Below are 72,089 nucleotides of genomic sequence, written 5' to 3'. Positions count from 1 at the left end.
GAGAGAACTTGAAGAAAACCAAGAAGCCTAAAATGCTATCTAATCAAAAGGAAAATTAATAGAAATAACAGTGAAACAATCAACACAGCTCTCTCTACATGATTTTTGTATGGCTTTGCTAGTTTGTATCTTACCCATGCTGACTGCAAGTGACAATCATTTCTGAATTGTTTCTCCCTTTGACAAATCTTAGCAGGATTCATCCTAGTACACATGGATAACCTAGCATGTGGTTATACACTGATACAGCATTGTCCAAGTCTCCTGTAATTGTTTAAATTTTAGCTAGCTTAAAATTTCCTAACTAGATTAGCATGCTTACTTTCCCACTTCTGTAACTACCCCTCTGCCTCCAAGAGGCAAAGAAGGGGCAAGCTGCTTCTGCCACTACAACCACCTGCAGTACTTTCTGCCATAGGACACTCACTGCTTAGGTATTATCAACCAGCAATGGAACTACTAGTTCTCCCTTTTAGTGAAATAGGCTGTGCATGCTGTGCTGCAGTACATACCACACAGGAGGATTAAAGAGGAGAAGTACAAAAGCCTTCTAATGAAGTCAAGGAGACAGATTCCCTGTCTCTGCAGTAGTAGATGTAGCTATGAGTACAAAAAAAAAAAAAAAAAAAAAAAAAAAAAAAAAAAAGGAAATTAGAAGTCTGTCTTACAAGATATTAAGCATTTTCAGAATTCTGAATATGTAAACACAGCAACTGAGGTCTTTGCAAAAAGAATTGTGGAGAGATGAGGCAAGGAGAACCAGCAGCAAGAACTGGTATCTGGGATGAAGTCCAGGTCCCTGCTTTTAAAACAGGCAGAGCTGAGACTTCAGGTCTGTTACACACTGGGTAAATGTCTTCTCACCTTGCCAGAAGGATTCGAGATTTAAGACCATGAAGAGTTAATAATTCAACTAGTGTCTAGCATTTTCATTGTTACAGGCAGTAAAGAATCATGCAAGAAACTACTGGTTACTATTTCCAAGGAGCGTAAATAGAAGAGCAATAATCCAGAAGGCTGGACAACAGAAACTGTATGTACTGCACATAAAGTTAGTCACATAAAACTTAACAATTAAAAAATAGCACATTACGCATCTGGAAAGGTCAAAAAGTCATTTTTAAGTATACAACATTTCACATTAAAAATATATATATATATGTTTTACCTTACAGAAGGCTGACTATGCACAAGAAATCACATCAGTATTTTTCTGGTGAACTACATCTCCACAGCCAGTCAAACTAAGGACGTTGAAACACTGAACTGATAAAGGACTACATAAGAGAAGTCATTAGCAGTCTATTTATTAGGACAGTTGAGAAGCTCTACAAAACCCAAAATCCATTAAACAAATGTGAATGCCAGCTAACACAATATAAATTCTAACAGAAAAAAAAATGCTGTCATATCAAAACAGCTACGCTTGCCAAAAGGCCTGCATTTGAGGACAAATACTTTAATTATTTGCAGTGAAGTGGAGGAAGCAAACAGTCTTTCTGGAAGCAACTCTTTACAAGCCAGCATGGAGGTGCGTGTCTATTACATGGAAAAGATAAAGAGGCAGATCAGCAAGGAGTTCACTATGGGTCAGTTCAGCCAAGTGGCTATTCAGAAGAACATCTCAGTCTTTTTCTGTTCTCTCCTCATAGATAAACAACACTCGTTTATGCTTCTGCCTTACCTGAAAGCCTGCGTCCATCTCTAAACCAATTTCCCATGGAACCTTATGAAACTGCTGATGAAGACAGTAAGCAAAAGCTTCTAAAAGTGATTGAGAAGATGCAGCTGTGAACAACCTTGAAGATCAAGGAATGAAAGGAATGGGAAGCAAAATGTGCAGAAAGACTAACAACAGATACTTTCAGTTAGAAGCAGTAGCAGCCCATTCTTTCACCAGGACTGGGGTCCCAGGTGGGCTTCTTGTTCCATATCAGAGCCCCAGGCAGTTAATTACATGCAATGCCTGTGTCTTTTTACAAAAACAGATATTAAGTACCTGTTCTAAACTCTCCCACCTGGGTTTCTAAGGCAATCTGTCATAACATAGAAGCCATCCAATGCTTTCATTGGTGGGAAGAAGAACTAACAGATAGATGTCCTGAAAGAGATTTCATGCTTTAAATATTATAATCAAGATGCAAGTCATCATCCTCACTTGGGTTTTAACAGGTCTTGGAGCAAAACATTCAAATGCAAAAACATTCATGGGTGGAAACACCACCTCAGGAGTTAGAAAGGGTATTACTTTAAGTATACTGTGACACTGTATTGACACTGGCTTTCCACTTTGCATGGCTATTCTAGGTGTTGTTTTTGTTTGTTTGTTTGTTTTGTGTTTGTTTTTTTCTGCTCTCCCCGCCACAGGTGGCTGAAAGAGATGGCCTTTTCCGGCAAGCTATCTTACCATGGCATTGCATATTCAGCTTCATATCCAGTTTACTCTAAGAGATGTAAGACATAAAAAGGTTAATTACTAAATCTGGATGCCAAGTACCTGTGAAGCTACCATGAGTGAAGGGAGCATCTGTTTCAGATTCCCCATTCAACTTAATTGCCAGCTAAAGTGATCACTGCTGACACACAGGGTAATAACTTCTGACGTTTCCACAAAAGACAAACAAGAAGCACAAAATCCGAGTCTATAACAGAATGATTAAAATGACAAGATTACACTTAATTCTAGAAGAACAAAAAATGTCAAGGACTGATTTCCACACCACCCCCCAATACTTACTTTCTGGTGTTGGGTTTGAAAGGAAAAAAACTAACAAAGTAACAGTAAAGTTCTAGTTGAAAATAAAGTTATTTGATAGGTAGTGGCACCATGTTTAAAGAGAAAAGCACCAACTGCTTCCATGTTTTGCAGCTCTGAATTCTTCCAGTATTTCTCTTCTATGAAGTTGGTTTAATGATCTAAAAACAGTTCAATTTAGACATAGCTAGTTAGTATTTCCTACTAGTGGTTTAACTCTCTCTCCATTCTAATAGTGGAGACTGATCCAAAAGTGTTATCACTTAGCATTTGTAAAAGACAAGTGTTCTTTGCCTCTCTCTAACCAAAGATTTTTATAAAGAAAGCCTTTGCGGAATACTGTTGGAAAGAATATAAAATATTTTCAGCAGCCTACTATTCTAATTTCAAGTAATTTCATACTCTTTGAATATGTATATATAGATGCTAAGCACCTATTGGTTCTGAAATGCAGAAACTACATGGCACATGAAACAGCAATAAAGTAACTAATTCATCCAGAAACTGACTTACTAGCTTAAGAGCAACACATTCCTGTTAAAAATGAATAGGCTTGGTTTTAAATTGAAGTCAACGAGTGGAAGTTACATTGCATGTTTTTCTTTCAAAATAAAATATTTAACAGGAAAAACACAGGTGTGACTGATAAAGAAAGATTAATTGTAGCTTAAAACCACACACATGGATTGAAAAGTAGAGGGATCTGCTCTGCTAAGTGGCCATGCAAGTGTATAATTTAGACTGATATTTGTTATCACAGAGGAACTAGAAGTCTTTCATTTGTTTCCAGAAGTCAGAATTTAATATTCTTTCCTAAAGTAACAAACTGGCCAATTTCCCAATGTGTTCAGTGCCTGGAATTAATGAAGTGTTTACTATCAAAAGCATACAATTTTTTAATCTCAATAAGCCTAGCACTATGGCTAGGGTCAGTCAACTGAGTGGGTGGCAAGAGCATAGGTAGAACTTGAGTGGAGGAAGAAACCCGAGAAGCCGAAAAAAGCACCCCCTCAGAAATGGGAGAATAAAAATCCAAACACAGAAGCAACCTACAGGATTGTCATTTGTACAGTATGATATAGAGATGAGTGATGATTGTGAGTCCTAAGCTATCTGTTGTTAAATAACAGATACAGAATTACAGACAAGTGCTCTGACAACAAACAAACAATGTAGTGAGAAATTATTTTATGAGTCCTCCAACACAGCATTAGAAGAGAGGTCTTTCACTTGCAGTTTTGGAAAACATCACATTAACAGTCAGAATAGCATATGTTGTTGATTCACAGTTTACTCTGTGAAGGCTCATCAGATTCAGGAGGATTGTGCTGTTCTGGCCTATATTAGACTTGAATCCTTTTCCTAGTTACTATGCACAAAACTCTGAAAGTATGTGCTGTGTGATTTATGCAACAAAAAGCATCTTGCTGATGAAAATTGGGAGGGCCTGTGTGAAATTGAAAAGGTAAGATGGATTTGACAGATACAGGCAAAGAAAAAGCTAGACTAACAGCTGAATAATTATACTTACTTATTAATTTACAATTTAAAAACTGTGTTGAACAAGATGTCCTTGAGGGAACATGAAGCAAGGAAGTGTACAGTACAGCAAATGGATCTGGAAGCGTCCATTCTTCCTGCTAAGGACTTGCAATAGATAACAAGATGTCTTGTTCTAGCCTACGCAATTTGTTCAAGATCTGTTAGCTCCTTGAAGTATATGATATATTTTTAAGCCCATTTGAAAAGATATTGCATAGGAGTGGTTAATGTGTGTTTGAGGAACACACTGCTGCCTTTTATGTCATGTAAATAAACTTGCAAAAAAGTTTCTATACCATAAATTGCAAAAAAGATCTCAGCTTCCACAGACTCCGCAGGTTTCCATGCACTGTAAGCAATATTGTAAACTGGCATCTCCTTAGCTGCTGTCCCTTAACTTGGAATGACTACTGTCCTATGAGAGTATATTAAGTGAGAACCTACCTAATGACAGACTTACTCAGACTAAGAGTTAACTTCTGCTCCCTGATTTATCTTCTTGGACAAGAAGCTTTATATACAATGCAAATTACAATCCACATAACAACAGTGTCGATACAGCCACGCCACATACCTATTAAAATGAGAACAAATACTGACAGTTGAATGATGGGAACAGTCTTGATACTATTTCCTTCCACTTCCAAAGGATATATTTCTCTCCACCCTGCAATATGACTGCTTTTGAGAAGACCCTGATTATTTTAAGCATTTGCCTTATGATTCTGAATCTTACTAAGAAAATAGCTATAATAGAGGAAATCATGCCTCCTAACTTCGGATTCTTGAATTCCACCTTAGTTATGTGTCTAAAACAGTAACTATTTGTGTCTCTAGACATCCAGTTCTGAGATAATTTCATCAGAAATGAAGGAACAGATGAAATATGGAACTTCATAAGTATAAAAATTTTCAGGTACATGACACTGTCTTGAATCTGGATTAAGGCTAACATGCTACTTAAAGTTAATAGTGGCTAAGCATTAAATAATTTGCACTGAAGTGCAATTAGTAAATCAGACTTCTGTCAACAAAAAACAGGAGTACAACTACTTTCTGACCCTTCTGGTAAGAGGCCAAACTGCTGTTTCTACAGTACAGATAGAACTGTCCCATATGTCCTTTGTATGCCATACTTTATGAGCCAAGAGCAGTTGAATATTTAATCCTTTTCCTACATCCATAAAAGGTTAATCAAGCAGTGGTTTTTAACTTTTCACTTCCTCAAAGAACCTTATGGAAATTTGATAATGACTTAGGATAAAAGTTCATGCTTTAATTTTCCTTGTGTCCATAGAAAAAACGATCAATAGGTCTTGCTTCTACACCAGGATGTTATCTTTTTGTTTGTTTGTTTGTTTGTAACTACAGAATTACCATCCTGAAAAAAATAAAAATCAATTAGAATGAAATTAAAAGCTTCTGGTAATAATTGCTACACCTGCAATTAATGAATATAGCTGAATTAAGAGCACACACGTACAGAATAAAAGCCATTCAAAGCTGTCACTGTTCAATATTCCAGACAAACCTATTGTATAATCACTATCACCAATTGTATAACTAGTATTAGTAAGTCATAGTGGTTGCAAAGCAAAGAAAGCCAAAGTATGTATCAACTATGCACTGAAGCTCCAGTATAGCATTAGAGAAGACAACAAATATCTAAAAAGCAGCACAGGGTTACATGTAGTTCAGGATGACAGAAGTAGCTCAGTTTGGTTAAGTTAGTTTGGTTAAATAGCCTTTAACTTGCAGTCATCTCCAGACAGAAAGGAAGACAAAGGTGTCTGAAGAAGCTCTGAAGAATGCTCTAGAAAAAGAAAGCAAGAAAACCTAGAGTTTAAAGTACCTGCCAACTTTTGTGTTTAAGTTTACAGTTATAGTATATATTAAAAATTGGGGTAGACAATACATATTAGCTCCTTTGAAGCTGTTTTAAAATTTCTATGGATTTATTCAAATACACAATGAATGACCCCAAACAAATCTCACATATGTCAGCACAGAGATGGAAAAACAGCAAAACACATTTTAATGCAACCCACATTTTTCCTGAGTAGCCCTCCTCTGGTTACTGTTTCACTTCTCTTTTAGTCTACTCAGCAGATTGTGAAATATGTAAAAAAAGGTATTATGAAGAGTTATGCTTCCCAACACTGTACAGAATACTTTCCAGATTCAAGTTACCACTATCAGCCTGTACATAATTTTTGAAAATACATTATGTAATACACAGAAAGGGCAAAATGTTTAACAGCACAAAACATGAGGGATAGCACCTTAAGGTTGTTATTCATTAAGTTTGAGGATTCTGAGCAATTAACATTTTAAACAGAAGCCAAACAGACTAAGCCACCGCATTTAGGTAATACACTAACAATGGTACTTTCCTCTACCTCACCAAAAAATGTAGATGCTACAACAGCTGTGGTTGCTTGCAGTTGTTGAAATGGTAATCCACAAGCTACTGCTAAACTGCAGAGCTCCTTTAACTTATGTGAAAAAGCACCTACCTATTTAAGCAAAACTGAAATTGATATTACAAGTGAGATGACAGTAACAGTAAAGAGAAAACTACCTGAAGTTCAAAAAGTTTCCATGACCCTGCACCACGTGTTTCGTTATTACCTCATGAAGATTTAATTTTTTACCTTTTGATTATTTTTGGGTTGATTTGGGAGGATGCTGGGAGAGAAAGGAGGTGTTGTTGGATTGCTTTTTTGATTTTTAAGTGCAATTTTCGCCATTAACTTGATTTTCCAAGTCTCTTGTAAGGGAAAGAACATGTTCATATATATGTATAGTAGGACAGAATTTATACATTTTAGTTATTTTCTACAAATTACACTAAAACCATGCAAAAATGCAATAAACACTAACATTTTAAAGGGATTTGTTTATTTTTGGTTTACAAACAAAGGCACACAATATTTCTGTTTATCTTATAAAAGCTCACAGATTTAGCATTTGTTTCCAAACGTGTGTTCCTATCGCAGAAAAACATTACAGGAAAAAGCAGATTTTTCCTGGTCCCAAATTTAAATACCAGTAACTGTTAAATGACCAAGTTGTTTCTTGTTTCAACTTCTTCTCTTATCTAACCAATTAGAATACCTTCTGTAACCTCCTAGTCAGTACAGTGAATCAAACTTTCTCTATCAAAATAAAGTTCAAGTCTGTTTCTGACCAACATCCATTACCAACATCCACTTGGTAAAGACACCAATAGTCAACAGATAACCACAACCTCCAAAGAGAAAGAATCATAGAATCATAGAATCATAGAATATCCTGAGTTGGAAGGGACCCTTAAGGATCATCAAGTCCAACTCTTGACACCGCACAGGTCTAACCAAAAGTTCAGACCATGTGCCTAAGTGCACAGTCCAATCTCTTCTTAAATTCAGACAGGCTCGGTGCAGTGACCACTTCCCTGAGGAGCCTGTTCCAGTGTGCAACCACCCTCTCTGTGAAGAACCCCCTCCTGACGTCCAGCCTAAATTTCCCCTGCCTCAGCTTAACCCCGTTCCCGCGGGTCCTGTCACTAGTGCTAATGGAGAAAAGGTCTCCTGCCTCTCGACACCCCCTTACGAGGAAGTTGTAGACTGTGATGAGGTCTCCCCTCAGCCTCCTCTTCTCCAGGCTGAACAGGCCCAGTGACCTCAGCCGTTCTTCGTACGTCTTCCCCTCCAGGCCTTTCACCATCTTCGTAGCCCTCCTCTGGACACTTTCCAACAGTTTCATGTCCTTTTTATACTGTGGTGCCCAGAACTGCACACAGTACTCAAGGTGAGGCCGCACCAGCGCAGAGTAGAGCGGGACAATCACCTCCCTTGACCTACTAGCGATGCTGTGCTTGATGCACCCCAGGACACGATTGGCCCTCCTGGCTGCCAGGGCACACTGCTGGCTCATATTCAACTTGCTGTCTACCACGACCCCCAGATCCCTCTCTTCTAGGCTGCTCTCCAGCGTCTCATCGCCCAGTCTGTACATGCAGCCAGGGTTTCCCCATCCCAGGTGCAGGACCCGGCACTTGCTCTTATTGAACTTCATGCGGTTGGTGATCGCCCAGCTCTCCAACCTGTCCAGATCCCTCTATAAGGCCTTTACGCCCTCATTTGAGTCCACAATTCCTCCAAGTTTGGTGTCATCAGCAAACTTGCTCAAAATACCCTCTATTCCTACATCCAGATCATTTATAAAAATATTGAAAAGTACCAGCCCTAAAATGGAGCCTTGAGGGACCCCACTGGTGACCGCCCGCCAGCCTGACACAGCCCCATTTACCATAACCCTTTGGGCCCTGCCCGTTAGCCAATTACTCACCCATCGTATGATGTTTTTATTTAGCTGTATGGTGGACATTTTGTCCAGTAGGATCCTATGGGAAACCGTGTCAAAAGCCTTGCTGAAGTCCAAAAAAATCACATCAGCTGGTTTCCCTTGGTCCACCATACGGGTGATCTTATCATAAAAGGAAATCAGATTAGTTAGGCAGGACCTACCCTTCACAAACCCATGCTGGCTGGGACCAATGACTGCTTTGTCCCCCAGGTGCGCCTCAATAAGTTCAAGAACCAACTTCTCCATGATTTTACCAGGCACTGACGTGAGACTGACAGGCCTGTAATTGCTAGGGTCTTCTTTCTGACCCTTCTTGAAAATCGGCACAACATTTGCCAGCTTCCAGTCTACCGGGACCTCTCCAAATTCCCAGGATCGTTGAAAAATAATTGAAAGAGGTTCCGCGATGACGTCCGCCAGCTCTTTCAGCACCCGGGGATGAATCCCATCCGGACCCATGGACTTGTAGGGATCCAGGTGGAGTAGCAAATCCCGCACACGTTCAGGGTCAGTTGGGAGTTTGTCATCCCCACCGTCCCGGTTCTCCAGCTCAGGGCACCCTGGGTCCCGAAGCCCATCATCGGCATTGAAGACAGAGGCAAAGAAGGCGTTAAGCGTCTCTGCTTTGCCTATGTCATCATCTGTGAGGAGACCTTCCCTATCAAGGAGCGGCCCTATGTATTCTTTAGTTCTCCTTTTTCTATTTACATATCTAAAAAACCCCTTTTTATTTTCTCTCACAGACACAGCCAGCTTCAACTCTAGCTGTGCTTTGGCCACACGAACTTTCTCCCTACAAACACGAACAGCATCCCTGTATTCTTTCCATGACACCTGGCCCTCCTTCCAGTAGCGAAACACTCTCTGTTTCCGCCTAATCTCCATTAGAACGTTCCTGGTCAGCCACACCAGCCTCCTGCCCCGCCTGCCTGACTTGCGATATTTAGGAATTGCCTGATCTTGTGCTTCTAGGAGGCATCGCTTAAAGAGTGACCAGCACTGGTGGACATCGAGGCCTTCAAGAGCAGTTTCCCAGGGGACCTTGCTGACTAGTTCCCTGAGCAGCCTGAAGTCCACTTTCCCCATATCTAGGGATGAGGTTTTGGTGGCACTTTTCCTTCTGTCACCATAAATTTTGAACTCAACCACTTCATGGTCGCTATGACCGAGGCGGCCACTAATCACCACATCTCCCACCAGACCCTCCCTGTTTTCTAGCAAAAGGTCTAGGAGGGCACCTTTCCTAGTTGGCTCCGTTAGCACCTGCACCAAGAAGTTATCATCTAGGTGCTTCATGAACCTCCTGGACTTGCTCGTGTCAGCCGTGTGGCACTCCCAGTTAACGTCCGGCAAGTTGAAGTCCCCCATAAGGACAAGGGGAGTTAATCTCGAGGCCTCTCTTAGTTCTGTAAAGAATAATTTATCGGCGCTATCGTCCTGGCCAGGCGGTCTGTAATAGACTCCCACAACGACATCCCCTTTATTCGTTCGTCCCTTGATCCTTACCCAGAGGCTCTCAACTTTGCCATCGCCGACCTGAAGTTCCACACAGTCCAGCCCCTGCTTCACATACATCGCCACCCCACCACCTCGCCTACCCTGTCTGTCCCTCCTGAAGAGCCTGTAACCATCTATCGCAACACCCCAGTCACAGGACTCATCCCACCAGGTTTCGCTTATGCCGATGATGTTGTAGTTGCGGGACTGGGCCAGGACTTCTAGCTCAAGGTGGATTTCTAAACTGCCAAGTGTTTAAGAAGTAGAGGTTAAGTGTCCTTACATTTGAAGCAATTCTTTTCTTCAGTTTCATAGTCAACAGAATAGATTCCTAAGCAGTATGGATCAGAAATAATCAATTAATTGGCTTCATTAGTTCCCAGTATTAACAAATCAACATTAAAAGTATCACGTGTAATGGTGATAAAGAACAAAAATTCTAAGTCAACTGCTTCACAGACATAATTTTCAGAATATGATGCATGCATTTTTGCAAACTTCAGTCACATGCCAACACAGGTAGAGGGACATCATTGGATTGTAGTCACCTCTGAAAAAACATCTGCAGTGCAGGAATGCTTAAGCATACTTTCAGATCTAGTAAGATGTTTGGGGAGGTAAGTTAAAATGTAACATACCTATTGTACTTGTTAAAGGATAACATCTTCAGTCACAGAAGCCATAATTTATTTTCAGCCACAGTCAGGTCACTCACACAAGGTGTGGTCCTAGAACATTTAGGCTTTCCATTGCTAGCCTTACATATATATACACACACATGTCAATTTAAAAAGGAATTACAGCTGAACTACTAACTACATAATACTTAGCTTCAACAAGGAAGCCATTATCTTTTCAAAATGATATATACCTGCATGAAAGGTGTTCTCTTTAAAGTAAGTTTCCACAAGAATAGCAAAATAAGTTCTTTACATACTTAATTCAAATAGGACAAAAAACTACCAAGGGCTAGTAAAATGTAGCTCTTGTGAAATTAAGTTATTATTTGCCTTTCCAAGCAGATTCAAGAACATTCACACACAGTATAAATTGATTTTAATGAAAAAGCACTGGGCAAGGGTGCATCAGTAAGAGGAACAGTGCTCTCAAATAGAATTCTGTGCAACCAGAGTTTCAAGGAATCTTTATGTATTGCCTTAAACAGGGACTCAGGCTTTTCTTACAACTTGTTATTTGTCTGAGTTTTACCTACCAAAACAAATTACACAGAAAGAGTTTAAATTATTAGGTTTAAATCTGAAGAAATCTAAGTAATAGATGAAAAACTGTTAACATATTTCAAACTTTGAAGCAAGATGCCTCTTGCTCTGCTTGCCCAGTGAAACAAAAGGGTTTTATTGGGGCAGGGATGAGAGTGTGCTTATGCATTGGTCTATCCATGCATCAAATTTCATAGCTCAGAGTTTTTAAAAAGCTATTAATTCATGAAGTATTTGCCAGCATTACTTAGAATTTAAGAACGGCTATCTATCAATAAAGGCCTACAGTTTGTCCAACTACAGTTACCAGTAATATAAGTAGCAACTAGGCATAATAAATTCTTTTTAAATACATTTACCTTTTGAAGTCGGAAATGTAACAATCAAGTGCTGGCTCTGTATTCCCAACAAAAATCACTAAAAAAAAGAGGATGGTTGATCAATGAATATTTTTCCCCCTCATGGTAATGTTCCCTTGCATCTTTTCAATGATAGGATCAGTTCTGCTTTTGGAAAAGCAAATTGCTCATGCTGCCAAACACAGATTTTAAGCGAAATTTTGGGCTAATTTTGATCACAGAACTGAATCACTGAGTGCATTCTGAAAAATAGATAGGACAAAAGGCTTTTCCATAATGAAGGGAGGGTTTTTTTTCCTTTTAAAATCAAAGTAGTCACCTTTATGATCCTACTTTGAGAAGGGAAGAAGTGGCAAAAGTAAAGAAATTATAGAAGTCTTCCACTAGTTTTTTCCAGGATATCCACCAGCTTTTATACACTTCTGAAACTCAAAATCCTTTGTAGTTTTAGGATTTCAAATAAATAGGTCAATAAACTAGCAATTATGTTGACAATATTTACCTTCCTCTATGTGGTGTAAAAATTAAAAGAAAAAAATAAGTACGTTAAGCAGACTTCAATCAAAACGTTCCAAATTGCACAGTTATGTTGGTCAGTGGTCTAAAACATTCTCTCCCCAGGCCAATGAATTAAAGTTATTTAAATACTCGTCTAATGCCAATTCAGACCGGCACTCAACCATTTTATTTTCTATGTCTTCTGGAAGATATACAACTAACGGTACATATACCATACCACATATTTTGCACTCCAATTTAAGATGAAATTATGCTTTTACAAAATGTGAGATGATTACAGGCTTTGTGTAGTTAGACCACCATATGCATACATGCCCTAATGTTCAGGTCTCTTCTTCAGTATCTCATAGTACTGGAGGCTCTGAAGTACGAGAGGAGCTTGTAACACAGACTAATCACAAAGTACCAGATATTTCTCGCCTTTTGTGATCTTGCAATAAAGATACGCCAGATCAGGATCACAAGAATTGTATTGAATCCATAGCATATATTCCTTAACCTAAGTGGGGAAAAAGAAAACAAAAGAAAACAAAAGAAAACAAAAGAAAACAAAACATAAAAGCCAAGGTACCAAGAACTACAGGGAAAAGAACATTAAAATAACTTCTAATGTAGAATTTAATTTGTTCATCTATTCATCTCAAGATACTTTATTAAATTTGTATTAAGTTAGTGCATTAAGTAAGCTAGTAAATTGAAGAACAAGCAGAGAAGGCCTTTTCAGTTGTTCGCTGCTCAAAGAGAAGCATGAAAATTCAGGAATAGAACCAGCCTTGTAGCTAACTACTTATATTACTGCTTCAGAATTTGCTTGGTAAAACCTTTGAATGCCACATTGACTCACCTTAAGACAGACATTCACCCAAAACCAGGCTAATTTCACCCTAGCTCCCTTCCAAGCATTTATAGGTATGTATTTAAAACGATGTATTTGTAGAAGCATCTATTACTGCTGACAAAAAAGTTTAAGATTTTTCCAGCTGCAAAGTTCATAGTCTCCATGGCAATTTTAAACTCGTTCTTTCTCAGAGAACTTCCTTCTTAATCCTTTAAGGATTAGGAAAAAGGAAGTGCTGTTTTAGGGTATCTGTGATTTTTAGCAACTTTCTCATGTAAAAATAGAAGCTCCAAGATGACTTGAAACCAGAATTTGCTCAGATTTCTTAAAAAGAACATGACATCTTTGGTTCAGTAGACCATAACAATTTGTATTTGAAAGGCAGATCTTCTTAAGAAAATACTCACTGGCCTTATGTCACTGTACAGGCATACTGGGTGTTATTTTGGCAGAATCCTTTGTACAAAGAATGTCAATTGTATTCAGTGCATTTCCGAACTGCATCTAAGTCCAAAACTAGAAGGGGACACCTCTTCAGCTATGCCCACCATTATCAAAGATCACCATCTTTAAAGAGTATATTTGAGATTTTAAATTTATTCGTATTTTTTCTTTTTTTTTTGAAAAGAGACACATCATAAGAGAATTCAGGAAAAATGTAGTCAAAGTAAACATACAAGCATATTCACTTAGTCCTTTAGATCCCTCACTTTTTTTCAATCTTTTTTTCTATCAGTGTTAATTCTGTCAGTCAAGTCCTAGCTGAGATTCAGAATTAATCTCTGGAAATCCGGGAAACCTTCATTCCCATTAAAAATTGCCTGTAAATGTGTAATTCAGGCCTACAACACATCTAGCTGAAGCCCATAATTTCTCACATAAATTCAGATTACTTTGTTGCTATACCATGTGTATATTACAAGCATGTATTACAGCTGTGTCTCTGAATATGCTGTTGTAAGGTTAACACTGGCAAGTTTGGTCAGAATTCTCACTGAGATTGTGCCATGCCAATCTCTTTTGAAGATGACCTAGTCCACTTTCCTTCAGGTTGTCAGCATAACAGATAAGCAATATTGCAGAACAAGATAAATTGTTCTTTTTTCATTCTTTAAAGAGAAAAATCAAAAAGATTATCAACTGTCTCTATGAATCGCCCAAGAATAAAACAAATGGAACTATGCCATCAAAGTTCTGAATAATTACAATACATTCAAATTGGAGAAATTAAGCCACAGAGAAGAGGCTAAAAGACTTCATCTTACAGCACCAACATCAAAGTTTCCTGTGCTGAGGTGGAAAGTCCATGCCTGTTTACTTGCCTGCTTCCAGCAGTCATGTTCCCAAAAGAAACAATTATTGTTGTATTAAACCACCGTAGTTGAACAAACCATTATTACCCTATATTACTGTGTACCTTTTTGATGTTCCAGAAAGTATACACATCAGAAACCTGGATTCCAGTATACACTAGTGATCAGAGCTATACGCATAAACCCAGACATACTAGGATTACTAATACAGAGAACAAAGCAAGATCTACAAATGAAAGAAGAAAGATGGCACCTGACAAAAGCATTAGGAAATGCTTTAGACAACATGCCTGGAATAGAAGAACTCTGGTGGAACTAAACAAGTGCTATAAAGAACAGTAAATTATAAAATGGAAAAGCAAAACTTGACAAAGACAGAGAAACAAAAATAAGATGCACACTTACTTATTCAAGTGTTTCCAAGCTGCAGGGAGGCCAGACATTTCTCCCTTCAATGCATATTTCTTTATTCCCATGCAATAGTGTTCCATGTATTCTGCCCAATGTAGTTGTCGAAAATCAAAATTAAAAGTCTGCATAAAATAAAAGCTTTCACTATTAATTGCCAAGGAAGTCAATCACTTCTGATAGATGTAAAAAACTAACTACCCTTCTAAGAAAATAACTACCCTTCTATCAGATTAATTTCATTGCAATGACAAATATTTTTGTCCTTAATCATAAGAATGATTCACATTTAGATCCATCTATGACCCAACCACCAGCTTCTCATACAATCAATCTCCTGCAAATTTCAACCATTCCATGCCTTATTTTTCCTCTTCAGTAATATTCTTCCCTCAGCTTCCAAGTGCACTAGTTTCACATTTCATCTCTCCGTAAAGAACTCCACTCTAGAAGTAATGATTTTCTATTGTTTTCATCCAGCCAGGAAATAATTCTCACATGCTATAGAATAAGCACACTGCTCTGTACCATGTTCACTGATAGAGATGCAGTTCTTTTAACTGTGCTTATAGTTGTACCACTATGTTTTAAAAAGAGTCATAAGAATATCTACTGCGGAAGTTACTATGGTAACTTCACAACTTCAGTTTCTCACTGATGCCCATTACCTCCATCTCAAATGATACTATAGTATTGCAGCCAGTTAAGTCCCAGTAGAGACAATAAAACCTCTAGCTCACAGTTTCTGAACAAAGTACTTAAACATTGCTCTGTTAGAACCTGTCTAATTGGACTGTTCTATGAAATTGCAAGCTAATACAACAGTTTGTTTACTGTTTCTGCAAGTTTCACTCCTCTGTTGTTCCCAATCCCTCCTGGGTTACATGTTCCCACTAAATTTCTAGCAGTGCTCAGAGTGATCAGCTTTGACATGTTAAAAGAGCAGTAAAAAATAATTCACTGAGCAGAGATGGGAAATCTGATGCTTAACTACTAAAAATACTGTATTTAATGACAAGCTGATAGTGAAATGTCACCGAACAGGGCAAGTCAGAAATTGACTACAGCTTATGCTATAAAATGTAGTTAGCAACAATAAATACACAGTTCTACTGTGTTTCAGAAAATAACATACCTAATTCTGGAAAAACTATCAAAATCTGGGAGGGGAGTGGATGGAACAATGGGAAGAATAAGATATTTCTTCAGAGAAGTTTCATTCACTCTTACTCAGGTCCTCTGTTCAACAATAGTTTTTTATACTTTTCAGTGAAAGTATACTGTTTACTTATTTTTGGTTTGTGAGACAGAGACTATGTCAAGGGTGCTTCATGTTAAGTTTTAAGAAGCTTTAACTGAAGTGATCTCTTTATACCTCCCTGCCCTCATCAGCTCTACCTCCTCTGTAGCTTTCTAAGAAGCAGTAGCAGAAAATGAATTGCTGGAGAAACACGCGAGTTACAGCTTCAATGTTTCATGCTACTTTCTGTTACAGAATCACAGAATGGTTGAGGTTGGAAGGGACTTCTGAAGATCAGCTAGTCCAACCCCCCTGCCAAGCAGGATCACCTAAAGCACATTGTGCAGGATGGCATCCAAGTGGGTTTTGAGTATCTCCAGAGAAGGAGACTCTACAACCTCTCTGGGCAACCTGTTCCACTGCTCTGTCACCCTCACAATAAAGAAGTGCCCTGTCATATTCAGGTGGTACTCCCTGTGCTTGTTCTTCCAGAGTAATTGGAAAGACCTGCTGGGTGTATATTTTCAATGGCTTTAAGATTTTAAATGTACTGATCTGCTTTTGAGAAGAGATGGTTCTGCTGTGATAAGTCCTGTGCAAAGTTACAGGCAAGAACTATGCCTTATATTAGACAATTAATAAGCTTTGCTATGCAACTAAGTACATATAGCAAGCTACTGACAACACTGCCAAACTTATACAGGGAGAATTATCACCACTATTTATATAGAGGCACTATACTACAAAAGTCTACTTAAGTAGTTAAAAATATTAAATCCTCATTATGTCATTCGATTCTTATTGTACTTATTCCATCTACAAAGTCCGGAAGAATTACATGCATTACTTCTTCCTTCATTTTCCTGAACTCTTACGCAGAGAATTGTTAATTTCAACAATGTTTCACTAGATGCAAAAGCAATGAAAACTCCATCTCACTAAAAGCTTTATCTGCTTCCACGAGTACAGTGTACCAGAACAATTTCATATTGCATAAAGATTTCAATAGGTTACGTTTCCAAAAAAGTCCAAACCCTTCAACAGAAGGGACCTTAGTGTTTTTTTTGTTGTTGTTTGTTTTTGTTTTGTTTTGCTTTGCTTTTGTTTTTGTTTGTTTGTTTTTGTTTTTTAATAATAATGAGCATAATCCTCTAGTTCTAAAGGGTTATAAAACCAGATTCCAGACCTCAGTTACTACCCATAGATGGAATCCATTGCTGTAAGCTATTTACAGCTGATGTGCACATATGCAAATTTCAGATCCAGTTATATAATATATTTTAAAAAATGGAAAACCTTACCTTAGGATTAAATTTGATCATGGCTTGGGGCAGAAAGGAGATTTTGAGTATTTTATTTCATTACTGTGTCCTTGATGTATATGAAATGTAGGTGTTAACAAATATAAGTGTAGTATTTGAATGTAGCCTGAACTGTTTTTGCTTTTTGTCAATGTTTAGTTTCATTTTTGACTTGGAAGAAACTCTTTTTGTATATATGGCCCATGTAACCTTAGTCTTGTCTGAGATGCAAAGAAATTGCTACTTTCTTTGCATCATGTGGCTTCTTTGATTGCACTGGAATTGCACCAGAGATTGTCTAAAATTTAGGGAGTGTTTTGTTTTCTTACAGTGGGCCGCTGAACTTATGGAAAATTTAAACTACTTCCAGTCTGGAAGCCAGCAAAATTATTAACCCATATGGTAACATTCAGATTGAGATCACCGACATGATCTCATCCTGCATGTAACTTTTGATGTTTGCATGTTAGCAAGAAAGCTGGGGAGTGGAAGAATAGGTTTCTTAGGTTCCTCATCAGAAAAAGTTGTGTTTTTTGTTTGTTTGTTTTTGTTTTGTTTTGTTTTGTTGTTTTGTATTGTTTTGTTTTGTTTTTGTTTTTCTCTTGCTGAGGATTTCTCAGGGGAGAACCGTTCACCTTTTCTGGTAAAGGACATGAGCCACAAAAGCCTAATGTGAATAAAGAAAAGCCTGTTCAGAATCCATCAGCTCATCATTATATCCCTTGGCACAACTTGTCCCTGATAATCAACCTAACATTCATCAGCCATGACACCTAGTTCCAAGAGTGTTTATTGTGTCTGATTAGTCAGAAGAAAGGGAATTTGTGAGTACAGGACAAAGACTAAATTCAAGTGCCTTGTTTTTCTATTCACATTCAACTGCTGTGCTGGCCAGGACTCTTGCTTCGCATGTCAGTCACAACTTGGGTTCTCTTGTTGATGGCAAGATGAATGTGTCGGTGTGCCCTGGCCAAAAGGGCCAGCTGTCTCCTCAGGTGCATCAGGCATGGTGTAGCTAGCTGGTTGAGGGAAGGGATTTTCCCCATCTGCTGTGGTGCAGTCTCATCTCAAGCACTGTGTGTGGCTCTGTGTGCTACAATACAAGGGCATAAAACTATTAGTGTCCAAAGGAGGGCTATGAAAATGGTGAAGGGTTTGGAGGGCGAGATGTATGAGGAGTGGGTGAGGTCTGGGTTCGTTCAGCCCAGAGCAGAGCAGGCTGAGGGGAGACCTGATGGTGGCCTGCAGCTCCCTCGTGAGGAGAGCGGAGGAGGAGGCACTGAGCTCCGCTCTCTGGGGACACCGACAGGACCCGAGGGAATGGCATGGAGCTGGGACGGGGGGGTGTCAGGCTGGGTTTTAGGGAAAGGTTCTTCACAAGGGGGGTCAGTCACTGGAACAGGTTCCCCTGGGGCAGTTGGCATGGCACCGAGCCTGCCAGAGGTCAAGAAGCATTTGGACGATTTTGTCAGACATAGGGTTTGGTTTTGGGTTGGTTCTGTGTAGAGCCAGGGGTTGGACTTGGAGGTTCTTTTGGGCTCCTTCTAACTCAGGATATTCTATGATTCTAAGAGACAAGGGTAGGTTTATAGATCATGGCTACTTTTAAAAGACCTATTTGAACCCCTCAGCTTGGTAGCATGCTCCATGTTTAGAGCCTTATTTCTTGGAAGTCATAAATTAACCAGGATCAGTTGACAAGCAGGATAATAGTCGGTTGCTAACTGAAACAGCATCTTCCTTCCTGCTATATCATCTTCCCCTGATTTGAGACCACTTTGCTGATGGTTTAACCTCTTCTCTCATTCTTCAGCCACTTTTCCTAGCTATCATTGGGGTCATGTTAGTTCCAAGGGTTTTCCCTGTTAGTTGTCCCGAGATTTTAAGTCACAATTCCTCCATTCACAAAGCACAGTATCTGGTTCCTGTATTAGCTATTCATTGCTGCATTTGCAGTCTGAGCCATCATCTTGGTTCCTTGCCTCTCTTTAATACTATTTCTAGCATTAGAAACTTTGGAAATGTAAGGATTAGGTGGTATTTGTATCTGACTGTCCAGGCTCCCTTGACAGGGAGACATTGGATGTTTCTTGTGGGTTGTTCTTGTCAGTCATGAAAATCATAATTGAGGCCAATTAAGTATTGCATAACTGTATGCTATCCAGGTATTAAGGGCCTATCTAATATACCTAATATATTTAAACTGCTCTACTGTCGTCTTATCCCGTCTGTATTGGTGGTGCCCATCACCTGTGAAAGTGAAGTGCCCCAACCTGTCAGAGCTGTACTGGTTTTCAACTGAGTGGTGTCTGTTGTGGAGAAGAATCTGGTGCTTGAAGGAGAACTTCCTTCAGCTGGCACTTAGTACAGCTCCACTGTCCTCAGGCTGACATGCTAATCCTTGGTTTTAATGTCTGAAAAACTGCTAGAGCATAGCTGGTAGCTATTACAGATTAATCCTTTTCTCATCTGTTTTTTTTCTTCAGTTAAATTTTACTTACATTATCTTTACTGGAACAGTGGTGAAACTGAGGCCATAGCATACCAATATCTGCTACCTCTGTTTCCTGTCCAGTGTGGATCAGACTAATTTGGTGTGTCCTCTGTGCTCCCTTTCCCACCCCTTAGCCTCCCCCCAAAAAAGTAAAGGTAGTTTAAAACCTGTTGGTGCTGTCTGCAAGTAATTAATGGTATCTCACTGAGATGAGCAGCAATGCATTTGTTAAGTGGCAACTCAAGCCATGTACCACTGTCGCTGAAATATTGGGAGACTTTGCAGAAAACTTTACAAAATGGTTCTCCAGCCATTTGGTAAAGAAATTGATAGCATTAGGACTGCCAGGAGGAGGTCCCATTGCAATACATTTAAACTTCAGCGGGTAACAAAAATAAATAATTTGAGTCCTTATTAACTTATTGCTATGGCTATAGGGTGGATGAAGTTCCAGGGTGTTATATCCAAATTAGTCCATCTGCTTCTAGAAAAGTCAGAGGGTGGATCACTACTGGTTAGTGGGCAACTTCTGAAGTTCTGTCCCTTTACTCCAAGCTCCTGAAGTCAGCACAAAGTGGGTCTGAATCCTATGCTCACCCTGGCACACTTGGATAAACCAAAGGCCTGAAACTTAGTTGCTGGACCATACCCTTGCTGCTCTTTAAGAGGCACAGTCTTCAGTATCATTAAGCACACCCCTCCTGCTGTTGTGGCTACATCATTTGTGCATGTTCCTGAACTAGTTCCAAAACCAGCTCAGAGCAGCGTGATGCTAATTGCTTAGAGGAGGCTACAATGCAGGCTTTTATCAGTCTCTTGGGTGGGCTGCAGGATTTGGGCCAGGAACTTCTCTTGTACTTCCAGTGACAGCCTCATACAGTTTGTCAAATTGCAGGAAGCTCAATTTACCTTTGTAGTTTTGTGTTTTCTTGTGCAGCAGTAGGAACAAGAGACTTAGATGCTAAATTCCAGAGGCATCCTGTTTCCCCATGTCTAGTGATGTGCTATAACCAAGTGAGCTCTTAGACATGCATCAGGCATAGTAACATTCAGAGGCTGGCAGAATGAGTGCAGGAAGGTATCACAGTCTGAAATGGTATTTCAGATTCTGCATGCATCTGTAGGTAATACAGAGGTGCTATAATCATTTGCTGCCTTTATCCTTTTTATGTCATAATAAGGAAAAGCCATGTGAAGGAACCACTAAAATGAAATTCCAGTGATGCTAAGTGCTGAGTCATCAGAGCCACAGCTTACAGCACAACTTCTCAATGTCATGTGACATTTCTCCAAAATGCCTCTTTGTTGAGGAGTAATTACTGCTAGTCCAGAAAGGGCTATCAATCCTTCTCTCCAACATTAATAGGATACAAGGGTGACAAGCTCCCTGTAGTCTTTCTTGCTCTGTTTGTGTCTTGTCCCAGGCAAAAACACCAGTGCTGGTGCTCTGGGCATTATAACAGCTTGTTTGGAAACATCTGCAAGTGGAATTAGGACCTGCAGAAAGATCACTCTCTTGCTCAAGTGGACAAGAAATACAAGTATTATAGAGACCAAGTGGAGAAAATTCATGTTTGCCCCTGTTTTTGGACAACCTCATAGAAATCCAATGCCTCCTTTCTTTATGAAGGAATTCTCGCTCTCCTTTTCGTCTGTTTTACTGTAGCCTAATACAAGGCATTAATTTGAAAAGAAATAGCTTGGAATGTTTTGGAAAACTGTTAAGACAACCTTTGAAAGGGATTTCACCCTTATGTGACTTCACTCTTATTTTCAGTGACTTCACTCTTATTTTCACTTGCACTTTTTCATTCCTATACTATAAATGACCATGGATACCTAGAAAGATCTTTGGGTCAGGCTGATGTTCTGTAGCAGTATTCAAAAGCAGAATTAATTTCCTCTTGTCTTTATTTCTCAAAGATTTACGTGCTTTACACTCGATGTTAGATACGCATAGATATGTGTAGATCTGAGTGGCTGTTCTTACAGATCCCGTTACTGTGGAATGTGCAGGGGCTCTGCCTAGTGCTTTTCTCCACATACAGGTCAAGGCTGACAAAGTGGGAGCAGTTCAGTCAGAAGAAAGTTCCCAGGCTGCCAACACAATGTTTTGTTCCTTACAACAGGAAAGCAGGACACAGTTCCCTAGGGTGCAGTGTCCAATATGCTTCATTATGGGAAACAGTTATCCATAATAAAACAGTATTTTGTTTAAATGAATCATTAGGACAAATAGTCTCATTTAAGTGACTAAACACCTCTTTTCATTTTGTTTATGGGGAGAGAGGTTTGGGCATGGTCTTTGTAGCTGTACAGGGAAAGACTCTTTAAAGGCTGCCTGTGTGGGATGCTACTGCTACATGGCTTGAGAGTATTGATGCTCTCAGATGAGTTCAGAGTCCCCATTGTGTTAGGCATTGTTTTAGTAGGGCTAGGAATTGAGATCTTGCTGCAGAGCAGATAGCAGTGTTGTGAGAACTGTTATGTCAGTCCCACTGCACAGACAGCAGTCCCAGAAGACTGAAGTTATTGAAGACTTATGATGACATAGGTAGAAAGAACTTGGGTTTTCTATAACTAAAATTCCCATTGAGATCTATGTAGATTCTGCTTGAAAGCTTTAATGCTTTAATTTGTTATCATAGCCCAAGGGTCTTTTGCCCATCCTCCCATCTGTTCCTTCATTACCCCTATCAGTAAGCCCACAAGTCTGTTGCTGAGCTAGAAACTGAATGCAGACCTGATGTAATTCCAGGATTAGGCATTAGTTTTGAAAAGTTAGTATCTGAGCACATGGTACTGTAATATTCATTCTTCAGTTGAAGCAATCATCAGTGACTGCTAATGATGATATAACATCTGTAGATGAATTGGGGAATTTTCTACCAAATGAAAAAAAAGTTGTTTGTTTTTTTTTCCTCTTTTTGTTTGTTTGTTTGTTTTTGTTTTGTCTTGTTTCATTTTGTTTTTGTTTGTTTGTTTGTTTTGTTTGGCTGTTTTTTTGTTTGTTTGTTTTTCTTTTTCCAGATTATTATAAGGGTGATTTTTAGGCCAAATTGAAAAAGTCATGTCATGATCATTTATAGACTTCCTAGGATCAATTTCTGGATTTTATTTCTTCAGAATCACATTTGGGTTATTCTGATGGTGCCCGCCCAGATACTCCTCGCTTAGACAAATGTGTTTATTTTGGTCTTAGGCTACTGATTCTTTGCTGCTGAAATTAATTGCAGCTGATCTGCCTTCTCTCTGAAACCATTTGCCTGCCTTTGCTGCATCACTCTAGTGGAGGAAATATGTAAACTTATGAGACTTGATTGTTTTATTATGCATCTGCAACATTTTTGTACTTACTGTTTATTTTTCTTTGCCCAACATGAGGAAAGAGCATGGAGTCCTTAATTCTTGCTTGATGGGAAAAGCTGCATTCCTTTCTTTTGGCTTCATGTACCTATTCTGCTTTGCATTTTTTTTGAGTACATCAACTAAGCAATCATTTTAAGATCCTTCCAGTTACCATAAAATTAAGCTATGTCTCTTTCCTAGCCCTCTTCTTTTGACTAGTGGTCCTGTAGCTTGTCATATGTTCATTCTAATCAGTTGAGAAATGGGTGGAGTAGAAGGCAGCAAGTGTGCTGAGTTTATGCCTCTCCTTTTGACAACTCCTTTGCTCTGCCTTCTGTGTCCTTTGACAAAACTAATGCTTAAAATACCACCTTCCAACCAACCAACAGTAAATAAAGACCAAAAGATATTGTTATTCTTCGCTACCTGAGTGTTTCAAGGAGGGGAGATTTCACAAAGTATTTCTACTTTGCTTCCCATGTGATTTTTTTTTCCCATGGTGAGTCTTAGATCAGCTGATACTGGGTAACTTTGAGCCCATAAAATACAGTCTGGTGAGCACAATGTACACTGTTCGACTTTCAGCTCATATTTTTGCCCTCCCCGCTGTAACACACACATCTTATTCTTTGCCAAGCAACGAACAGTTTGCACTTAAGATAAAAATAAGTGAAATTGCAATGGCAGAATGCCAAAACTTGCTGTTTCTGCTTTATTGTGTAATAACACAGTGCACAGTCATGTTCTGAAGTCTGATGGGAACAATGGTATAGCTCTGTGCAGGAGAAATTCATGTTGTTAAGTGATAAAGAAGAGAAAGAAATTGCTTATATAAACCCAGAACAAAATTAAAGGGGATGCAGATGCTTTTTTATCATAAGATCAAAGCATTTAAATGCTCAGTTAGAATAGCCTTTGTCATTCACTTAATACACTTACTCTCAGATTCATCCTCAATGTCACCTCTGCCTGCTGCTTTAAAGTGACTTATGAACTACAAGGTACCTTTTATTTAAAATGTTTCTGGAAAAATGACTGTCACTGAGCCTTTCAAAACCTACAGTTACTTCTAGCTGCACCTGGATTACCTTGGTAGCATCATTGCTGAAATGTAGAAAGCTGTGTGGTCAGAAGCTCCCCAAGGGTCCACATTTTTGATTGGAGACATTCAGGAGTCCTCTTAGCAGTGTTTCATGCATCCTGGGAATCTTAACTTGCAAAAATGGGAAACAATCTGCATGACAAAGCTGTTGCTCCATTCAGAGTGCTGGGCAGAGCTGTTACATGGTCGCAGTGGAGGTGCACCTTGTGCAGTAGTGTTGCTGCTAGTGCTCCCCTAGAAAATTGTCTCCTTCCATGTGGTAAGTGGACTTTGCTTTTCAATTGAGGCCTAAATTTAGTAAGTGAAGATGTGCAAAGGCCAGTCCCGAGGAAGCAACTGAATTTGGTGGAAGGAAGATTTCTATAAATGAGTGTTGCAACTGCATTTTAATCCCATTTTAAGTACGTGTGGATAGATACGCAGAAGGTCTGCATCCACCATGGAGTTTTGTGGAACCGCAAAAAAATAAAAATAAAATTGTAAAATCATCCACCTTCTGTCCAAAAGTGTCTAAGTGTCTTCAATTATTACTTCTGTATTTTATGGGAAAGAACAAATTACTTATTTCTCCCTGGAGAACTGGCACAAGCCTGCTGAGAAGTGATATTGAGTTTGTCAGGGTCTGGCCTCTGTCATAGAGCTGAAGGCTGTACTATACAGAGATGGGAAACTATCTTCAGACCTCTCCAAATAGCTGAGCTGGGTTCACAGAATAAGTTAGACTTAAAGGGATCTGGGGAGGTCTACAGAGCCTTCCTAACATGCTAGTTCAGGTTATTCAGGGGCATCAGTTTCACAGTCTTTCTGGGCTGTGGGATGATCACATCTTTGTTTTGGGTTATTTCTACCAGCCTTTAGTTTTTGGATCAAGTCACATATAAATTTCAAGGTTCAAACGTTTTTTGAAAAAAACTTGAGAGGATTGTCTGATAAGTTTTCAGCTGAAAATTAAAGTGTTTAAGAAATAATAGTGAAAAACAGCATATCTGTATGGGTGACCCATTCGGTGATAAACTGGAGCTGTTGATACAGCGGTGCACTAAGGGTTAAGAAGAAGGTTACTCAAGGGCATAGAGTAGTAACCTAAGGCAGAATAAGAGGGAGTGGGAACCAATAAGAAGAAGATGCTAGGCTCAAACGGGCCTATAGAGGGCTACATGTGATCAAAAGGAACGCACCAATCAGAAGTCTGTAGCCATGCTTGCTAGCCATGTGTAGCTGGGTGTGACCTGTAGCTGGGTCAGAAGCTGTATAGTATCTGGATTGGAACAATAAAAGATCTCTAGTTTTCGACTATCTGGAGTCCGTGTCCTCATTCCCTTCATATCTGAACAGAAAAAAATATGGCTTTGGTTTCTTCTCCCCCAACCAAAGCACTTTTCCAAGATTATCAAATTTTTTGACCAAACTAACAAAGTTAGAATTCTTCAGCAAAAGTTTAATCATTATATTAGAAAACACTCACTATAATCCTTTCCAGTGTTTGTAGTCATGAGAATTTTGCTATGTGAAGTAGCAGTAAATATTTTATCCTAGATGACAGAACCAAAGCACTGCCTTAAAACTCCACTGATTTACCAATCCACCTTTCAACATCTTTCTATTCAATAGGATATGTTCAGAAAAATTCTTTAGGGCATCTAGCAATTCCATGTGGTGATGTACTTTCTCAAGTTTGACTTCTAGCTTGTTTTTCTTTGAAGTTATACCTTTTATTTTTATACTTAAGTGTGACCACATTGCTGTCACTTAGAACTTCAGACACTTTCATGAGATTTCTACTCTTGATGACAAAGAGGCAACTGTCAAAGCATGACTTTGGGAAGTGTGGGTTTAATGAAGTTCTTTAGTCTGTCTGATATCCTACCGCTTTTTCACCTCTGGCTTTGTACATTAAGAAACTTCAGTGGTAATAGTGACAAAAGCAGTTATACCTTCTTTTGTAGAGATGAACCAGACCAGTCTTCCTGGCGTGCTCTCCCCTGGGAGTTACAGTAACTCTCACATGTGTCACTCGCCTGTCTGGTGGTACTCTCCTTGGGGGCTCCAGGGCCCCACCACACAGAGTGGCTTTTGTGCAGGGTGAGGAATAGACAGCTGCTCAGCTGGCAGCCAGCACAAGCAGTAGGTGTAGCGAGTGGCCTGGAGTTTGATACGAGAGTGATGTTGATGGTAAAGAGCAGCATTTCCTGCCCACATCCAGGGTAGCAAAAGTCAACCAATTCCTATCATGGAGAGGAAAAAAAGGTGGTCTTGAAAGATGTATTCTGATCTAGGACTTTCTCAAGGGAGAAACTTTCTGCTTGTTGGTTACAGTCGATGTCGCTAGTCTGTTAAAAAAGGTAAAGTGGTGGTCAGATGGGAAAGGCCAGGCTGTACCAAGAGTCATCAGACATCTCCATGGTCCCTGCACCTGTTCTTCTGTGCTCTGTAGGAACAGGGACAACAGGTACCCTAATGTGCCCCAACTCTAGGCAATCTTATAACAACTTCGATGTTAAAAAGGTGTTACTTGAGCACATACGCCAATTTTGAGGCTGAGACTTGTTTTTCAGCTAAGTTAAAAGCCTTGAAAGTAAGGATTGTAATAAAAAGAGTGGTACAATCTTGAAGCACAGCAGTGCTAGTGGCAGTTGCCGCTGTGGTGTGGTTTGGAAAAAGAACAGCTTGTGTTAATTACTCTTAAAGCCTGAGAAGATCAGTTTTCTGTGACAAAGGAATGGTGTCTAGTTTGATTTATTTATTTATTTATTTATTTATTTATTTTTGTGGATTTTTTATAAAATCCAAGCAAATAAAAGATGAGACACCATCATGATTTCATGGTTTAAAATCTCTGTGCTAGAAACAACCTAATTAAATTCCTGACATCATGTTTTGTTAGCAAACAGTAACCATGGATGTGGAAGAGTCTTGCATCTCATTACATTCAGCATAGGGTTTCAATACAAGAGCCATTGGCTATGGTGTGGAAGTATAAAAACAAAGGGGAAGTATGGAACACAGCCTTTTTTTCTTCCCATTGATCTAGAATGCAGTAGTGGAAGAATATCTAATTAATTAGCATGCTGTAATGTAGGGCAGTAGGCCATAGGGTTTCTCTAGTGAATTTAGTAAATGACAGCATTTTGTACAAGACAGGGGAGGCAGAATGTATCAAAATGGCTCAAACTTCAGGAAATAGTGTGCAGTCCTTGTGCGCTGTAGTTACAAAGGCAGGTACGTATTTTACACTGACTTCATATATGTACACACATCCATCTCGGGGAGGATGCAATCCAGCTGCATAAATCACATATTACACCTGTCATAATATGGTTTTAAAAAGCCAGATTTTTTGGATGTGTGGTGACAGCATTGCATGTTTAAGCAAGGGTGAATTAGCGTGCAGACAGCAAACGTGGGCAGAAGGAAACAGACTTTCTCATAAAGGAACTGATTGGAATTAATGCCACTCTTTAGTTAACAGATATACTAGTTAGTACTTTATTTCAATGCAAACAACAAGCAAATGAGGTTTGACATAAAACTGGTGTCTTCAAAGGAAGTAGGGTAGATTCAATGCAATTAGAACAGATTTTGCTTTGGACTTGTGAATAAATTGGTACAATGTGTCTGAAAGGCACTGTGCAGTGGATTTGCCTGCTCCAGTGGTTCATCTGAGACGGCTTATGCTTAGCCTTGCAAGTAATGGGATGCTGAGGACTGGCATGTGGACAGGAGTTGGCCCGTGTATGGGAGTCTTTGCTGAATTCCATCTGTAATACACTTTTAATGATAATGTGGATTTATTTAATGACTTAAAATGAAAATCCATCATTCATACGGGAAAAAATACAGTCCTAAAACCATAATAAAAGTACCCATCTAGGTAACAATGACTTAATGTGCACCGTTGGTTAAAAATGGGAGCTTTGCTTTAAAATCAGTGGCACAGCATTGGTTGTCTGTTTCTTGCCATTATTTGTAATGGTTCTGTGGGAACAGGATTATTTTTTTTTTTTCTCAGAAACTCCAGTAAGGTTCAGCCAGAGTCAAAGGAGTGCTGACCTTCTTCCTTAGGAATAGGTGAATGTAATGCAATGCAACTTTCTGTTAAGTTGCAAGCTCTCAATGCCTTTCTTTAAAGGAAAATTGGATGATCTGGGGATGGAGGAGATTGAAAATTCCCATGGCTTTTAATGGACTTGCGATCAGAGGCTGCTCTGTGGTTCCTTGCACACAGCTCAGTTTTCAAAAGACAGCATTTAGGTTTACATGTTGTGTAGGATTCCCTTGTGCATGGAGTCGGCACACACTTTATAAGCCAGTTCTTGCACTAGGAACTTGTGGAATGAGTTTTCAGAAATGGAATAAAAGCAATTGGGTGGAGGGGGCTGAATCGTTTATGCCTTTGATAGTGAAATATGTTAGGGGATAAAGGGGCCTGCATTGGAAGCTGCTATCAATCACAGTGTACTCTGCATATAATACTGCTCTGGAGACCTCTTGGATGTGGAACTTGATGCTATAAATCCATTCCTGAAACATATTTATTTCTTTGTTACATTTGCAGGAAACAGAGATTTCGTTGCATATTCTGCATTGAATTGCATATATGCATTGGTATAGCAATGCTATATATATGCTATATAGCAATGCTATATATATGCTATAGCAATGCATAAAATCCGTATTTATATTCTTGCTGTATATATTCCATGTGTTTGATCACCAGAATATTAATTTGTTATATATGGATTTCTTTTTTCCAAGCCCTTTTTTAATGACATATTTTAATGTCTCTGGAGAAAGTATGAAAACAAGTATTCAGTAATTATTTTGCTGGTTTATTGTATATCATATGCTTTAGGTCCTCTTGATGCCTGCAAAAGAACTTACTAGATCTAATAGAGGAAAGTATACTGTTAACCTAAAGCACTGATAAGCAAAATTTTTGCTGAAATTAATGGTGATTGCTTACTTGGGTGCTACCTTTTTATTAGCAAAAATCGTCAACTTATATGAGAAACAGAACTATATCAGAATGCCTTTCATCAACCAGCTGGAATAACTCTTCCTAATGGAGGTGACTTTTTCTTTCATATTCAATTCTTTACCTACAATTTTGTCCTCATCTGGAGAGAAGGTCCTGCTTTTACAAGGAAAGCTCCATTTTTATTGTACGTACAAAAAAGGGGGGAAATAAGAAATAGAAAACAAAGGTTTTCTCTAAATATGAGATGCTTAAGAATTCATGTCCAGCATTCAACTAAGATGCTGATACTTTGGGTTTTTTAAAATGAAATTAGATGACTATTTTCTTAAATTACTAAACATCAGTACCTTTTTTCAAGCATGAATGTTGTAGTAGAGAGCTTTGAGTCTAGTCCAGTTCTGCCTCTGTTGATATAGCATCTGTTATTCAGCGGGCAAGGAAGTGGATTGATAGCTGAGACCAGACTGGTTACTGCACGGAAGAACCACTCTCATTTAAATAAATAAATCAGATTCCAATGATTAGGCTAGTCAAGAAGCGTTAAGGGCTAAATGCATCCTTCTCCAGTTGCTACCATAATTGAAAGAGGGTTATGGTCCTTAGTAGATCCTAGTTCTTTACAGCTTGTTTTTTTTCTGTGTATGAAATACTTTGCACTGGCTTTGTCTCTTAATACTTTTGTTTCTCTTTGTACTTTTACCTTCCTCTGGAGCTTTGCCCCTGCTCGCTACATGTTAGGTTTCATGTGGAATTCCCACTGATTTCATGTAGAATTCTGACCCTTATCTAAATTAGTGACACTGCCCTTTTCTGCAGGTGCTTCCTAACAGAGTGGCTCCCTCTGCATTGGGCAGGGGAGCTTCTGGAAGGCATGAAGTAAGCTAGTGGCTTCCTTAGTAACAAGCCTCTATTTGTATTATTTGACTTTTGAAGTATATAGCATTATGCAATCCTTACTCTTTGAGTAAGCTACTTGATTTCCCTTGGACTGTGCGGTAGCTTCTCACATGAGTAAATCTGGAAACTTCTTGCTTTTCCCAATTAAATTAATCTGTAGGCTGAGATATGCAGATAAGGGCAAACATTCACATTCTTCATCTCAGCTGCTCAGCGTGCTTTAGGAATAAGAACTCTCACAGAAGTAGTACAGATGAGGTGGGAAGGCTCCTTCTTAACTTGATGTCATGTTTCTCATGCTTTGCACTGGCTATCAGCCCTGGAAGATGATGCACTGCTGAGTATGAAAAGCCTTATTGGCCTCTTCCTCATTTACATCTTCAGTGAGATTTTAACACTCCTATTTCTCCGAGCAATCTTTTTATGATAACGGATATTTCCAAGGTATTTCTTGGATATTAGAGGGATCTCAGATGCTATCAGAGAAAATACATAACACTCTGTGGTGGCCTGGGCGTGTGATCTGAGACTGTTTTCTAGAGAGGAAAAATTCTGGTGTGTTGTACGTGATGCAATCTCTAAAAAAGTATAGTAGCTTGGGTCTCTGTCAGATGATACGAGTCAACAGGCTAAACAATTTTTGGTCTGAACCAAAATAATTGTCCTCACATTCTTGAAAGGAAATTATAGGTAATGATGAAAATGTGGAAGCCTCTTTAGCATTGCCTGAAGGATGTTTGAGGCCAAGCCTTACTCAGCCAGCCCTCCTGGATTTCTTCTAACTAGTGGCTGTCCTGACTTGCTGGGCTTTTCTTTTTCTTTTTTTTTTTTTTTTTCTTCTTCTTCAACAATTGTATTTCCTTCATAGATCTTCTGTTGGTTGATGGTCCAATAAATTTGGGGAAAAAAAAATGTTATGGCATAGCTAAGAGCTGTGCCTTTCAGGCATGTTTTTTTCTTTCCCTCAGAAAAAATAAAAAAAAAGTACAGCAGGTATTTTTAAACTGTGCATTTGAATAAGTCTGTCTGGTAAAGCAAAAAATATCCATGAAATAATGAAGCAGTGCAGGAATACTGCATGCTGACCATCAAAAAGGTCTGCACACATTTTTTCCATGTGGAGTGCATACAGCACAGGAAACAATTCATGGTATGGCAGCATACTTATTTGCATTGTGTTCACTACTTGGAGCAAATGAGAAGAGAAGGAAATGGAATCTCTAAAAACCAGAATGATAGGGTTTATGCTGGCAATTTTTCTATTAGTTTCATAGTGTTTGTCACTGTAACAGCATAAGAAATTTTTGAGTAAAATTACCAGAAACAATTTTCTATCCGTGATTTTAGTCTTTGTATGGCTATGAATATTTCATGCATGACTGTTTTTTACTATTAAAATCTATATTTAAAATTTCATGCTCAGCTTTAAAGTTCGCTCTGACTTGAAATATAGTCTTCATAGTCTTCAGAAAATCAACTTAATTTTCTCAGAACAAAAGGAAAAAATCATTTTTTTCTCCAGTGCCTTGAAGAATTTAGTTCCAGTTCCGAATTTTGATGCCATTAAAGAAAGTGGAATAAGTCTGATTCATTCAGCAGCAGCAGGAGCACATCCTCAGTGCCTTGAGTTTCTTCTCAAATCTGGGTTTGATGCCAATTTTATGTTGGATCAATGAATTCGCAAAGGCTACGATGACCGCTGGAAATCAGCATTATACTTAGCTGTTTCAAATGGGGATATCTGTTCAACACAACTGCTACTGAATGCTGGAGCCTTGCCAAACCAAGATCCCATCAATTGACTGCAAATAGCCTTGAGAATGGGCAACTATGAGTTAATAAATCTACCGTTCCGCTGTGGGGCTAATGTCAATTACTTCTGCAGAGAGAATACAACACATTTTCCATCAGCTCTACAGTATGCTCTGAAAGACGAAGTCATGTTGAGAATGCTGATAAACTATGGTTATGATGTGCACAGCTGCTTTGATTGCCCTCGAGGAAATGCTTCCCATTCGCAGTATGTGACTGATGGATGGACTTCTACTGCTATCAAAGATACAATGATAAGTGTATCAGGTGGCTTCATATGTTGGTGTTTTACTGCCAGTATCCTTCATACAACTAAGTGAAGATATACTGATGAATGTGAGCTGTCTGAAAAGGAAATGTTTTGAACTGTAAAGCAGTCTACACATAAAGGTAAAAACAGACAAAGTTTTAAAATTAGACAGATGTTGCCTGAGGCCTTGTTTATGACAGCAAACTATCATGAACAATATTTTAGAACTGTGAAAATACAACTAATGATGTGCTAATTATACGTACCGAATTTCCTCTCCGTTGAGGGATTTTTGAAACATATGGCACCCGAACAGGCTGAGACCCAGAGACACTGAGAGACCTGAGAGATGCTGAGAGACCTGAGAGATGCTGAGAGACTCCAAGCACAGACCCGGACAGAGGTATCGTGGTGAGACACGGAGACAGAGATATCACGGTGAGACGCGGAGACAGAGAATCGCAGTGGGACGCGGAAGAGTGAAGTATCGCGGTGAGACGCGGGACATCCGGAGTCGAGTTGCTACGGCAGATAGAGGCGTAAGTGGAAACGGCAGACAACGGACACCGTGTGGTGGGTTGGCACATAGCAGAGGAGTGGAGATCACAACCCTGCAGTTCGTCTGATGTAACCACGGAGGAGGAAGCGGCTCTCCAGCTTCTCTCTAGTATTCTTTCTAAGACAGGTGTATCTTGCAATGTTAAAAAGATCAAATCCTTGGTGCACTGGGCTCAGAAGGAGGGTTTCTGAAGGGAATCCCTCTAATGTTAAGCGCAGCTGAGTGGCGGCACGTAACAGATCGCTTATGGGATAAAGCCATTTCAAGTGGACAGCTAGATAAAGACCTAAGTGGGACGTGGCACACAGTGATTAATGTGCTGTGCAGTATGAAAATCGAACGGCAGCTGGCTATGGCGGTGGTGCAAGCTTTGAGCTTTGTCAGTACTGTCTGGGACTCACAGAACACTGAGTACAAAACCTGAGACCTCAGGAACGCAGCTGACACGATCTTTTTCGTCAGTTCCTGCACCCACCCTGGTTCGGGGTATGACCTCTCCAATAAAGCAATCAGCAGCAGAAATAACTAAGGGACTATTGGAGCAGAGTGCTGATGGGGAATGGGGGCTGCCCTCCCCACCCCCTGCGCCAGAAAATCTTGATAAAGCTGTGCTGCCAGCATCTGTGCCACTGCCAGGCAGCAATAAATCCACTTGGGATTCTTCACCAATGAGAGGTGCAGCAGCAGCTTGCGAAAATAGACCTTCACTGGAAGAGTTGTTCCAAGAACTGCTAGTGAAATTGGAGAACTTAAAAATTACAGATTTGGAGTAGCCTCCTTTCTTGTCTGCTCCACCAGAGCTGACTCCCTCATTGTCCATCACTACACCACCATCAGCACCAAGGAGGGACAGGTGCTCCAATGTCATACATGATGCCATCATAGAAGGGCATTGGCATGCTACATCTTTGGCCTGCCCTATTATTATTGACCCTGTGCAATGCACCGCGTGGTGGTGGCAGCCTCATGATTGCAAGCCTTTACAACAACCTCGAAAAATGGTTATGGACTACAGTTTACAATCCCAGGCAGCTCGACAGATAATTCAATGGATTTTCCAGGCAGAACTAATGTGTCCACTTGACTGTCGAAACTTGGCGCACTTATTGTTAACTCCTTCCCAATTGTTATTATTTGAAAGGGAATGGTTGCAGTTAGCACAGGGGGAAGCGGGTCAACTGTGTAAACCAGGGGAACCTCTGTATGGGATTACTGCAGAGATGTTAATGGGGACGGGTCCTTATCTCAGTACCCAGATTCAGTTGCAGTTCCCTGCGATTATTCACCAAACAGCTGCACAGTTCACACTGAGGGCTCTTCTTAGTCTCCCAGGGGAAAAGAAAGCACCTCCATTCGCATCTGTAGAACAGGCCCCTGGGGAACCATATGCTAAATTTATCGATCAGTTGTGGGCAGCAATTCCTGATCATCCTGATCTAACAGCGGAGTCTAAAAGCAGTGTGTTTAAAATGCTTGCATTTGATAATGCAGACCCAAAAACTCAAAACATCTTAGTTACATTGCCGAGTACTGCACTGGTAGAGGACATGTTGGTACAGAGAGCTGATCAATCCAGGCAACTAGATGTGTTGGCACAGAACTGTCAGAGATTAGCTCTTACAGTACCCCCCATTAACAAACAAGCCCTGGCAAAGCTCTATGAATGGCTAGTGCTTCCGCAGGGGATGAGGAATTCCCATACATTATGTCAATTATATGTGGCCTGGGCATTACAGCCAATTCGGACAGCATGGTGTGACGTAACTACTTACCATTATATGGGTAACATTTGGTTTGGTAGGCCAGAATGCTTACAGGATTCAGATTTAAAGTTTATTCAGGATAGTTTGGAAGCAAAAGGGTTGAAGATAGCCCCAGAGAAGGTTCAGCAGAACCAGCCGTGTCTATACTTGGGATGGAAAATATCAGATTCTACTATTCATCCACAGAACGGTGATATAACTACAGTGTTACATAATTTGACAGATGTACAAATGTTCCTGGATAATATGCAGTGGGGTTGCCACATTGTACGGATTACTAATAATGACTTAGCTATATTATTACCTTTATTGCGGGGCATGAGTGCAGGGCCGCAGATTGCACTAACAAATGACCAACGGCAGGCTCTTTCACAAATAGCTTCTAAGGTTGCAGCTGGCACTGCTTGCAGACATATAGCAGAAGTTGCACTCTCCTTCCTAATTAGCAATCATGTGTCTCATCCATTTGTGGTGCTTGGTCAGTGGCAAAAAGAGAAGGGGGAGAGTAAGGGATGACAAAGACAGAAACGGTATCAGGAGGATGCCACTGACACTAACAGCATGGGTAATAGGAATAGCATAAATGAAACAGGTGATGGCAAGGGTGGAATGATAGGGCAGCCTTTTTGAGTTCTGGAATGGATTTTCCTATCAATTCAGCCAAAAACGAGTGTTCAAACACAGGCAGAAGCTATTGCAGAGTTAGTACGTAAGGGTTGCTCTCAAAGTACTGAGATCAGCGGGCAGGAACCAGGAGATATTAGTCTACCAATGACTCAGGATCATTTGGAATGGTGTTTACAGCAATCCATACCACTACAAGAAGCTGTGTTAGATTACCCGGGATTGGTACATTCCCAAACTCCAAAAGGGCCTCTCTGGCAAGTTATAAGATCATGTAAATGGCAGGTAGTACCACAGCTTTCGTCCTGACCAGTGGTGGGTCGCACTGTATACACTGATGCAGGTGCGGCAAGTAGGAAAGCTGCGCGTGTGTGGTACGAGAACGGAAGTTGGGAGAAATACATAATTCTGGAGGAGACAAGGGATTCATTACAAACATTGGCATTGTCTGCAGTTGTTTGGGCTTGTCAATGCTGGATGCATAAGCCGATTAATATCGTCTCAGGCTCTCTGTATGTTTTCAGTGTGGTAAAACGAACAGATATGATGTGCCTTGATATGGCACACTAAGAGGGACAGATTATTTCTGCAGCTGCGAGATGCCATTCAGGGGAGAACTGCACCTTGCTGTGGTATCCATATACGTAGTCATCAGTTCTCAATTGGGTTAGCAGAAGGTAATTCACAAGCAGACAAATTCGTGAGTATAGTCATAAAGAGGCCTGAGAGTGATTTTGCACATGCACGAGTGTCGCATGAAATGTTCCATCAGAATGCAAAGGGTCTTTGGAGAATGCTTGGATTTACTTGGACAGAGGTGAAAGGAATAGTAAGAGTGTGCCCTTCCTGTAGTCATTATGGACCAGGGTTAGGTTTGGGTATTAATCCACGGGGTGTTAAGGCACTTGAGGTATGGCAAATGGATGTAACACGTGCCAGAATTTGGTACTAAAAGATATGTGCATGTGAGTATTGATACTTTTTCAAGATTCATATGGGCAATGGCACAGGGGGGAGAAAAAGCACACCTTGTGTGTAGACATCTGATGGTGTGTGTTGCCATTATGAGAGTGCCACAGCAGATCAAGATGGACAATGGTCCAGCGTATGTTAGCAAAAGTGTTAGAAAATTTATGAAAATGTGGGGAGTAAAGCATATCACAGGTATTCCATATTCTCCCACGGGCCAAGCAATGGTTGAACGATCACATCAGGTTTTATAGGAACAATTAGCGAAATTAAAAGAAATCAAGGACATCGATGAGCAATTGTCCAAGGCATTGTTTGTCTTGAATCACTTATGTTTGACTAGTGACCGAGAAGACCCTCCTGCGAGTATTCATTTTCAAACAATAAATATAGCAGCACCAAATGTTTTACTACAAATAAGAATGAATTACCGAGATCCTGCTACAGGAACTTGGAAAGGGCCGTATGGGTACAGAAATACAAATAACACCTGTGATTACAGTGACACTGCTAGGCAGGGTTTAGGGGCTTATGGCATGGAGACAAGGGGTTACAAGTATAGCGTTTGGAACAATCGTACAGCTATGGCCTTACTTCCTGATGTTTTTCTGATTTGCGGGCATAGGGCCTGGCAAGGCATTCTTGCAAATGCTATTAGTGGTCCATGTTACTTAGATAAACTTACTGTATTTTCTCCTAGCTTGTCGCAGTTGCGTGAGATCACCAGACATAAACGGGCATTGCTCACATCGGATTGCAATGATAATGTTGAATTGCTTGGTGTTGCAGCTGGAGCAGCATTTGCGATTTTAGTGCCACGAGTGGCATCTGCGGCCGCACTTAACAACTTAGAAAAATTGGTATACTGGGCCAAGAAGCAAGCCCATGCCACAACAGAGATACTTGAGATGTTACCAGATCAAAATAGTCTGCGACATGTGCTCTTACAGGATTGAGCTGCTATTGACTTCTTGCTTTTGGCTCAAGGGCATGGGTGTGAGGACTTTGAGGGAATGTGCTGTTTGAACCTTTCTGATCATAATGAGTCAATTCACAAATCCATTACTTTCCTGAAAGAGCACATGAGAAAGATTCAATATGATATCAATCCTTTCAATCAATGGCTTACTGATTTGTTTGAAACAATGCATAGATGGTTACTGGGATTAATCAAAGAGGGATTAAGGATTCTGTTTGTTGTGGTGTTAATCATCATTGTGTGTTGTATTGTAATAAATGTGGTTCAAAGGTTACTTGCAAAACTGTTACATCGGGCTTGGTTTGCTCAAAAAGAAAAAGGGGGTTGTTGAGAGATTTTTGAAACAGCAAGGAGGCCATGACTTGCTGCAGCTGAGCAAACCAAGCTACCAGGACGACTACGAGAAGTTCCCATGACAGTGTTCCCACATAGCCCAATTGTGGAATTTAGAAAAATATTGCTGCCAGCAGCTGGCTTCGAGGATGGGATCTACATAACTGCTAATCACAAAGGGGTTGTTTTCTTGCAGTTGTTTGTCTGAGTGCTTTTGACCAATAATCTTCTGTGAGACACTATCTGCCCCTGTTAAGTTTGCTATAAAAGTCAGGCTATTCAGGTAATAAAGAGAGAGCATGATCTGACCATATGAGTGTCTGTTGTGTTTTTGGCCGTTCTTCCTGCAACACAGGGCAGTCTTGTCCACACTGTGAAAGCAGGGAGTTGAAGGCTGATTCACTGGGTTGTCTGTTATCACGTCACTAATAGTGGAAGCCTGTTGTAGGAATCCCCTTAATCTGGCATGATAAACACTGAGCAAAAATTAACAAACCTGGATTGACCAAAACAGGTTCCTAGAGACAGCCATCAGAGTTTTACTGTATTGCAGTTTGTGAAGTCCATTTGGACATAATAAACCTTTCTTTAACTTGATGATCATAAAATCATAGAGTATCCTGAGTTGGAAGGCACCCACAAGGATCATCAAATCCAACTCCTGGGTCCCTAAAAGCACTACCCAAAAAATCAGACCATGTGTCTGATAGCACTGTCCAAACGCATCTTGAACTCCAGCAGGCTCGGGGCCATGCCCTGGGGAGCCCGTTCCAGTGCCTGACCACCCTTTTCCTGCTACCCAGCCAAAACCAGCCCTGTCACACCTCTGACTCTTTCCTCAGGTCCTATTGCTGGTCTCCAGTGAGAAGAGATCAGTGCTTGCACCTCTGCTCTCAAGATGAGGGCGTGCAGCATATACCAGGCTGGCAGGTTCCCTCTTCAGCATGCTGAGACATAGGTCTCCTCCAGCACCAGCACTGTCCATAAGTTTAAATTCCCAGCTGAGGGTTTGGAATTGCTCTTAGGGAAGGGTAGCACTATTGTTTAAGCACTTAGTTACCAAATATGCAGCTGTATAAGTTCATTTTTGGATCTACTACAGAATAAGACTCTCACATTTTCAAATTGTACTAGTAAGGCTTAATACAAGCTGTGGCAACCTCTAAAGCTCCTCTAACAGACTGAACACTTGCTCTTCCTAGAGTTCTGCTGAAGTTAAATAATTGTTCTTGTCCTGCAGAGGGGGAAGTCATTTACAGGAGTATCAAATGTATTCATATTAAACATTGTTTCCATCAGTTCTGCGAAGTGATAACCTTGTCATGGCTGAAGCATCTTTCTGGGAAAGTGGTGAGAGTAATGTTAGATCATATCGATCACACTAACATCTGCTGGAAGCTATAAAGCAGGAACTCTGGGCAGACATCAATTCAATTTTAAGTATGTATCTGATATTTAGATGTGAAATGACACACAAGTTGTTCTGGGATGGGGACCTTTGTTGGTGGTGTTATTTTTATCTATTCTTGACCCTTGTTAGGCCAAAAGTTATGTTTTGACAATAAGGTATGTCTGCAACAAAACTCAGCCTGTGTAGCATTTAAATTAAGTCTCTTTCAGAAGTCTTGACAGACCACACAGTTTACGTGGAGTACTGGGGAACTTCATATCACTTTCTTAGTGATATGGTTTAGTGGATGACTGGTTAGTGTTAGGTCAGAGGTTGGACTAGATGATCTTGGAGGTCTCTTCCAACCTAGATGATTCTGTGGTTCTGTGATTCAATTACAAGGTAGACAACACCCCTCTTTAAGGGGCGAAAAGCTCTTCCCCCATCTCAAGGTGATGGAATAACTAATAAATTACCATCTTTAACTGCGTGATTGGAATTCCAGTCTAGATTAACTCCATGTCCTTTTCATTTGTACACAGATTAAAAAGCAGTAAATCAAAATTCTACTTTTAGTAGCTTCTTCAGGTTAGCAGAGAATATTGACCAACTATTTAACGTTAAAGTACGTTTGCTCAACTTAGACTACTTACACTGCATTAACATTCATTTAGCTAACATAACAGAAGTACAGTCTGTTGCTTTAGCTGACAATGCTTGTAAATATAACTGAGAGAGGCATGGGCTGAGGTAAAAATGCTAGATTGTGACAGGTCCAGTCACCCAGGGACAGTCACACTGATTTTATCCATCAATTCACAGAAAGAACACGTGGCAAAATCTGGAGCAAAGTTTTTGAAAAGTGTAGGCAAACAATTGCACAGAAATGAATAAATAACTTATCAATCTCACCTTCTTATTTCTAGCAAATCCTTGCTCTCTAAAGCACCTTTGTCATCTGAAGATATGGGAATGCATGGGTTGGTTGTGTCTCCGTTGTCCTGTCTTCATAACCTTCCTTCCACTGCCAAACTGCCTGAAAGACTATATACTATACATGTATAAGGAATATGATCTTTATGGACAGAAAAACTTCCTAGGAACCTCCAACCTCAACTGCACTTAATTATTAGCTCTATAATTTGGAGGGAATGTTGAAGTGGGTAAGACTACCTTATGCATCTCTTTTCTTCTTTGGGGATTTTTATCTCATATGTATATTAAGGAATATGAAGTTTCAGCATTCCCCTCTTACCTCTGAAGAAAATGGGGACAACCTCAAACTGTAAGTATTGGTGATCCCATTCTATATGAATATGGTGGAATATAGAATATCTGAAAGCCATATTGCTTTAAATGCTTAGTGTGAAAATTTAAAGAACTGTTAAAATCACAGGTAGAGCTGTAAACCTTGCGTTACTGCTAGGTTAAAGGCTGTCATAACATGTAACGCTACCTCCAACTGCAAGGTTAAACTCAGGGTTTGGTTGAAGGCCATGAAGTTAACTAAAACCAGGAAGGATTTTTTTTTTTTATATCTTGTACCTTCCCTTCCCTTGCCATGAAGTAGAGGTTTTATTTATGAAGATCTACAGCAAAGTTCTAGAAAGCAGCATAAGTAGATTTTTTTCACCCAGTTAGATGATCCCACTTCCTAAGCTTGAAGCTGGGATTAACAGCTACAGCTGCCTGCTTATTATTGCAGCTAGTGTGAAACACCAGTGATTCAACAAAGCAACAGTACTTCTGAAACAGGTTAGTTCTACATCTCAGACTCAGGTATTGACGTGTCTCATCCACTATGTATTGGATTGCTCTCTTTAGAACTAGCTTCCTTTCACAGTGCTGTCCCAAGACATGCTTGCGTTTTTTTGGAGCTACTCTTGAAACAGTTGCAGCTTAAGCTTATGAAACATTTGCCTGAGACCAATCATCACTGTTGTCTTAAGGAAGTCTTACATGACACACACAGACCCACAGCATGCTTATTCTGTACTGATACTAGTCTGTGTAATTAAAAAAAAAAAAGATCAACACATGTGGTATTAATAGTATTTATTTATTCCTTCATTATCAGGTAAGCATAGATTTTCTCGTTGTACATGCATCTGTATTCACTTAAAGTTACATAATTCAAAAGTCTGCTTTTCTCCAGAAAAATCTAGAAATCTTATAAAATACAAATTTAACCATAATGTAGTTATGACCCCTTGCTTTTTACACTGTGTCTGTCATGTAATTAAGAAAACTAATGAAGACAGTGAAAATATGTAAGTACCCATGTTAATAGTTGTGCTGGTATAGCTTCTTGGTATAGCTTCTGTACACATGAATTCTGATCATTACCATAACGACAGCTCTGTATAACGTGCTACACATCGTCAGGTAACTAGAGCAACATGTGCACTAAAACAGCCAGCTAAGAGAGTAAGGATTTTCTTCTAATGTTCAGTCTTTGATTGTTGCAGAAGTTATCAGCATTCTCAAGTACAGCAACTTCCTCTGAGTATATCTGGCTAATATGATTAAACTTAAGGGAATTGAGATATCATTTGAGATAACAGAGGGATTCAACTGCACGTTAAAACTTCGTTCAGTGGGAGGGAATGCATCCTGTCACCAATAATGGTGCTTCCTCAAAATCAGTATTATGAAATAAGCAGGCAGCTTTCGCATCAGTACAAATTCCCCCCTGGAAGTTACTATACATACTTAAGCTTTTATTTAACCTACAAAATGCTGACTGAAGCTCTGGCATAATACATAATTTACTATTCATGCTTCCAAGATTAAGACAACAATCAAAGCTGAATTAAGTATACTAGTGGAGGTTTTAATACAGCTATTCAGGGAAAAAGCGTGTAAGTCTCAAATGTTGCAAAAATCACATTTCACTAGAACAGGACCCATCCAGAATGTCATTGTAAGAATTTGACCACTCCACTGTATTATAAAAATGACCTGAAATATTGTACAAAATTGTTGGCTTGCAACATGGACTTCATTAGGGATACAAGTGCATTCATAATGACACAACAACTTACTCATGTCATAATAACTTAGATACCACTGTGGCAGGACAGAAAAGAAAAAAACACAACTTACTGCCTGGGTGAAAAAAAAAAAAAAAAGCCTCGGAGACTGATAGACTTGCAAGAAGTTTTCTAAAATAGAGCAAAGGAAATAATATAAAATATCAGCTCTTGTTCTTAGACTAGATGTTATCTCAATTAAACTCAGTAATCAGAGGAAGATTTTCATTCTCTGTGAATTCTGAAATAATAAGAGACTATATAACAAAACTTTCTCCAGTGGCTTCTCCTACATTCTGTGCAACTGTAATTCATCAGAATTCACCTTGAAGATATGCACAGTCAGTTTTGTTTCTGTATATCAATGTACACCAATTACATCTTTATAAATGGTTTTGCAGTGTTAGGTTTTTTAGCTGTGGGTTCACATCCATATGAAGATGAAATTTGACTGGATTGTAGAAGGGAAATATTTCTGAACTCTTAAACATTACTTGACTGTTAGTATCTTAAGTTGTCTTGATATAGTTTAAAACCTAAAAAGATTAAGGAAATAACAGACTGTCAAATCCACGTTAGTTTATACAACACACTTGTTACCAGTTCTGTGTGGCTAAGTTGCATATGACTGTTAACTTGTCCTCTGGTTTAGACTTCAAGAAATATATTCCTGGCCATAAAAGGAGTGGTAGGTATTATCTGTAATGCAATAAAATGCATTTCCATAGTTTGCCCATGCTTCTTTTATGTTTTGATATTCATGACGTTATATACATAAAGAACTTATGTAGCTTGAAACAACTGACAGCAAGACCTGCATGGTCTACATAGTGTAATAAACTTAATATCCCTTACCCAATGGAAAAAAAGTCAGTAACTGTTAGGCTGGAATTAGCAACGTAACTTAGTCCTAAAAAAACACTGCTGACCTATGCAACATCCTTTTAAGACTGTGTACTTGAAAAAATAGTTTCTGAAATAATACAAGGTTCACATGAAGCAAACTACAGCTTCGGCTGAAAGTGCCTGGAAGATCAGTCCCTAATTAAAAAGTAACAGGAAATATTAATCAGGAGAAATAAATTATGGGAACAGAAACCAATAGGTAATTTAATTACAATAATAGGTTTTGAAATTCTACCCCAGTAGCTTCCAGGAGAACTTGAGGTGTTTATGTTAAAATTGTACTCTCAAAGTAAGTATTAAGCATTTCATATTTTTAATTAACAAAAATATTTTTCAATAAATTAGTTCTGTTCTACTTTCATGTCCTGATGTTTCCTGACTTGCCATTTGCTCCTGCAGTTTGTGTCACTCTCCTGGATGCATTTCTATCTTTTTACTCATTTTATACCAGCAAAAGTCTTCTGAACAAGCAAAAAACCTTGATTTCATTCATGTTATATCTCATCGTTTTTGTTAAGCACTGTTCCCCTCATTAATTTTCAGTGGTTACGAGAGAAGAATCATCCACTGCAAGTGAAACGCAATTCACTCCTAAACTGTTTTAGAAAACTAGATTTAGTCGCAATAGATGGGAAAGCCTGAGCTAAAACTGAAGTAATTCCAATCATAAATAGTTAAATCTGACAAATTCCTTAACAGTTATTTCATGTCCCATCTTCCTCCTCATAGTTACATACTTAAGTCTAAAACATTAATGGTAGGAGTCAAGAAAAAATATATTAATTCTATGTCAGCAGTGCTTTCTGGTGAGCTTGCTAATCTATTATCTGTCTTCCCAGTGGAGCGGTGGCTATTGCAGCTAATCTTACTCTGACAGTTTGGTGACTAGATTCTAGGAACTGGATACCACTAACCACACTCTTCCTGAGGTGTTTCATACTTACTTCATCTTCAGCATGTACTTAAGGAAGACGCAATAACCTTGAGCTGTGCTGGCATGATACATGTATTTGATTGATAGAAAGCAGAAATAGTGAAAAAAAAAAAAAAAAAAAAAAGACCATAAGAGAAAGAAACACAAACTAGATCAATTTCCAGAAATAGTTGCATGGCAGCCAGTTTATCTGTAAGCCTGTATTTAGGCACAAAAAGGAGAAAAAAGAAAAGATGCATCTGCTGCCTTTCTGTACTTTTTTTTGAATGAATAAAAACAGTATCTTACAGATGAGATGACAATACAAGACTACAAACAAAGTAAAAATGCCATTTAAAAATTTTGTGGTTTTTTTTTATTATTATTATTATTATTTATTTTTTAACAAAAAAGCCTCAGTTTTGTATGGTCCACGTGACAGTGTGCTGGCCAAATCTGGCCACAGGCTGATGCTATTGGGCGTGACTGGGCAACACCAAAAGCAGTTACTTCCGCAACTGGCTACAGTGGGGATGAAACATTCTGGAACCGGAGCTGCTAACTACCTCAGGAAGAGTGCCTTAAGTCTCTTCATTGCTCAGTCTCCCACACCACCTCCTCTTTTAAGGTAGGAATATTGTGACTACTTCCACAGCTGCTCAGTCTCTTCTATGTGCTATGGGGCCTGTGGCATCACGCAAGCTACTCTAGTTTCTGCTGCAGTAGCAGCCCCAGCAAAGCAGACTTATTCCTGCAGCAGGCACTGCTCCCTTCTCTCTCCTGCTACAGGATCCAGATGCAGTTAAGTTTCTGCATAGAACTTTTCATCTCCAGCAGAAAGAACAGGAGGAGATTACCGTTGTTAGCCACTACTCCTGTGAGGAGAGTTAAGGATAGCATTCCCTCTGTGCATCTACAGATGCTTAGCAGAGAGGTTCTGAGCTTCCTCCCTTACTTAATCAGTGCCAACCAACTCTAGCTCTAAAGGACTGGGCCATCACCAGCTGATGGGAAATATTCTGAAAATTGCTTCCATTTCTGAACACCAGAAACACTCTGCAATAAATTGTAAAACAGTCATAACTTATAATACAACTTGGAATATAAGTATTTTCTTTCTACATTTCCTATTACTTTCAGGCCCCTATTAGAGAGAGAACTGTATCATTGGAGTTTAGTACTTACAGTAATTAGTGCAAAAATAAATATTTCTTTTTACTTCAAACAAGTTTTCTCTTCTGGATCAAAAGATGAATGCACATTTAGTATTATACAAAATAAATGTTACACAGGGTATGAACCATGGAGTTCAGGCTTACAAGGTATAAACAGGCATTACTTTGAAAAACATGTTATGGGATTTGATTCTAGGATGTAGACTAGCATAGTCTTTTACTTCTGTTTGCAAAATACAGCTCCATAAAAAGTCTTTAAAAGCCTTAACTCATTTTCAGTAAACGTAGTGTACTGGTAGCAAGGCATTTATAGATTCAGAAGATTTTTCAAATGATAAAATTCAAGATGTTCCTGCAACTCTAAGCATGTTTTTTTTTTGTTTGTTTTTTAATAAAAAAGTGAACTCAAAGGCTCACAGATTCTTATCTCATGCAGTGGGGAAAAACAAGAACATGGCACTTCTGCTACAAGAATATATACATTATTCTTACTGTTTGATAAGGAATGTTTTATACATTCCTCACGCAGTGTAGTGCAACTGCATCTTTTCAGTTTTTATATAGGTCTGACAAAGTATTTTTTTCTTTCCTGTTCAAAGAAGCCTTCCAGCATTCACACAAAAAAAAAAATCAAGATGTGCAATATGAAACAAAAAAATATGATCTTCCTGTCTAGAACTATTGCACATCTCACTGATGTTAATAGGGATGTTTCTTTCTAAGGACAGTTCTGTGCAACAAGTTATGTAAAGCTTAGCACTGCCTTATTTAGGCATCCACTTTTGTTTCCAGCAAAGTGTTCTGCATACTTGTGTAAAGAATAAATTTCACCATACTGTTTAAGAATAGTCAGAGTTTTAAGTCTTGATTCAAAAGCAGTCAATTACACAGGCAGGTAAAAGGGAAAAAATGTAAGAGTTTTTCCATACTGCAGAGAATTTTTGAGAAAACAATTTTGTAATAAACACGGTAGCATCACCATGCTTTATCTGGCATACAAAAGAGAAATTATACTGACATGAAAGTGGAAATCACTTAATTGAGAAAGAAAAATCAAGGCATATACGGGTCTACACATCATGTAGTTTTTTACCTTTATGCAATACAACAGACCCTCCACTTACATTTCACTTCTTGTAGAACTTATATCCATGATTCCAATTTTAATTAAGTAGGCAACCTTAGGTTTCAGATGCTTTCTTCTTCTTTCCATCTTCTCCTAAATCACTGTCTTCTGACTGGCTACTGCTAAGGACTACAAAGTGTCCTTCTCCACTACTTGGGTTTGATCTGCTGGAAGCAGCTATCAATCGGCTTTGCTCCTCTAAGTCCTAATTTAAGAAGAGGGGGGAACAAAGGGGGGAAAAAAAGTCAGCAAAACAATACTCATTTTAAAGTTGTCTGAAGTGAAACAGGACACCATCATTCTGATTTGTAAATTGTCTTTTAACATTATCAATGGACAACTTTTTGTAGAGAAGGGGTTAAAAGAACGAGTAGGAAACCAAACTATTTTGGCTTCAGTAGCTGGAATTATTAGAATACATCTGTACCAGCAACCCATAAGAAAAAGCAGGTTAGAACAAGGAGCTTGGCCTACGGCCTGCAGACCCTTCCTTACTATATAGCAAATGAACCATCTCTGTACATGGCAGACGGTTATTTGCCACATATGGGGCAGTTCATGCATGTGACAACAGTGTTTTTATTTTGGGCCTGTGATAGTTGTTCCTTCAAGCACTGCTCCTGAGTGCACCTATAAAGGTGTTCTGTGTTCTCCTCAGAATAGCTTTTTAAACATGACCGTGAAATTAGACAAAATCTGCACAGGAAATACTTTCAAAAATTAACTTTATTCCACAATGTTCTGGGAATTTGTACTAAAAACTGTGAGACTGTAGCTGGAAGTAAAAAACTACAAAATAAAGATAGCAAGTAGGAAAAAAAAAACAAAAAGAAATTTTAAGAAATAACATACCTTTTCGATTTGTTTTTGTTTACTTAATTCTTTTTGTTGTTTCTCTCTGACTCTCTCTATTTCTTTTGCCTTTTCTGATGCTTTTCGATCCTGAAGTGTAAAAATGTAAACAAAAGTAATGAACAACAGTCTGACATGTTTGATACAGTACTGATTTATATGAGTTTGTTCAAAACTGTTAAACACTTAATTAGTCTTCTCTTAATGGACAGGTATGCTTGGTAAAGGTATTAAGAAATCATCTTGAATATTGTTCTAATGTAAACATGGCTCAAAGTCTTTTTATCTCGGGTTTAAGTTCTATAAAACAAATCCCTTAGAGTACTCCACAGCAGCATTCACTGCATCTATAAGCATCTTGCAGAGTATCACACAGAATCACACAGAATTTCTAGGTTGGAAGAGACCTCAAGATCATCGAGTCCAACCTCTGACCTAATGCTAACAGTCCCCACTAAACCATATCCCTAAGCTCTATATCTAAACGTCTTTTAAAGACTTCCAGGGATGGTGACTCCACCACTTCCCTAGGCAGCCTGTTCCAATGTCTAACAACCCTTTCGGTAAAGAAGTTCTTCCTAACATCCAACCTAAAACTCCCCTGGCTCAACTTAAGCTCATTCCCCCTCGTCCTGTCACCAGGCACGTGGGAGAACAGGCCAACCCCCACCTCGCTACAGCCTCCTTTAAGGTATCTGTAGAGAGTAATAAGGTCACCCCTGAGCCTCCTTTTCTCCAGGCTGAACAAGCCCAGCTCCCTCAGCCGCTCCTCGTAGGACTTGTTCTCCAGGCCCCTCACCAGCTTCGTCGCCCTTCTCTGGACCTGCTCAAGCACCTCCATGTCCTTCTTGCAGCGAGGGGCCCAAAACTGAACACAGTACTCGAGGTGCGGCCTCACCAGAGCTGAACACAGGGGGACGATCACCTCCCTAGCTCTGCTGGTCACACAGTTTCTTATGGAAGCCAGGATGCTGTTGGCCTTCTTGGCCACCTGAGCACACTGCTGGCTCATATTCAGCTGACTATCAACCATCACTCCCAGGTCCTTCTCTGCCTGGCAGCTCTCCAACCACTCATCTCCCAGCCTGTAGCTCTGCTTGGGTTATTGCACCCCAGGTGGAGGACCCGGCACTTATATATTTTGTTACACATACTACATATACAGTCTCCATTCCCTTCTTGAGGGTACCTTCCCCTAAAAGAAGATGCTTACCAGTTCTGCATGAAGAGCTATCTGTTTTGCCAGTCCAACGGAGTCACAAATCTACATACAGATCAGATTTGAAATAATCTGTAAAGATCTAATACAAATGCCTTCGAAAATACACCATATTGTCATATCAGATATGACAGAATATTAAAACATTTTGCGGTACTATCAGGTTAACTCTGTTTCAGTACATAAACAAAATACTTAGCCAGCTTGAATGGATTGGATCTAACATATTTGAATCCATGTCAGGTTCCAAACCGATACAAATATAACTATCACCAATACCTTTTCCCCTTCGTTATTTGATTCAAATATATAGCAGATGGAAGTTTGGCGGTTGTCAACTCTCCCTCCTGAAGTTTTCAGCACAAATCCAAAGAGGCGCTTATTCTCCTGGTGCGTAGTGTACAAGACTACGTTGGGCAAAGGAAACTGCCAGAAAGGAACAAGTATGGAGATATTAAAACCAGTTTCAGATATTTTCTATACGAAGTTTCACTGTACTGCACATTACTTTGTTATCAAAAATATGCAACCACACCAGCAAAAGTTACAATCTGACTGGACATGCAACTGCCAAACACACAAAAAAAAAAGGAATTTGGAAGGGGAAGATTAAATGATTCAGAAGATAGAGGAGTCTCATTTGCCATGAGATTCAGTCATCTTTCTAAATGCAAATAAGCATTTTATTTATTTTTTAAAAACAGATACACATACATATTGCATTTTTGACTAAGCTTTCAGTATTTGGTGCATTTCTCTAAAACTTTAACTGCAAATAGTTCAGCTTACCTGAACTATGTAAGCAAGAAAACAAGCAAAAAAAAATCCATATAGCCTTACTATTTTATTACAATAAAAATACTTTGCATTCTTAATTCCTAAAAGAATTCAGACTAGGCATTTCAAATATATGCTTTAAAAACTTGACAAAGGATCAGTTTTTAAATTCTGAAGGTCCCTATTAGAAGTGTTATAAACTGACAGGATGAGAGTTCTTCCTAACCTTAACTGCACACACTTAGAATACTAGACATTCGACCTGTTGGTTTATCTCACCTTTAATAGCTTCCAGCTTTGGGGCAGTTTTGAACTTGGTGTCACAAAGGTAAAGAAAAAAAAAGGGGAAAAAAAACTAATATTTTAAGCTGTGGGTTTCATATGCTTAGGATTTCCTTTTACGGAAACGACAATTTAGAGTCCCTGACAAGTTGAGCGTCTTTAAAAGAAGACCCAAAGAAGTTAAATGACAGACCTGAAACTGTGCAGAAACAAAGGGCAGAGAGGGGAGCAAGAGCTTCAAAATACAAAAAATAAAGATTGCTAATACTGAAGAATGAAGTTTGCCACATTTCATCTGCTATGAAGAATTCCACCTGTTTTTTCATGTATATTTATTGCAAAAAAAAAAAAAAATCAAAAACATACAACACTAAACATAATTATGGATTAAAAACAACACAAAAAAACAAACACCAACCCAAACCTATTGGACTTCTGAACTTATTTAACTCTAACCTTAATAATACTTCTCTAACACATACATTAATATTTCTAAACAGACACATTATTAAAATAAAATATTATTATTTTCCTAAGATTTTACCCTATAAAATCATGGGAAAAAATGTTTCAAAACATTTTTTTGATCATTCAAAAAAGATCATTCCCCTTAAACCTTATTTTCTAGTGTTTTTCTGTTTATGTTTAGATGTTTGCATCTGTCTCCCAATTTTCATGGAAATTTTTGTAGAAATTTCATGGTGTCAGTGATTTTTGCTAACATTTCATGATATCATTTTAAAAGTAATAGAAATATTTTGTCAGATATTTATCTCAAAATGTAAAGTTACTTACTCGTAGTCTTGTAACTTGTGTCTGTGGATCGATTAACCTAAAAAATTGTTTTTAAGAACAAATCAGAAAGTAGATTTTACTTTCATTCACAAAGTGAATGAAGATTACACTATAAATAAGCATCAGTAGAAGTCAGAAGCAAACTTACTTTAAACAGTCACAAGTGACTAATAAATGTGATTCTGTCATCCGGAAAATGTTATGGATAGCCCGAGCTGCTAATATTTGACGCATTGTTTCATAAACAACGTCTGGACTTTCATCAGACTTCACAGCCATAGAGCCAAGAAATCTTACAATAAACAACTGATGAAGAATTGAATCTAAGAGAAACAAAAGTACTGAGTAAGTGATCTCCACTTTGGGTCTTCCATTCCTGCAGTCAGGAAAACTCCAGGCTTCCAATAACTTGAGAAGAGTTTGCTTGTATCTACAAATTACAGGTACAATTACTAAACAGCAAGTCACACATCTTTTCATTTCATTTCATGAATACAAAAGATGCGATACAATGATTAAAAAAACAAAACAGGACTTTCAGGCAGTCTGATTTAACTCGTCTAATAATACATTGCTAATGTAATATAACTAAGCACTCTAAAAATGGTGTTAAATAAGAAGGTCCAGGTGAAAATAAAAAATTAATTTGTAAATTCTATTATTCACTTTGTATTTAAAGTTTGTTTTTTATTTTTACCTTCTGTTTCAGATTTTGAGCCTCCAGATTCACCAAAAGGATTTGCACGTCTATTAAAATATGAAAACATTAAACCAGGAGTCAGATTACAAGAACCACTAATGAATAATGCTGTAGTCTCACGTTGCATCAAATAAGATCAAGGTGTAATGATTTCACAATTTATGATCTGGAGGAATAACGTGTTATAAATAATAAGAGCAAGCAATTTAATTGGAAGAAAGACATAAATTGCTATATTTGAGGGCTCAAATCATGGGCAGAGTACCAAGCATTCTGTCTTATTGCTACCACAGAGAGTTTGACTCACACGGTATTTCTTATACTCAAATTAAGCCCAAGTCAAAGCTTTGTTATTTGAAAAGGTACAGTTTTAGGCAATGAAATACAGAATTCAGGAATTACAGCCAAAAGCTACTACTTTCATTATTCCGTAGGAGCACTGCATCTCTTACCACTATCTCAAGTTGTTGAATTATTTACTGAAAAAAGTCACTGGTTTTATTTCAAATGCAGCTTCCTGAAAACATCACTGGGCTTTTACTCTTAGAGGGTCAAGAGAAATGTGGCTGTTTCTGCCTCTCAAAGACAGAAATACTACCAGTAACAACAACAAGTGAAAATATTCTAGGCTTCCAAGTCTACATTTTCAATAACAGTAAAGCAATGCTGAATAGAATACAGGGAATGGGAAATTAATTAAATCTTCTAAACCCTTTCTCCTTGGCTAACTGGCAGCTGAAAAACTCTTGTCAAGGTTTTGTAAACCTCAAATTAGGTTTTAATAGGGGGGTAATGAAGCTATCACCTCTCAACAGTTAACATTCTAAAAGCAAATTTCAGAACTAAGAGAAAAAATAAGTGAATCCAGCTACATGTCGGAAATCTTAAGAGATGTCCAGTTTAATAAAATGGTTCTAGATTGAACTCTGAAGTCAAGACTGCATCACTATAATGCTTAAATAACATGGACTCAATCAAGAATCCTCCCATTGAATGCTGGCCTGCGTAAATATACTACAGACAAATTATTTCTATTAGCATCTTTTATCACTTAAATTCTTCTGGACATTTAAGACTAGATGGGAATAGTAATGCAAAATCTCACAGGATCTCACAAAAAAAAAAGATTAAATACATGTCAGCAGTATCAGAAAGTCAGGAAAATCTTTTAAAAATTTAAAAAAATTAATAGCTCTAAAGTTGAAGTGTTTGGTACAGATGGCAACACACTATTCTTTACTGATCATGTATGGTTAATTGAAAATACTGAGCACAACTCTGAATAATTTTTGCTATGAAAAATATGGTGGTTTTTTAGAATAACTGATGACTTGAATTTAGCTCAAGTATTAAGCTTTCCAATTCCTGAAATATAGTTCAAGATTGATTTTAATCAGTATGCTCCTAGGGGTTTAGTTAGCCTGTAATACCAAACAACAACAACAACGTCAAAAAATATTAAAATGTGTATAATTTTAACTCTCATCTGTAGTACTACTGAAAGTTATTTTTCTAGAGGGCAGGAGAATACAACACACATTATTGTGACTAGAATCACATCAATTAGTTTTCAGCCATTTTGCTTTTTCTACAAGAGCAGCTGAATCTGCAAAAGTTTTCTCAATATCTGAATTCTGTACGTACAGTTCCAGAAATGCAGTGCAGATTTACAGTGTTTTATTATTATTTTTGAATTGAAAGGTTTAAAAATAATAATAAAAACAGGAAAAAGGGTTTTTATGTTTTGGGATGAGCTCTTAGACAATTTTAGCTTGTCTATATGTCAGATTACTCTAGAAGCCTAGATCATTTTCACTCACCTTTCAGGTTAAGAAGAGTGTCATCGTATGCCATCATCACCTGGAAGCAGGGCTACCAAATTTCTCTTGAGTTTCCAAGAGGAAATAACCCAAGCTGCTGGGTAAGCAAGCAATAGGAAAGGAAAATACTTTGTGAAACGAAATGATTAAAATAAATCAATAAATAGATCATTAGCTGTTACAGTAAGAATAGCTGCTGCAAAAGAGAAAATAACATTCTGAATCTAATGTATGTAAATAAGCCACATTTTACAACTGAATTTAACCAAATAATATTTGTCTTGCTTTGCTGGTCACTGTAAATTTTTTGACAAGAAAGAGAGTAGGGACAGAGGCAATGTGTGTGTTGGAGCTGCTGCCTAAACATATAATATCTATATTTTTTAATTAATATTTATTTGGGGACTTTATTTTTTCCTCCTTTCTAGATTTCCTACCTGCCTGCCTGCCCTGAAGATTTTGCTTGACCAGGCAGATCTTCACTAACTGGAGATATTATGTCAAATTGTATAGGAGTGTCAGGGGCAACAAGTGAATCCAAGGAAAGTGCAGATAAAGTTGCTGATTCAGATCCCACCGACCCTGTGCTGCTAGTACGAGCTGCGGTAGGACGAGATTGTCTGAAACAATACAAAAAATGAACACGAAGATGTGTTAATTTCAGGCTGGTTGATAATAAATTCAACTATATGGAGGATGAATACAATATTCCAAAAACAAAACCTAAGAAACTGAACAAGATTAGGATAAAGTAAATACAACGGAATCTACCTTCCAAACAAATCTGAATAATGTATAATTACTACTTGCATTAATAATGCTATCAGATGGTCTTAATATCAATATATAATCACATACGAAATATACTACAAGCTGAGGTCTGCTTCCAGGAGTTGTACACATTAAGAAAAATCTCATGAATACATAGAACAAACAAGCCATATGTGATATAAGTAACAGAACTGTCTATGGTCAGCTGGAAGTCTGGATCATTTGTAACATTATTGGATGCCAAACAATGATAAAAAGATGAATTCAGGACATGTTCCTCTAGCCTATCAAAGCATTAGTTCTGACATTTTTGTATTCTCCCCCCCCGCCCCCGAGCTTTATACAGGATTCTTTTTATGTAAGTGTTCTTCAAATGACCCATAGTTCAGCAACTTACACAAGTGGACGTATGCTCTCATGCCTCTGCTGGAAGGAAGGGGATGGAGTAACAGCTTCTAAAGCTGACTGATTTATACGTGCAGCAATTTCCTGTAATAGAGAGATGGAAAAAAATAACTGAAAACATTGCCCTCAAAGTACATTTTCAGATTTTAGTTTTACATGGAATTGACAGAAGTTATAAACTGTCCCCTTTCAGTAACATAGTTGCAGTATTTTCTTTAACTTGTAACATTTCCTGCTATTGCACTTGCTCTATAATACTGCATATGTTAGCATATGCCAGCAGTAAAATTGCAATGGCAAGTCTGACAAAATAAGCAAACGTAGCCATGCAGAAAAATAAAAATCTCACTTAAGACACATTGTCTTCAACTACTAATGAACAAAACATGGAGATTCAAAAGTCTGCACTTGAAATTAGGGAACATTCATAGGTTTCTGAAAAATGAAGACATGAATGACTATCAAGTAAGCACTACATAACAATGTCATTTCAGCAAATCATGGACCTTGTACAGTTGAAGAATTCCACTTTAATCTTCCATTGATGATTCCAATTCTGAATCATCAGTATTTAATATTGATGGCTTCACTTCATAGGTAAAGCCAGTTGAAGAAATCACTGGGTAAAGAGGATTTTAGAGAGGGAAAATATCTATATCTGTCCAGATATTTGCAACATTAATTGGCAACAAAATATCATATACACAATACAGCTAAAAGGTCTTGCAGCTGTCAAAATGTTATACCAAACATAAAAGCCACATCATTTTAATGCTTGCTACATAAGCATTTAGATGAATGAAACAACAGAATGTATGTTTTCATTAATTCATGAAGCACTATCAACCCATACAATGATACACTTCAGATTAAACATATAGGAAGTACTCAGCTTAATCCCATGCTACCCGATTAGGTCCAGTTGATCCCTTTTTAATTTTCTGTACATCTGTATCTGAAGACATTACTGATATTATCAATTTTAGTGAAGTTACCTCAGGGTTTTCGCTTAGATATATCTGTTTAGATATGTTGTTTATTGTGCATATCCACTGAAAAAGAGAGGGAAAAGAAAAAAAGAGAGAAAACGTTAATTTTTTCATAACTTTTTCAAGGAACTTGATTAAATACCTGAGTTGACTAGTTTCAGCACCTTTTCTACTTCCCTTGTAGTTTTTTTGAATGGGCTAAAGTTGCGCCAGGGGAGTTTTAGGTTAGATGTTAGGAAGAACTTCTTTACCGAAAGGGTTGTTAGACATTGGAACAGGCTGCCCAGGGAAGTGGTGGAGTCACCATCCCTGGAAGTCTTTAAAAGACGTTTAGATATAGAGCTTAGGGATATGGTTTAGTGGGGACTGTTAGCTGTGAGGTTGGACTCGATGATCTTGAGGTCTCTTCCAACCTAGAAATTCTGTGATTCTGTGTGATTCAAGGTCCCTTCTAATCCCTAACTTTCTGTGTAATTCTGCATCTGTGTATTCTCTGAACTCTATTATTTACTGACTGCACTTTACATTGTTTCCTCCAAACATTATAAAAATTCCATCTGCGTTCTGTGGGATTTGCCCATCTCTTGCACGTCTAAGCTAAAACCTCTTTTCTCACTGTACTATGAAAAACACCCTTTGCTCCTGGCTTCTTGCTTTTCAATTTCTGGATTATAACTCCAAATTTTCAACTGGATTATATATATATGCATGCTAGCAACACTGTTCCACTGAACCTGAGCGGCTTGTTTTTAGGCTTGTCGCCTGAGCTATCTAAAAGCACAGCAGCTGCAGCTCAGGAAATCACAATTCTGAGCTACTGAGGTTGACTACAAGCTCCCTTCTACTAGTGGGCCTTCTGAAGGTAAATGTTTCATAGTTAGACTATACAACTTTGTACTGGGTCTGGCTGGGATGTTAACTTTCCCTGCAGCAGCCCATACAGTGCTGTGCTCTGCATTTGTAGCTAGAACAGCACTGGTATCACACCAGTGTTGTGTCTGCTGCTGAGCAGTGCTGGCACAGCATCAGGACTCTCTCTAACCCTCCTAGGGAGTGGGCAAAAAAAGTGAGAAAAGAAACATCACCAGGGCAGCTGACCTAAACCAACCAAAGGGATATTCCATACCATATGATGTCACACTCAGCAATAAAAGGTGGAAACAGGAAGAAGAGGGGAGGGGTGGGCTCTCGTTGTGAAAATGTCGGTCCTCCTCCTGAACACCAGCTACGTGCGTTGAGGCCCTGCTTCAAATACGTGGTCAAGCATCGCTCATTTGAGGGAAGTAGAGAGTAACTTCTTTCCTCTGCACTTCCACATAGCCTTTATTTGTGTGTGTTTTGTTTTGTTTTTTTTATCTGTTTGTTTTTCCCTTTTCCCCCTTTCCCTTTTTTCCCCCCTCTAGTTAAATTGTTTAGTTAATAATAATCTTTCCTTAATAATTATGATTATTATTTCCCCTTTAATTAAATTATCCTTATCTCAACCCGTGAGTTGTTCTTTACTTTACTTCTTCCCCTCCTCATCTAAGGAGGAGGAGTGAGAGAGCGGTTGTGGTGTTTAGCTGCCTAGCATGGTAAAACCACCACAAACTTCAAGAGAAAAACGAAACAGGGCCAACCTGACATAGCCCAGTTAAAAATCTTAGAAATAGCATTAAAGGCTTACATCAATGTACCATTAACGATCTCAGAGGAATGTGAATTGAGGCTGAAAGTACTGTATTTTCTGTATTTTCTTATTCTGTATTCACAAGCAGTCTTGAAAGCACCCCAAAAGCAAATCATGCCCCATTTCTTGATTCAACTATAGTTCATTAAGTATATCTCCCTGATCATGCATCGGGGGCCACAAAACATTTTCTCCTCACTTTTCAGCTGCCTGTATCATTACCTGTGTCCTAACCTAAAATCTCCTTTATTTTCCATTCCTGAAAAGCAGGTACAATCAAAGAAGCATAGGAAAACACAAAAGGGAAGAAGCACCAATTGCCAAGCTTCCATTACTAATATCTGTTTTGCTGTGGACTTTTTTGTTTTTATTATTATTCCATAATACTGAAAATAAATTGGCCACAATCAGAACAGGATTATTTTTTTCTTCCAGTATTTAAACACAGTAGTATTTTGTCAGACTTCCTGAAATGTATTATTACTATGGATCGCAAGTTCACTCTTTATTACCTAAACCATACAGAACGTGCACTCCAATTATTCTTACTAATGTATTCCCTTCTGTGCTACAGAAAATCACTGGACTCCATGTGAACCTCCAGTAAGCTTACCTCTTCATAATCTTTCTTACTCTCTGCCTGTAAGATTGAAGACCTGAAAGAGGAGAATGAAAAATAAAGTTCTGTCTACTTATAATGCCTTAATTCCATTTAGACAGGGAACCCCATTTTCATGTTCATACATTGCACAACAAATTAATAAAGTCTGAAGATGCTACGTACATTTAATGGGTAAAAAGTCTTATGTTTTCAATTCAAGTGAAAATGAACAAAATTCTGTGCCCACGTAATAAGCACTCACATAATGTAGTCAAATCTTTTTATGTATTTTCTACCACATTCACACAGCTATAGCAATTTTGAGTACACTATTACTTAGCAGATAGATAAGAGTAATGTAAGAATACTTACTTTTTACCATCAAAAGATGTTATCTGAAAACAGTAACGTCTGTCTTCACAGTCCACAGCCATTACTGAGCAATTGTCTATATCCATGACAAGTCCTCCAGCTACATCACCTCTTGCTTGGCTCATCAAATTTCCACCTTGAGTGAAGTAAAACTGTCTCTCCCAAATGGAAGATACCAGCCCTGTCTTACTAAAACACAAAAAAAAATCATTACTTAGTAGGTTAGGAGTTCAGCTGAGCTGTAGAAATTAGAAAATAAAATAAAAATGTCATGAGCAAGCCATCTGGGCATTTAAGAGAAAATATTCCTCATGTTTTAGGTTAACTTTACAACAAAATTATTCTCTTTCCATCAGTTGCTTTTTTTTATTCTGTATACACTGCTGAGCAAAGTATACATAAATATTTGCTTTCTTAGATTATATGAAACTTAGCTCAGAATAAAAAGTCATAAATTCTTTAATTTTCGTTATCAGTTTTTACAGTGTTGCTTAATGAAATATTCATATTCCACTAATATGAATTATCAACATAATTTCTAAGACCTACAGAACTCTACGCTGCCTTACATAGTTAAAAAGACTAAGTCTTGGAGAACTTTGTGTTAAGCACTAGAAAAGACATGTAATGTATAATATCTCAGTTTTCCAAGTGTTTTGTATCATTCAGTAATATTCCCAAAATTTTGCTTACAGCATGATTTTTTTTTTTTTTTTTTCCCAGAAGCAAGCAAAGGAACCCAAAACCAAAATGCAGTAACGCTTGTGGTTTAGCCTTCCTTTTTGGTCAGATACTCCTTTCTTCAATACTAACTGCTGCAATTGTTCTGCTGCAGAAATCCATGCCTCATTCAATGAGTATTTTACTCTATCTGTAGTTGCAAAATTAACCTGACTTTTGAAAAAATCTGCTTATTTGAAGTTTACTACATAAATTATGGAAACAATCTTAGTGTTACAACCTATTTTTAACAAACCCAAAATTCAGCTGCTTAATTTCAATGACTAAAATTGTTGAACAGCTCCTTCCAGTGGACAACATGAAATTTCACCTCATGAAATTGTGAAGAATGCTCAAAGCATATTTAGGCTAACAGAGTGTTTTGCCCTGTATATCTCAAGCTTGTATTTTATTAGTAACTTGAATCCTAAAGCTTCACTGGATACTTATACAACAATACTGACAGCTGCAATCTTGCTGGCTTCCAATTACAATCCAGTAAAAATTACATTCTCATGAATTTTAACTTTTCTTTTTTGATGTGAAAGTTCAGACAAAAGAAGACTAAAATCATGTGCTTTGCCCCTGAATGACAATGTCAGCGTAACATAGAAATTAATACTAAATAAGTAAAGATTCTAAAGAAAGAATAGCTCCAATGTGACTTACTGAACTGAGTACCTAAAGATAAACATAACTAATTTCAAAACAATATAATCATGCATTTCTAGGTCTCCTTTCCCCAAATTAAGTATTTTCTAAGTTTTAAGAAACTAGTCTTACTTTCTTGCATTGAGATAGCCAGCTTTCCGTGTTAGATTTCTATGAACAGGAAATTTCGTAGGATCAGGATCAGGCAAATACAGTGGATCACTAGCTACTTCCAAGTCCTCTATAGTTTGTTGCATGTTTTCTATTTCACACTCCATTTCCCTGCGAACACTAAAGTAAGTAGCATGTTACTAACAAAGATAATATATTAAGAAATGGAAACAGAACAATAATTGTATTGATAGCAGTTCAAAATTTAACAAAAACAACTTACTTTTGTACGCTTGTGCCAATATTTGTCAAAAATTCTTCCAACTGCTCAGTAAGATTTTCTGAACCCATTTTAAAAAAACTTATCTTAAAAAAAAAGAGGAAAAAGGAGAATTTAGTCATGTATAAAACTAAATAAAAAGTTAACAAATGAAACCATAGAAGGTTCAATCTTCTCAGAGAAATCAGGTTTTGTCCCACATTCCCACCTAAGTCTCAACAAAAGGAGCAGAATAGATATTTTTGTCTGCAAGTAAAGGTTGATGTTGGCACTGCACAGGAATCTAATTTTGTTGAGAGGATGCACACAAAGCCACCTGTATGAAATACAGAAATATGTGAATGTAGAAACTTGCCAGGGTGCCACCCACTAACAGTGGACCCTTCCTAGGGGAACTGACATCATGCATCTTTCAACAATTTATTCCATATTGGAACTGCCACATCTAAATTGGATTTAGCCATAAGAAATCTTGGAACAGGGAACCATTGGAGGTGGCCCTACCACTCCCATTCTCTGATTAAACAAAACCAGCACCCGAGCAACAGGTTGCACTATCGACTTTATTACATAAAACAATTAGAACTTAGTTCTTATGTGCAAGCTCCAACATTTGCCAGAGAGACAAGAGTTCTTCTTGGACTTGGAAAGCTATTAGACACTTCATAAGAGTTAATTCCTACAATCTGGCAGTGACAGATGCTAGAAAGTTTGCTTTTTTTCCTCCTCTTTTACAAAAGATACTGACAACATACTTCTGAAAATACAGCTGAAGTCTCTCCAAAGAGCTTACTCCATAGGTGATTTTCTATTTCACTCATCCTGAAATAAACCCTTCATGAGTTCAGTTGTATTAAACAAAATCAAGACAGAATGACTATAAGCATTACAGTTTTCACACCCTTGATTAGAAATGGTAGTGATGTGGTTTTGGTGATTGTCTTATTTCAGAATAACTGCCACAGGAAAGAGAGCTTAACTGGCTCCATGCTACTTTCTAAGAAGGTACATTTCCACGGAGACCTACATGCATCAAAGTTTTAACCAGCTATTCCTGTTAGTGATCCTGAGAGGAAAAAAAAAATAGTACCAGCAACTAAGATTTAGGCAGTACATTAAATTCAGCCACGCAGGTTTTGGATTAGAACTAGGTCTTTATATTTGGCACCAAGACTTTCCCAAAAGATTCTCCAACAGGAGTGAGAGCATGTCATGATGCAATTCAAAAAAATTCATATATTGAGCAGAAAAAGAATAGGGCTAATAATGATATTCACAGCAACGGACATGACAAGCTAGAGGGATGAGGATGGGGTTTGCTTCCCTGAATTGCAAAAGAAGTCTTGCAGTGAATTTCAGTAGATCAACCCCTATTAAGTACTTTTACACCTTTGAGGTTTACAGCTTACAGAATCTGAAATTACCTGAGCTTGCATGTATCCTAGCAAGGGTTCTAGCATAGCAATTTTCTTTTTGTACTGAAGAGTATTTAATGCACAGAAATAATGCATCATAGTCTGATGCTGTTTTTTCCTGGAAGTATATACATCTTCTGTAACTTCAGCCTTGATCTAAAGAGATACAGACAGGAGAGGGGGGAAAAACAATGTTTAAGCTTCAGCATTCATCACATGCCTTGTCAACAGCTTTATAACCAGCACACAAAAACCACCACAGTACCGTTCTACCCTCTATCATCAGCATTTGCATCTTTTGCATTACAACTCCCTTTCTCTAATTTACAGATGCATGAAAAATAACACTATTATTTTCTCCCCAGAAAGAGTAGTTCTTTCTTTACAAAATAACAAATATAGTATCACAACTTTCATTCTCTAGTTTTTTCAGTGTTACAAGACAGGCGTCCATTCAGGAAAGCTGTTCTTGTGTTCTTAAACAAAATGGAGTGATAGAATGTCAACTGTCAAACTTCAAGTGCAATCTGCTGTACATTATCTTCCATCATAACTACATATATTAGACAAATTATTTCTCATCTCTAAAAAATACTTATATTTTTATTTTGTATTTTGTTTTACGAACCTTTTCATTTTCCCTTCTTTTCGACAACCGACTGTATCGGGTAATGGCAGCATCATGGTCTAAGCAATGAAGAGAGAATTTATAGTCATTTTGGTAAATTAATCACTTATGAAATAGAGCATAAAACCTTTTATATCACTTTGTATTGTAATACAAGCCAAATGCAGAGTTCTGCCATATTAAAACCTTTAAGAATTGCTCTTGCCTCTTCATATTTACTACATGGAAAACTATTAAACTCATTTTAGGGAGGTAAGATGTTTTAAAATTATTCTATTTTAAATCCTGGTTTTAAAAAGTGAGCTAACACCTTATTCTTTAAATTGTTTTTTGTTGCATAATCCTGAACTATTTAATAACAATATATACATCAAAAGTATTGTAAGAAATAATGTCTATTTGCCTTAACACTTTGGTATATAGAGCAGAGATTTACAAGTGATCCAAGGACACCTGGATGCCTATACAAATATCTTCACTGATTTTCTGAGTATGTTATCTACGATAACACTCATATTTTAACACATGTAACATTGAGTATTTTACACTTACCATTGCTTGCAATTTGGAAAACTTCTTTTAGAGTTAATATCTCTACAAAACAAAATATCACAGTTCAATTAAGTTATTATAAACGTAACATTTATATACATAAAGACTTCTCAGGCAATGTTACATTACTGAGTAGTTGTAGCTGATAGCTTGCACCATACTGAGCTATCAGCACAGGCATTACGCAGCCAGATAAGTCTGTTCCTACTTAGGGCCCGAGTATTGTTTATGCCGGTATCTGACTTGCCAAAAATGACACTATTTTCTAACAAGGTAAGGAGAAACTTCTTTCCCAAAAACTTTGACAAAGATCATTAGTCCAAATGCATCACTTGCAGTTCTGGTCAGAGCTCTGGTCTTCGCTGGGTAAGTGGAAACACAAAAGAAAGGGAAGGAAAAGGGAAAGGCCCAAACAAGGCCCAAACATAATGCTCCCACACATGTGATTCCTCCTACCTAAAATGAGCGATGCCCTAGATGCTTTTTGTCTTGCTTATTCAGGAAACAGAAATCAGTACAATACTTAGCACTACTTGCTCTGATTATGATCATGCTTTTGTGTCACATCACAACATAAGCAAGGAAAGAGCTATATTCAACTTAATGGTAAATCAAAGACAAAGGAAAAAAAAAAACATGGAAGAGCTTTACAGAAAGTGTCTATTAATTATGTAAAGAAGTATTGTATCATTAAACACTATGTTTGCTGGTATTTAAAAAAAAATGCCACTGGGAAAATTTCATTTGGAATTATTGCCTTGGGGATGCTTCTTCAGAAAATACTAACAGACCGTCCCAAGCTCTGAGCAGTAATATTAGCCTTGAGAAGTTCATCATTAGGGTTTTAAGTTATTTTGTTTTTAACTTCAGCTTATATTTGAAACCTCTTTGACACACAAGTCTATTCAATTTAGCACCTTGAGTAAAATCTATCATGCTCAGGTCTATTATTTTAGACCAAGCAGATTAAGATACATCTGTTACAAAAATAAACAGTTGAAAGCATCTTATGCTTGCACATAAGACAACATCTTTGTTACCAGCAGGGCTGAAGAACTACCTTAGTAAACCTTAATAATAAAATATGTATCACAACTTTGGCTTTTGGAATTCAGTCCAGACATTATATTGATGTCATGGTATTAATATTTCCTGAACATATCTGAAAATTATTCTTTCCTAATGTTTACAGCAACTGCAAAACTTTTATCTTGAATAGATAAATGCTTCTATAACAACTAGTATTTTTGTGGTAACAGCAGCAGTAGTGTTTAACTACTGTAATACTGTGATGAGTAGAAACAATTTACAAAAAAAAAGGGAGATGCATTCTTCTGAGGATATGCAACTTATTTTTCAGCTCTATTGAGTGACATAAGAGCTATAGAGATGGAATGCTGTAATTTCATTATTGCTGCCATTGATAAAAGTGTTGTTTGTTTGACAACAATACCTTTTAGATCTCTTTCTTTAAACTGAGTAATAGGAAACATCATTGCATCTGCAAGTTGAGTTGAAAGTACTGCATGGCAAGAGCTTAGCTGTAAAAGACAAAAGAAAGAGGGAAATTTTAGGAAAATAGTGCTAAGACTAAAGAAAAACAAGAAAACAAGATAGGTTTCATTTAGGGATGACAAGTACAACTTGAATGTAATTTTGCAAATTCATTTTCCCAGCAATTGTATTCTAGGTTCCTGATCTCATCACCAGTTTTTTATAGAAGACCTTCAGCATTCAACATTTAGTATTTGTCCCTACCTGCCCCGACTATATTCCAAATTACTGGATCATGTCAGAAGACAGCCTCATACCTTCTGAAGACTAGTCAATTTATTCCTATAGTTCTCCAACTACATCACAGCCTGTCTTTCTCAGGTTACAGAGGAAGAACAGATGTTTCCTTCCTTCCAAAGGGCAGTGTTTAAACTGAGGAGAGGGATCATGAGAAAAATCCCAATTCAGATCTTAATGATGCTAAGTTGTCTTTCAGAAGAGTCAGTCACTTAGTCTCTGTCCCTAATACAGACAGCAAGTGGCTCCTCTGTCAGTTAGGCATCTGAAATGAGGGAATGCAAATACCCTCATGGAATGCAGTTTCTAATGGTCATTTTGTAATATTTTTTGGCTGCATCTACAGTAAGTTAAGCTACATTCATTCTCAACAATGTATCCTTATGTTTAAAGTTACATAACCTGAACATAAAGAATTAATTCAGCAAACTATGTTGCAATATAAAAATTAAGCATTATCTTATTGTCAAGTGAAGGGCTTTTCTGTACCTCCTATCTTAAAGAAGACTAGAGTGATTAAGCAAGTCAAAGCACATACATAACAAACATTAGCATAGTAAATTAAAATTAAATAAATACAAGTACTTGCCTCATCAATCACTTTTGAAAATTGCTGTAAAGTGGAAGTCATAACTTCATCATCTCCCCCTAGCGGAAAATGCTATAAAAAAAAAAAAAAAAGGCATGCTGGTTGCAGTGTTTTCTGCCATTCACATAACCGTAACAATTATTTCTATTGTACTAGGTATTATTTTAAAATTTTAAAATATTTTATTTTAAATTTATTTTATTATATTTATATTTATTAAAATTTATTTTAAATTTATATTTTAAAATATTATACGGTTGAAATACATTGCGAGACTATTTTGTGAAGCTTTTTTTTTTTTTAAACTGTCTCGTGATACGAGAATACTTCAGAAGTTAATTAAAAATAGTCCTTTTTTTTTGAATCTGTTTTCCAAATTATCTCTAACATTCAGGGAACAATGCTAACCTGATGTCTATGAGTTATGTCACAGGGGTGATTTATTGTCACTAGGAGTATTCCCCAGGCTCAGTTCTAGGGCTGGTCCTGTTGAACATTGTTATCAATATTTTTTATCAGCACCAAGGTGCTGGTAAAAGGACTGGAAAGCCTGTCCTGCAAGGAGAGTCTGAGGACACTTAGGTTGCATTGTCTGGAGAAAAGAAGGCTCTGAGGTGGCCTCTTTGCTCTCTGCAGCTTCCTGAGGAGAGGAAGCAGAGAGGGAGGTGCCAGTTTCTGCTCCTTGGGAACCGATTGCAGGGTAACGGCACAAAGCTGCATTACAGGGAAGACTCAGACTGGATATTAGGAAAAATATTTTAGCATGAGGGTGGTCAAACACTGGATCATGGTTCCTAAAGAGGTGGATGCCCCAAGCCTGTCACTGTTCAAGAGGCATTTGGATAATGCCCTCATTAACACGCTTTAACGTTTGGTCAGCCCTGAAACGATAAGGCAGTGAACTTAATGATCTTTATAGATCCCTTCCAACTGAACTATTCTATTCTATTCTATTCTAATACAACATTACTCTGAGCAACCCCCAAAACATTGATCCAAAAGTAAAATCTTCTATAACTTACTAATATTCATCATGGTAAGGGGAACTTACTTAATTCTAGAAAATAGTAGCAATAAGACTAGTTTCTCTCCAACAGACCATTTATGCACACCATTTTTTACACAGAATGGAAGACAGATGTATTTTTATCAGAAGAACTGGTATGAACATGGTGGATCAGATCTTTCCCAAAAGAATCCTCTAGCTGTAACATTTCATTTCATCTGGATCAAACCTAATTACATTCTGTATTGTGCTCTGGGAGATAAGAAAAAAAAACAAAAACAAAAAACTACAAAAACATAGTCCTGACCTTGCAAAGAGAACGGTGATTTACACTATACCTGTTTCTCATATTCCTTCAGAAGCTTTGAAGTCAGATGAGTTGCTGCACTTAATTCATTCTAATTCAGAAAAAAAAAAAAAAAAAAAAAAAAAGCTTGTTACTTATTGATTTAAATTAATATATATATTTTTAAATCACATATTTGGAAAGGATACTACTACAGACATGGAACTTCAAAGAAGGAAACCTGATTGCAGATTTTCAGAAAACCTAAGAATCCTGCCCTTCCATTTCTTTAACATTACAGAGAGTTACAAGTAATCAGTATTAACAAATACCAGGTTTCCAGCTTGCACTACGCACAGTGACATCTGTATTTTTGGTGCTATGCAGTACATATTTGCTTTTGATTCAAATTAGCTGGCCTTGTTACTGTAAATTAAAAGAACTGTTATCTGTGAAGGAAAGAAAATATTAGAATGAACCTCAGTACTACCTGGCTACAAATGGCTTTGACTTGTACACATGCAGAGGAACTAATTAGCAGCTTAATGGTATGGAAGAGCTTCATCTTTCACAATGCAGATGAACAAAAGAAAGTACAGAAATTAAAAGCAAATAGAAAGGCAGTAAAATAAAATTACATAGCAGGAAACCTACAATAAACACACCAGTCATTAAAGTAAAAACAACAGGAAGATAAAAATAGGAAAAGCAAGACCAACAAATTAGCAAAAAAAATTAAACAGTCCAAGTATACACAAATTAAAAATACAACCATAAGCGTAATTATTCAGAAAAACACACAAAATAAATTCTGCCTTTGGTGTAAAAGCACAGTTAGTAATGATGAGTGAAAACATATGAATATGTTGTGGGTAAAAAAGAATGTCCCACTTGGTACACACTATTATGCACTGTAAGACCACAATGGAGAGCATTTTAGAAACGCCTGGGAAATACAGTAAAAAAAGTAGAAGATGAGAAAATGGGAAAAAACTGGGAAGAGTGGCTGACACACCAGAAGGCTGTGCTGCCATTCAGCGAGACCTGGACAGGCTGGAGAGATGGGCAGGAAGAAACCAAATGAGGTTTAATAAGAGCAAGCATAGAGTATTGCACCTAGAAAGGAACAACGGTTCGCATCAGTACAGGCTGGGGGACAACCTGCTGGAGAGGAGCTCTGAGGAGAAAGACCTGGGGGTCCAGGTGGACGACAGGTTGACCATGAGCCAGCAGTATGCCCTGGTGGCCAAGAGGGCCAATGGGATCCTGGCACGCATTAAAAAGAATGCGGCCAGAAGGTCAAGGGAGGTGATCCTCCCGCTCTACTCTGCCCTGGTCAGGCCTCACCTGGAGTACTGTGTCCAGTTCTGGGCTCCCCGGCACAAAAAATACAGGGATCTCCTGGAAAGAGTCCAGCGGAGGGCCTCAAAGATGAGATGGGGCCTGGAGAATCTTCCCTATGAGGAAAGGCTGAGAGACCTGGGTCTGTTCAGCCTGGAGAAAAGAAGACTGAGAGGGGATCTTATTAATGTTTATAAATACCTGAGGTGTGGGAGACAGAGGGATTTGGCCAACCTCTTTTCAGTGGTTTGTGGGGACAGGACAAGGGGAAATGGCCACAAGATGGAACACAGGAGTTCCGCACCAACATGTGAAAGAACTTCTTCACAATGAGGGTGACAGAGCTGAACAGGCTGCCCAGGGAGGTTGTGGAGTCCCCTTCTCTGGAGATATTCAAGGCCTGTCTGGATGGGCAGCCTGCTCTAAGGAACCTGTTTTGGCAGGGGTGTTGGACCTGGTGGTCTTTCAAGGTCCCTTCCAACCCCTACAATACTGTGATTCTGTGAAAATCTTTTTACTTGTCATAAGAAGTTCTACTGCAAAAGAAATTCCAGGTGATGGTCAGAATTTAGTTTTCACTATCCCCTAGCATACAGAAAAACAATTATTTAATTTCATTTCCATATAGTTTTTAAAAAATATATATATTACTTATTTTTAAAAAAGCAAGAGACATGAAATATCATTCAAAAACTGTATATGCATTCAGGAATTTCTGTAACACTACCTGTGCATCATATACTCTGTGCATCGCTTGAAATAACTGATTGATGTAATTGGAAATTGCAGCAGCATCTTCTTCAAATACACCCAGTAGAGAACGGGTCTGCAGAAACATTAACATGACAAATTAGCAAAGAAGTATTTAAATGTAACTGAATTCCAAAGTTAAGTAGCTTTGTTTCAGGTTTCATTACTGAAAAGTTTATAAAGCCCCAAACATTGTTTACAAAAATGCTACAAGTTTTTAAAAAAAGGTATCTTAAAAAGTTATCCAAGCTCCATCTCACCAGTACCATCAGCCTCTCTCCAGGTTAAAACAAGTACATTTTCAGAAAGGACCAACAGGAATGGATAAGCATAAAAACGTTGGAACTGCGGGCAACCACTGGACCCACTATGGTACACTCCTAAGCAAAATGGTAAAGATGACTGGAATTAAACAGCATGCCAGGTACACACATTTCTTCTGCAAGGAGGAGAGCCATGGCTTTCTGGTGCTATCCATCCGGCACAAAGACAGCTGCTGGCTGTGCTTGGACATACAATTCACCTCTGCTATAACAGTCAATTCCATGGCCAAAAGGCTGAGAAACTGAAAACAACCAAAGCAAACAAACCAAACAAGAAAACAGCTCATAGGATCTACATCTTCTTCTTGCGATTTATGTTTCCTCCCCTTCACCACTCCACAATGAAAATATCTGCCCATTTTGTCCAGTTCCCCCAGCTCCTCAGTCAGCCTGTGCCTTAGCTGGGGGCACCCACAAGGCTGATGACTGCGCATCCTGTTGATCACTCCCCAATGGTGCAGGCAGCACCATCTCTTTATCACTGTCCACCTATTAGACTTCAAAACACTGACCACCAACCTTTAAGTCTAACTGGTCAGCAGGTTTTTCCAGGCAGCTGCAGCCTGTACCTGCCCATTTTGGCCAGGAGTTACTAGAGACCGTATGAAACCCTTCGTTAGGTCAAAGCATGCGCTGCTCTCCCAGGTGATTAAATGAGTGACTAGATGAAAAGGCAATCAGGCTGCTCAAGTGTAATTCATGCTTAACTTTAAATGAGATGCTTACTCAGTGCTTTTGCATCCTTTTTGCACTCAGAAGTACTATTACTCCTCACCAGGAAGGTATCGAATAGCTTGCTTCTGCCAAGACAAAACGCCAAAAGGGGAAGAGCAGAGAATGCGCTTATAACTCTGCAGAGGCTGTATTTGCTTTTCCTAAGAAAAAATTACATAATACTACACTAAAATATAGGTTGGGATGCTTGGATATCACTTGCAGAAAACACAAAATAAACCCTTTAACTGTAGTAATATCTTAGCAAAAAGACTGCTTCATTTTTAGGTTCATACTAAAATTAACGTCCTGACAGAAAATGAAGAGAAATGTGAGTATATAACTGGTTTTTTTTCCTCACAAACTATAATTTTTAAACACTTGAAATTGTAAATTCTCTTTCTTAGTCTTCCTTAGACTCAATAACTTTCTTTAAAGAGGAAGGGATGGAGAGCACCTGGGGAAAGAATGAAAGACTGGCACAGGACATCAGGAAAACCTCTGAGATTAGCGGAAAGCACTGGATCACACTGCATATGAAATGGGGTGTTTTTATTATTAAAAGTTCTTTCTAACTTGAATACTTGTCTTGAAATGACTTAGAATACACTCCATCTTCCCTTGAAGCAAGGAGGTCTCTTTCAACTACTTTTCTTAATTTCTGCTTTTAATGATAACCGAGCTATGCATACTAAATATGTATAAAGTATGTTATTTGAGCATGAAAGTCCAGATGAGTGGTTGTCTCACAAATATGATCATACCATATAATGCCTACAGGATACCTAAGGGGAAAAAAAAGCAAACAGCATCACCAACACAGTAAACGGCTTTAATGATGGTTTTGGTTTATAAAACAACTAGAAAAAGAAATGTCAGGGGTGGGTGGAGGAGGAAGAGGCAGAGAACTCAGATGTTGCATGTGTGGCAACATGTGTCATTCTAATGACACAAGTGTGACTCTTCCATTAAAGGGAACAGACACAAAAGAATGCAAAAGGAAAAAATTACATAGTACCATAACCACTGAATTATATACTCATAACCTTTAAACCTGAACATAAACAAATCTGACTTTGCAATTTGAAAGGGTTATCAGGTTAGGTGTCTGGATTATGTTTATTCTTTAATACAGAACACTGCAGAACATTGTAAAAGTATCACTTGTTGAGGTAGACTTCAAACTGAGAATGTTACCACACTGATGGAAAGAAAATAATCTGAAACTGAAAACACTGACAGATACTCCTTAAAAAAACAAGGAGGAATTGTTTACTCATGTTTCTAGTAAAAAAAAAAAAAAAAAAAAAAAAGGAATTCAGCATGTTCTTTAAGATGCTTTCATCCCATATATATGAGCAGGTACACTAGAAGCTACCAGTAATAAACAGCACTAAGAAACCACTAGTCAGAAGTCATACATGTACATATTGTATTCTAAGTGACAGGAGATACAGCCTGTACTGTGAAGTCTCTTGGCCTTTTTATTGTGCAATGGTTTGGAAATGCGAGTAAGAGAGCAGAAATTCTCTCTAAATAAATATATACATACACTGAGTATGTGTATAATATATGCACTAAGTTCATATTGAAATTGTGCTGCATTGCTTGGCAGAAGACAATGTAAAATATTATTTGGTTTATGACTAGAACTGGTGTGGCTAGTTTTTTGTCCTGTAACAAGAAGAAATCAACATTTTTTGCCATTTTAGAAAAATCTTTCTTGCCCTTAGATGCAGAATAAGTTTGATTTGAAGCTTATATAACTGAAGCTAGCATTTCAAACCAGTCTAAAGGTGCAAAATCCCAGACCACAGAACAGCACTGAAAAACTATCTAGATTGATTGATTTAATATTACAACAAAATATGAACACATAAATCAGAAAGCCATAGCAACTCTTAAAGAGAGCATGGTTTTGTCTTTCTTCAAGCAACGTTTGTTGTCATTTTCATTGCACTGATTACAAGATAAAAGAAACAAACTGATGTAATAGAAAACTATAAGCCACAGTTACATTATTCTAAGGGGTGATTACCAGAATTCACCTGAAATATCAGGTTGGCTGGAAGACAGAAAAATTTGTAGCTCAAATAGGAGAAGATACAGGCAAATCTAATAGCTTAAGTATATTAGTAAGTAAAGATTGTCTAATTAGGCTTTGCTAATCTGTATTCCTTACAAACAGCTTCAAATGAAAGATTGTAGAATTGACAATTATGTTCCAACATGCAGCTTTAGCCTGAGCTTCCCAAATGACATTTCAGTCTTCGGTACTTGAAAAAAACTCGACATCTCACTTGTCAGGCACCCCAAGTTTATTTTATATTAGACATTTCCTATAAATATAAATAGTTCTGATTTCTATATACTGAGAACAGGCCTTCAACGGACAATTACGTTAAATTACCATCATTATAGTACTTCCATATTTTTTTCCTGTTTGCAAGCATACATCAGGTTTAGTCTCTGGGCCAGCAACCATACTACAGAACAGATCTCATCCAACATCTGCTACTAGAGCTATATGTGGCACTGTTCTTTGGAAAGTGATGATATACTTCCTCCATGGCCTTCTTCTGGCGCCTTTTCTAGGGTGTTCCTCCACTTAATGTAGATTTGCTAAAATAATTGTCATTTTAGGGATTAACATTCCATATTAACCAAGTGAAAGCTTCTCCTTCTGTGGTTGAGGGACCAAAACTACCAATGCATATACTTTTACAGTACAGTAAGTCTTGCTCATCAACATAAACAATGTGGTAAAACAAAGATCTAATTCAGAAAAAAATATATATATAAATATATTGTAACCTTTACTTATCCACACCTAAGAAAAGTGACGGTACCAAGTACCTGCTGTTGTTGCTACCAGTAAAGGAAAACAGCGCAACTGAAGAAAGCATTTCCTGCTTCACGGGAGCACGAAAGAGCTGGCGATATACTGCACGGCACCGCTGCCAAGGGCAGGCAGCAGGCGCGGAGGTGCAGGTAACAGACAGACCACAGGCACCCCAGCACCACGCGCTCCCCACCCAATCACATCGTTAACGAACACCACAATAACCTCACCCAATAATCCAATGTTACGCGCATCTATTAAAACTTTCGCATTTTTTGTGCCAGACTAAGATACTAAAAACCCTTTTGAGAAGCCAAGACGGCGTCTGCGAAGGCAACCCCCCCTCCAGACCTCCCTCGGAGAGCCCCCCCTCAGGGCCAGGGGGCTCTGAGGGGAGCCCTGAGGAGGGCGCTGAGGTGGAGGGGGACAGGTGACAGCGGCGCTAGGCCTGGAGCCCACAGGTGGGCCTTCAGCGGGCCGCGTCCCGCCACTCCTACCTGGGGGCTGTCCTCCAGCGCTTCCTCGATGGGCAGCTTGTCGATGCCGGGCATGACGGGGGTTGACGGGGACTGAACGGCGCCGCTGCTACTCCCGTTGCCCTCAGGCGGCCCGCTGGACTGCGCCCCTCCCCCCGCCGTCACCGCACCGCCCCGCGCCGCGCCGGATGTCCCGCCCACCCGTCCGACCTACCTATTGGCTCTGCTGCCAGTCCCACCCCTTCTCTATTGGTCAGCGGCTCCGTCTGTCTGCCACTATGGCTGCCTGATGGGAGGTGCCCCGACGGGGGGGACTGGAGCTGTTCCCGCCTCGCACTGAGGCGGCTATTGCCCGCGGTCGTCGAGTGAA

The 72,089-nt window shown here is 38.5% G+C and overlaps 1 protein-coding gene and 1 pseudogene across 4 annotated transcripts; one reads left to right on the top strand and one right to left on the bottom strand.

The window, feature by feature from the left end:
- Positions 1-29,057: 29,057 nt before the first annotated feature.
- Positions 29,058-39,966, top strand: LOC309881925 (dynein axonemal heavy chain 12-like; annotated as a pseudogene). Its single transcript has 3 exons — positions 29,058-32,227; positions 38,750-38,890; positions 39,767-39,966. The product of its transcript is annotated as a dynein axonemal heavy chain 12-like (transcript).
- A 937-nt stretch (positions 39,967-40,903) lies between these two features.
- APPL1 (adaptor protein, phosphotyrosine interacting with PH domain and leucine zipper 1) lies at positions 40,904-71,858 on the bottom strand. 3 transcript variants are annotated; one of them, XR_014318203.1, is made up of 23 exons: positions 71,741-71,858; positions 67,342-67,440; positions 65,326-65,385; positions 63,982-64,053; positions 63,055-63,142; positions 61,602-61,643; positions 61,050-61,108; positions 60,431-60,577; positions 59,010-59,092; positions 58,748-58,906; positions 57,245-57,433; positions 56,885-56,927; positions 54,609-54,665; positions 53,606-53,697; positions 52,875-53,057; positions 50,615-50,664; positions 50,066-50,240; positions 49,918-49,954; positions 48,343-48,489; positions 48,058-48,108; positions 46,845-46,934; positions 45,991-46,197; positions 40,904-42,408 (listed from the first exon to the last, which is right to left on the bottom strand). XR_014318203.1 is itself a non-coding variant. In XM_082768448.1 (23 exons), exons 5-23 carry the CDS (start codon positions 64,021-64,023, stop codon positions 46,048-46,050), a joined length of 1,884 nt encoding a protein of 627 aa, XP_082624574.1. In that variant the 5' UTR covers positions 64,024-64,053; positions 65,326-65,385; positions 66,621-66,767; positions 67,342-67,440; positions 71,741-71,757; the 3' UTR covers positions 40,904-46,047. The 3 variants fall into 3 exon arrangements, 2 of the variants coding, with proteins under 2 accessions (XP_082624574.1, XP_082624573.1); XM_082768448.1 differs by adding an exon at positions 66,621-66,767 and having other exon boundaries at positions 40,904-46,197; positions 71,741-71,757; XM_082768447.1 differs by having other exon boundaries at positions 40,904-46,197.
- Between the last annotated feature and the right edge of the window lie 231 nt (positions 71,859-72,089).

This window comes from Aythya marila (genome assembly GCF_965140915.1).
Source record: "Aythya marila genome assembly, chromosome: 10".
In the NCBI taxonomy this organism is placed as follows: Eukaryota; Metazoa; Chordata; class Aves; order Anseriformes; family Anatidae; genus Aythya; species Aythya marila.
The sequence above is the reverse complement of the archived record's forward strand: the minus strand, read 5'-3'. Positions and strand labels throughout refer to the sequence as shown.

Coding starts and splice junctions, on each gene's coding strand:
- APPL1 (XM_082768447.1), bottom strand. CDS start 71,794: ATGCCCGGCATCGACAAGCTGCCCATCGAGGAAGCGCTGGAGGACAGC. Junction 61,644..63,054: donor TAAAGAAAGAGATCTAAAAG/GTATTGTTGTCA, acceptor TTTGTTTTGTAG/AGATATTAACTCTAAAAGAA. Junction 58,907..59,009: donor ATTGGCACAAGCGTACAAAA/GTAAGTTGTTTT, acceptor TACTTACTTTAG/TGTTCGCAGGGAAATGGAGT.